Here is a 72,089-nt window from a genome sequence, read left to right on the forward strand (position 1 = left end):
TGAACTCTGGGGTGCACGCGGAGATCACACCTACTGCCTACCCGCATCTCGTCGCCTCGCAAGGATCTAAACTACACAAATAACAACACAAGGGACATGAGGTTTATACTGGTTCAGGCCACCATTGTGGTGTAATACCCTACTCCAGTTTGTGGTGTGATGGATTGCCTCAGGGGCTAATAGTGAATAGTATAAAGTGAGAATAGCCTCGTGAGGGGCTGTCCTTGGGCTGGTGCGATGAACTTCTAGGGTGAGTTCAATCGCTTCTATGTCTCTCCCTCTTGTTGATCTCTGGATGCCTCTACCCTGTGGGTGGCTAGTCCTATTTATAGGGGGAGGCCCTGGGCCTCTTCCCAAATATTGAGCGGGAAGGGCGCCAACAATTGGCCATTTTGAAGGGGTACATCTAGTACACTTATCCCGACTAAAGTCGGTCCTCGCCTGCCAAAGGCCCTGACAGTGACGCCGGCTTGGGCTCCACGATGACCTCCATCCTGCAGTTCTGCTGGTCTTGGTCTTGTTGCACTGAAATGGTTGCCTTTTCTTGATACTCTTGCCTGCGCTTGCCCCCTTTGCACCAAAGAGGAAACAAGGACTCTGCGTAGGCCGGCGCCTACCTGGCACCCGCCTGGTCTCGGTCATCATGGCTTGCGTCATGGGCACCTCGTGAGGTACCCCGCCTTGATCTCTCCGCCTCCTCGCGAGCCAGCCTGACAAGGCTGTGCCCGAGGAAGCCTCTTGTCGTCCGCCCCGCGAGGCTTGGCCCCTCGCGAGGGTCTTGAGCATGTGTTGATGAAGGTGGGCCACACTGGGCCACTCCCTTAGCCATGCCGCTGGCCGCAGGCAGGCAAGTCTGGGTACCCCCGTTCCCAGAACACCAACAGTAGCTCCCGGGCCCAAGGCACGCCTGGACTTGGCTTAGCAGAGAAGCGAAGGGGCAAGTGCGAAGCGTCGTGGGCCCCATCAGCCACTGGCCTTGGGCGCCGCGTGGCGGTTGATTAGACGCAGGCATCCCTGTTTCCCCACGCCTCCTTATTTTGCGCCCAGCTAGGCGGACCCGCGGTTGCACACAGTCATCCCTCTTCTCGCCGCTCGCGCGTCCCCTGCCCTTCCTCCTCTCGAGCTCTAGCCTCCGCTTTCAATCCAATCTCGAATCCTCCCCCCTCCTGTCGCCATGGCACCGATGAAGAAGGGGAAAGGGCAGAAACCTGTGCCCTCGCCCCACTCGCCGCCGTCGACGGCTCCTACTGTCGATCAGTCGATCATACTCAACCTGGAAGGCTTGGATAAGGCCAGTTCTGCCCTTGCCACCATCTTCAACGAGTGTGGGAGGACGACGGTCTGGCCCGCGTCTCACTTCTCCATTGACAGAATAGTCACCGAGGTCCGGTACTTCGCCGACGCCCTGTGGGCGGGACTGGTTTCCCCCTTTTCTGATTTCTTCAACGTCGTACTTTCCCATTACCAGATCCACATGATGCATTTGGGTCCCGAATCCATTACTCTTCTTGCCGTTTTCGCTTTTGTTTGCAAGGCGATGGTGGGCATTCCCCCTTCAGTTGCCTTGCTCTGCCACTTCTTCTCTTTGCGCCTCAGTGACCCCACCCAATGCTGGGGGTGCGTGAGCTTCCTCGCCATACTAGAAGCGGCAGCCTCGGGGATTGATTTCAGCCTTCTCCCGCCTGCGACCGGGTTCCGAGAGCGGTGGCTATACGTGGATGTCGGAGTGCCCAGCCCCCTGCTCTCGGAGCCAACCTTGCCCGCTGTCCCCAAATCTGGCTGGGGCCATGAGACGGTCACGAGCCCCCGACTCGTCTTCATCTGGCATCGCTTCGAGAACTTGAGGGCGCTCGGTGTGACGGCACCCAAGGTGGTGAAGGAGTTCCTCCAGAGACGCATTGCCCTTCTCCAGCGTCATTCCCGCCGGATGTGGACCTTCGGGGGGCGCGAAGACCGCATGAGGCTCCAGAAGGAAGATCTGGCGCCTGAAGTGCTGAGGAAGGTTCTCATGATTCTGACTAGGGACCCTTCCCCTGGCAGCCTCCGGCAAGGGGGTTCCTTGCTGTACCTTTGCTCAAACAGGGCTGATTTTGTGAAGCAGATGCCCAGCTTCGACGAATGGGGGCTGCGCCCAGCAGGCCTCATGGGTCCTCGTGAGAACCCAGTTGCGGTGGTTTCCTTCCCGGTTGCCCGCGGCGGTCCTTCCTCGAGTGGTGCAGCTGGGAGGCAAGGGCCATCGGGGGCTGAGGGGGCTGCCGTCGGGATGATGACGCCACACGGAACTCCTGAGGTGGCAGCTTCTGAGGCCTGCCCTGCAGTGGCCGAAGGTGTTGAGCCGTGGCGCGCGGCTTCCGTGGCAGAGGCTCCCGGGGCCCCGGCCACCCTTCACGGGGTGGCGTCTGGCGGCGCCAGGGTGATGCCCCCGACGCCGGTCACCTTGTTGCTTCTTCGTCGTCGGCTGACCCTTGGGCCGAGCTCCTAGGCCGCTTCCGCATGGACTTTGAGGCTCTCCGAAGGAGAAAGGAGGCCTTGGGTGATGATTACCCGTGCCGCCTATTAAAGCGCAAGAAGTACTTCGCCATTGATGACTAAGCCTCCTCCTTTCTTAGTCTCTTACTTTCCCGTTGCTTCGGCTAACCATTGCCCTGCAGGGCCCTTCCTGCCGAGTTCACGGAGACGGCCAGGAGCCATCCCCCAGGCCTCGCCCTCTCTACCATCCCTAAGCGCCCCGAGCTCGAGCACTGCCCTTGTGGTGAGGCCGGTTGGAGAGGTGAGCCATCCTGCGACGCATCTTGATTCTGCCCACCTCGCCACCCTCCTTCATGAGCCCTCCCGGGGCATAGCCAGCCTGCCCTGGGCTCTTCGCTTGGTCGTGGACGGCGACTGGCTGAGGTCGGTCTCGCGTTCTTCCTTGGAGGATGAGCCGACTCTGGGCCCGGCTTCTGGCAGGACGCGCCCGGCCATAGCGGGGGCGCCAGCCCCCAGCCCCCTGCCCAGAGGGGGATTGCTGGTTCATGGCCTTCCGCGCACGCCTGGGACGGAGGATGACGCGGAAGACGTGCTCGAGCGCGCTCGGGAGCGCTGCGCCCTTCACCAAGGGTTTCTTCAGAGGGCGGCTGACGCAGTGAGCCAGCTCGGTGTAGAGCTTGCCGGCGAGGACGCGCGCCTTGAGGCCGAGGGCCTGCGCCTAGCTGAGGAGAGGCGCAATCTGAGGGTGGTCGTTGCCCTTGCACGCCACTAGTGTGACCTTGACAATGAGAAGGCCGAGGTGACGCTGGCAGCCTCTCGGGAGGCCTGCTCCCGGGCCGTCGAGGAGGCCCAGGAGGCTGACCGGCGGCGTAGGGCTGCAGAGGAGCGGGCGTGGGAGCTCCGGGCCTAGAGTAGCTCCCTGGAAAACAGGTGGAGTTGCGTGAGGCGGCCCTTGTGTCGATGGAGGGGGCCTCAGTCGACCGGGTGGAGCTCCAGAGACGTGAGGAGGCACTGACGCTGGAGGCCACCGAGCGCACCCTGGACCTTGAGCGGTTGGAGACGAGGGAGCGCATGGTGGTGCGGGCAGAGGATGACGTTGCCGCGCGGGAAGCCCGAGCCCTAGAAGAGATTGATCGCCGGGTGGCGGCGGCCCGCTCGAACCACGAGCGCGAGTACGAGGAAAGGCTGGAGTTGATCAGGATTGAAGCAGAGGGCAGGACCGCCACCCTGAAGGCCAAGCTGAATGAAGTGACGCGGCGTGTGGACGCCGCCGGGGCCGCCCTTGGTGCGACGTAGGTGGAGCTGGCTTCCTCCCGCGTCGATGTGCTTCTTCTCCGTCAAAGGGTTGACGCAGCTGAGGCCATTGCGTGGCGGAGCGAGGACGAGATATGCCAGCGGCAGACCTTGGAGCACATGCATGGCCCTATGGTCCGCACGCTCCGGGAAAGAGCTAACACGGCCTTGTACAACATCTGCGAGGCAGCCGTTGGGGAGCCTCATGAGGTTAACTATGCTGGTAACCTTCAGTTCTTCACTGATGTGGTGACGCACCTAGAGGCTCGATCGGGCAGAGCCGATAGGTTGGTGGAGGAGAGGAGCCGTGCCCTACTCGGGCGTGCTTTTTCTCGCGTCTTCAGTCATCTTCAGAACATGGACCCCCACTTTGACTTTGATGTCGCCATCGCACCAGTACCCCTGGCCATCCGGGGCGATCTGGCGCATTGGGTGGAAGACAATGTGGACGCCCTTGTCAGGGACTTCGCCGCCGATGACGATGGTGTGGTCGTGGTTGCTGATGAGGGCAGCATGGTGAATGGCCCAGGTGCTGATGACGGTGACGTAGAAGGCGATGGTGAGGCCAACGTTGCTAGTGACGACTCCGGAGGTGCCCCTGAGGATGCATTGGGGGATTTATCCGATTGACCGCGCGCTGTTCCTGCTTTTTACCCTGCGCAGAGAGAGTTCGGGCTTGGCCCTGAAGGTTGTAAGAGCATTTTGGGAGGGGAGCCCCTTGTGTAAAAACTCGCAGTTTGCGTATTTGTAGACATGATATCGCTCGCATGCCTATGCCGAGCGGCTGGTCTTGTGACGAGTCAACTGGCTTGTTTACCTTCGACCCGCGTGGGCCCTGAGTGAGCCTGCGGGGGGCCGTGGTGTCCTAAGTGCCTCCTGAACGACCCCATTGAACCTGTAATGAGAACCTCCTGAGAGGGCGTGGCGGCGGCAGTCCGGGCTGCGCGCATGCGGGGCCTGGACCGGCTCGCGAGGGGATCACGAGGGGAGGCAGCTGAAGCTGGATGGATGCAAAGCAGCAACCAGAACGCGAGAGATTGCTCGAACGACACTAAACACCCCTTCCCTGAACACACGCAAGTTTCAAGCTCAAATCCAAACAGGGGAAAAAACGACATCCAAGGGAAAGGCAAGAAAAAAGCAGAAAGGTCGAGTCTGGCACCTAGTCTAGTCTTCGACGTCTTCTCACCAGCGCAGAGATAAGTGCTGCCACTGGGCGTGGGCGGGAGCCCCCGAGGCCCGAGGGCAGCTCTCCGGAGACTCCGGGGCGTGTACAACCCCACTCATTATTACGTGAGAGTGTCACGGGGTGGCGAGCTTCACACGCACTGGGCCTTCTTCACAGGTACCGGCCTTGCTTCATATCGCCAGACAAGGGCCCCGCCTTGCGCCACACTCTATTGGCATCAACGACGGCCGGAGACCGAGGACGCCGCCGATGGGATAGAGCGGTCGCCAGCGGTTCACCCAACGACCACGGGTCCTCTGCCGGGGGTAGGCCCTGGGGCACCTCCCCGGCATAGGGCCTACCTCCTGAGGACGCCTTGCTCCGAGCGCCGCGTGGGCGAGGCCGGATCTCGGACCCTCTCCTGCAGCCCCCGGTGCCCTCCTCCAGAGGGGTGGGGAGCTGCTGGATTGGGGCAGCCACCCGCCGCGACGACCTGTACCTCCTGTGATCCATGGTTAGCGTATGCCTGTTCCTGAGGAATTAGCGGTACCCGATAGTCGCTGCCTCCGGCACGGTCGACGAGGCCTTCCCTGGGCTCCTGAAAGAGCTCAGCTTCGGGTATCTCTTCCCCCCAGCCTGGGCCGAGGAACGAGCCATGGTCTTCCTCCTGCGCGTGCCCTTGATCCACCATGTGGGGTACATATGCTTTCGGGGCCGCCGCCCCGAATGCCTCGCTGTACTGCCCCGTGTGCCACGCAGTCCTGCTCGAGGTGCCAACCTGGGAGTGGTAGCGCGGCGGCCCGTCGGGAGCATGGGCTGTAGTGAATCCCCCTTCGCTGGTCGGAGGTGGGGCCGACACTGTTGGTAGCCAGGCACCGACGGCCAGGTTGGTGTTGGAGTGGCCCTGGAATCCGCTCGGAGCTGTGCGGGCGCGCCCGGGGCCTCCGTGCGGTCCGCCTTGGGCCTGAGGCGGTGGCTTGGTGCAAAAGGGGTGAGCCCCCGAGGCAGTGGAACCCAGGAGCTCTGCCACTCGCTCTAGTAGCATGTTGTGGCCGCCCTCCAGCAGCCTGCATTGTAGTAGCTCTCGGGCTACCGTGAGCGCGGCCCTTGAGTTCGCCTGCTCCCGCCGGCTGTACGGCGCCGTGTCCGCGGCGTGGCTTGAGGCCCTTGCTGCCGACCGCACCTGCCGCGGCGTGAGAGCTGGCGCCGCCTGACCGCGTCGCCCACGGCCCACAGCGCCCTGTGGACCGCGGGCTGCCTGGGGCACAGGGTTGAGGTCGCCCTGGGCAAGCGGCTCTGCGCGGGCGGGCCAGGCCGCCCAGGGATCGGGATTTCCCGTTGGGTCGCCGGACATGATGATGATGATGCAACGGTATGCGAGGTGGCAGGAGAAGGATTCCGGTGCACCCCTACCTGGCGCGCCATATGTCGGATTTCGGGTTCCAGCAGACCCTCAAGGTTCGAACCCTGGGGTGCACGCGGAGATCACACCTACTGCCTACCCGTGTCTCGTCATCTCGCAAGGATCTAAACTACACGAAGAACAACACAAGGGACACGAGGTTTATACTGGTTCAGGCCACCATTGTGGTGTAATACCCTACTCCAGTTTGTGGTGTGATGGATTGCCTCAGGGGCTGATAGTGAACAATACAAAGGGAGAACAACCTCCTGAGGGGCTGTCCTTGGGCTGGTGCGATGAATTGCTAGAGTGAGTTCAGTCGCTTCTCTGTCTCTCCCTATTGTTGATCTCTAGATGCCGCTAGTCCTATTTATAGGGGGAGGCCCTGGGCCTCTTCCCAAATATTGAGCGGGAAGGGCGCCAACAATTGGCCATTTTGAAGGGGAACATCTAGTACACTTATCCTGACTAAAGTCGGTCCTCGCCTGCCAAAGGCCCTGACGGTGACGCCGGCTTGGGCTCCACGATGACCTCCATCCTGCCGTTCTGCTGGTCTTGGTCTTGTTGCACCAAAATGGTTGCCTTTGCTTGATACTCTTGCCTGCGCTTGCCCCCTTTGCACCAAATAGGAAACAAGGACTCTGCGCAGGCCGGCGCACACTTGGCGCCCGCCTGGTCTCGGTCGTCATGGCTTGCATCATGGGCACCTCGTGAGGTACCCCGCCTTGATCTCTCCGCCTCCTCGCGAGCCAGCCTGACGAGGCTGTGCCCGAGGAAGCCTCCTGTCGTCCGCCCCGCGAGGCTTGGCCCCTCGCGAGGGTCTTGAGCATGTGTTGATGAAGATGGGCCGTACTGGGCCACTCCCTGAGCCACGCCGCTGGCCGCAGGCAGGCAAGTCTGGGTACCCCCGTTCCCAGAACGTCGACACCGGTGTCTATATAAACCGGAGGCTTTAGACTTCTAGGGTTAGAGTCACAACAATCATAATCTCATAGGCTAGACTTCTAGGGTTTATCCATTACGATCTCGTGGTAGATCAACTCTTGTAATACTCATATTCATCAAGATCAATCAAGCAGGAAGTAGGGTATTACCTCCATAGAGAGGGCCCGAACCTGGGTAAACATTGTGTCCCCCGCCTCCTGTTACCATTAGCCTTAGACGCACAGTTCGGGACCCCCTATTCGAGATCCGCTGGTTTTGACACCGTCAATGACAACCGACCCACAAATAATGATCGCAAGCATAAATTCGAGCCTAAGAAGGATGGACAGCCCGTGCAGAAGGCCCGTACTTGGCAGCAGACTCAAGTGGAGTACAAACCAAATTGGCAGCAAAATGTGAATAAGACCACTACCCAAGTCAAAAATGTCGTGACCAGTCCAGTGCACGAAGAGTGTCAGCGCAACAACTCCTGCTTTAATTGTGGACAGACCGAACATTATGCCAGACAGTGTCCCAAGAAGTCAAATACCCTGTTCCGGCCGCAAGTCAACCACATGGGGCCATTTCCCGCCCAGAAGACCATCCAAGGGCAAGTTCATCACCTCTCCGTTGACGAAGCCCAGGAAAACCCCGAAGTCGTCATTGGTATGTTCCCTATTAATAAAATACCTGCAATAATTTTATTTTACTCTGGGGCTTCCAACTCTTTTGTTTCTCGGAGTTTCATTGCCCGAAACAAATTTCCTTGCTCGCTTTTGGGAAAAAGTATGATGGTTCATTCCCCAGGATCCGTGCTCAAAAGCAATTTGGTCTGCCGAAATTTGGAAATTGATATCAAGGGAGTCCGTTTTCCAACTGCTTTGATAGTCATCGAGTCTGCCAACTTGGATGTTATTTTGGGAATGAACTGGTTGACCCAATATCAAGTGTGCATCAACTGTGCGACCCGAGAAGTCACTTTGACAAGTCAGGAAGGGCAATCCATAAAATTCTATGCCCGCAGAAGTATACCAAAGAGAGAACTGGTCTTCATTGCTGTAGCTGAAGAATTGAATTTAATTCCTGTGGTCAGTGATGTATTCCCCGAGGAATTACCAGGAATGACGCCAAATCAAGAGGTTGAGTTTGCAATTGATCTTGTGCCCAGGATAGCACCATTATATAGAAAGTATTATCGGATGCTTTCGTCCGAACTCGTGGAATTAAAGAAATGGCTTGATGAGATGTTGCAGAAAGGATATATCCGCCCAAGCTCGTCACCATGGGGATCACCCGCAATATTTGTAGACAAGAAAGACGGCAGTCTCAGAATGTGTGTGGACTACCGTCGATTGAACGATGTCACCATCAAGAACAAATACCCGCTGCCAAGGATTGATGATTTGTTCAATCAACTTAGTGGGGCAAAAGTATTTTCCAAGATTGATTTAAGGACCGGATACCATCAGCTCAAGATCAAGAAGGAAGACATCCCTAAGACCGCGTTCACTACCCGATACGGTCTCTATGAATATACTGTGATGTCATTCGGTCTCACAAATGCCCCTGCCTTTTTCATGCATATGATGAATAAGGTATTCATGGATTTCTTGGATAAGTTTGTGGTGGTTTTCGTTGATGACATTCTCATATACTCAAAAAGTGATGAAGAGCACAAGGAACACCTCCGAGTAGTCTTACAGAGACTCCGTGACCATCAGCTATATGCAAAATTCAGCAAGTGTGAGTTTTGGCTCAAACAAGTCGGATTTTTGGGACATGTTCTGTCAGCCAAAGGCATAGCTGTGGATCCCAGCAAGGTAAAAGACGTGCTTGATTGGGCAGCACCCACAACTGTATCCGAAATTCAGAGTTTTCTTGGATTAGCCAGATATTACCGCCGGTTCATCGAAGGATTTACAAGATTGCCAAGCCAATGATCGAGCTCCTCAAGAAAGATAAGAAGTTTGAATGGACTAAGGACTATGAGAAGAGCTTTAACGACCTAAAGACCAGATTAACATCAGCACCAGTACTGACTCTCCCAGACATATACCACAACTTCGATGTGTATTGTGACGCCTCTAGAAAAGGTATTGGGTGCGTATTTATGCAAGATGGCAAGGTGGTAGCCTACGCATCTCGCCAGCTACGAACCCATGAAGGGAATTATCTTACACATGATTTGGAGTTGGTCGCTATTGTGCACTCTCTAAGAATTTGGAGACATTACCTCATTGGAAAAAGATGTCAGATATTTACCGACCACAGGAGTCTCAAATATAAATTTACTCAGCCAGACTTAAACATTCGACAGCGAAGATGGCTCTAGTTGGTCAAGGACTATGATCTGGGAATAAATTACCATCCGGGCAAAAGCTAACGTGGTTGCTGATGCCCTCAGTCGCAAGCCTGCCAGTTTAAATGCCATGATGGAGTACTTGCCTCCTGAACTCCAACAAGAGATTGCTCAGCTTAACTTGGTAATTGTAAACACCGGCCTTGCAAATATTTTGGAAGTAACTCCTACTCTCGAGGATGAGATTCACATGGCCCAGGCTGATGACAAAATTCTAAAAGGTCATCTCAGACGACTGCAAGAAGGCAAGACTCAAGATTTTTCTGAGGATGCGCAAGGTACACTCAGGTTTCGAGGACAGATATGTGTACCCGAGCAAGCAGACTTGGGAAAGAAGATTTTGGCAGAAGCTCATGAATCATCATATTCAATACACCCCGAAGGTACTAAAATATACGAAGACCTTCGACAGATATTTTGGTGGGATGGAATGAAAAAGGACATCGCATATTTTGTCGCTTGTTGTGACATATGCAACAAAGTAAAGGCGGAACACCAGAAACCCGCCGGACTTCTCCTACCTCTACCCGTCTCGCAATGGAAATGGGATGATGTCTGCATGGACTTTGTCACCGGTCTACCCCGGACTCACCGAGGCAATGATGCAGTATGGGTCATAGTGGACACGCTGACTAAAGTGGCTCACTTTATTCCCATCCGCACCACATATCAAGCTGATCAACTTGCACAATTATATGTGTCCCGGATTGTCAGTCTGCATGGAGTGCCAAGAACAATCACTTCAGACCGGGGTTCACTCTTTACATCGGCCTTCTGGTCCCGACTCCATCAAGCTTTGGGGACCGCCCTCAAATACAACACGGCCTATCACCCACAGATAGATGGTCAGACTGAGCGGGTAAACCAAATCCTTGAAGACATGCTTCAATCATGTGCTTTAGCCCATGGCCCCAAGTGGGAAGACTGTCTGCCATATGCGGAATTCTCCTACGACAACAGTTTCCAAACAAGTCTGAAGATGTCACAATATGAAGCTTTGTACGGCCGTAAGTGCCGCACTCCATTAAACTGGTCCCAAACCGGAGACATCTGTATCTTCGGAACTGATATAATATTGGAGGCAGAGAAACAAGTCAAGGAAATCTAAGATAGTCTGCAGTTGGCTAAGTCACGACAGAAGAGCTATTGTGACGCCAAACACCGGCAAGTCAGTTTTAGTCCCGGAGAACACGTGTATCTCTGAGTCACACCCATGAAGGGAATCAAGCGATTTCAGACCTGGGGTAAATTGGCTCCAAGATATATTGGTCCATTCCTAGTCATGACCAGAGTTGGCACATTGCTTATCAGTTGGAACTGCCACCAGAATTATCAGAAGTACACAATGCGTTCCACGTCTCACAGCTGAGAAGGTGTATTTCACTAGCCGAGAAGAGGACTGATATGTCAGAAATTGAGCTTGCCAAAGATTTAACCTATGCGGAGAGACCGTTCAGAATATTGGATGAGGCAGAAAGGGTCACACGCAGTAAGGCGATCACAGTTTTATAAGGTTCAGTGGGAGCATCACACTGAGGAAGAAGCGACCTGGGAAAGAGAGGAGTTTTTAGGGACAACCTATCCAGAATTGTTTTTCCAAGAAACTGAATCTCGAGGACGAGATTCATCCTAAGTGGGGAGGTTTATGACAGCCTGGATTTGCCTTCTCTCTTTTCCGGAGTTTCTTTTGCCTTCGCTTTGGATTTGGAGTTTTGAATCAATTCAAATGGATTTGAACACTTTGGCCTACCATTGATTTTCACCCAAGTGACCCATCCACTCCTAACTCAACTTTCTTTCTCCGAGGAATTCCAAAAATGACCAAGGAATATTTCTCATAAAAGAAAAATATTCATTTTCTTCTGTGAAAATCACTTTAGAGAAGTATGATCCAAAGCAACCCTAATTTTGTTTGCTCCTAAAATCCTGACAAAACTCACAAATATTCTTTGAACCCTAGGGCCCCTCCTAGAGCAAAAATATTGCATAACTTTTTGGAATATTTTTGCTATAGAAAATCAGTTCTGTTCTAGATAGATAGCCACTTTACACAACAAGTATGTTTTTCCTTGATCCAATGAGGCTGATCATTTCTGAGCTTCATTACCTTCCTAGGAGAATGCTAAACCCCAAAGCCTAGCCCTTAAATCTTACTAAATCACTCTCAGTTAACCTCACAAGTTACTGTCCAGAAACTTACCAGGAAGTAAACCACGCACTCACAGCTCCTGGGTTCAACTCAAATCGTTGGAACCATGCAAACCACTAAGGACTACATGCCAAACCTAAAGTTTGCGCTTAGCACAGCCTGATGTCATAGTTCACGCGGTGACCGCGTTCGTCCAGGAGTGCCAGCATGCAGCCGTCGCGCTCTGCGATGCGCCCGCGCATCTGTTGAGCGTGTGCTCGCTTCCCTGACCACCGCACCTTGCCAAACCTCGCCACCATCCTCGTCTCCACCCCCTTAACTCTGCCCTGGCGCTCGCCGTAGCGAGCACGGGCATGGCGTGGCCAAGCCAATAGTGCGCCCGTGCCACTGTGCTTGTCAGGTTCCTAGCTCTTGTGCTCGTCTCTGCCCTCCCATAGTGCCCGTGTGAGCTGCGTCGCCTTCTCGACCCCGCTCGCGCTGACGCCGTTCGTCGCTGGACGCCGTGTCCAAAAGCTTCACGGCGGAGCAAGATCCCCTCCTCTTGCCCACCTATATATACGGCCCCCTCCTGACTCCTTGAGCATCACCACACACACCCACAACCTCCACCAGCTCGTAGAACAGCCGTAGCCCGGTCGGGCAGGCCTCTGGCCGCCGCCCCAACCCGAGCTCGCCAGCGACTTCCAGTAGCCCCTCCACCTCACTCCACTGCCTCCCGAGCTCCACCCACTCCTCTGGTGGCTTGCTGGTGGTCCACTGGTGCCGTTCGACCACGTTGGAGCCGCTGGTGAAGCCCCACGACGCCGTCGTCATCAACTCCGGCGACCTCTGTTTTCTGCCGCCGCTGGAGAGCTCCGTTCCAACCCCGTCCGAACACCCCTAGCCATGCTATGGGTACGGGCAGGTGCGCCTTGACCTCATCTATCTTCCTATCTCTCCAGATCTAGACGCCGGGCACTCCTCGCCGGAGAATGCGCCACCCACGCGCCGCCCGCCTCTGTTTCTCTCTCCCTTCCTTCAACGTGACCAGTGGGGCCTGCTGTCAGCCTCTCAGTCGCGCGCGGAGCGGTATTGGTGGTGGCACACTTCTAAAGTACGCCATCGACGTCACCCCCTCGCTTTCTTTTATTTCAAATTTGAATCAAATTTTGACCAGAACTTTGACTGGCTGTAACTCCTAAACCACAAGTCCAAATGAGTTGATTATTTTTGCATTGTGTTCTTACTGGAAAGCCCTAGCAGCACACCGAAGATGAGATTTTTCTCTGCTTTCTAGATTTTCTGGTAATTTTCAGAATTGTTCTTGATGTTTTCCATATGTCATTTTAATTATTTTCAGAAGGAGAACCTTGTCTTGAAGATATCCAGGAGGAGTGTGAAGCTCCTCTGAGCTAAGACAAGCCACACAGACATTTTCATGGGGTGTTTGCAATATCCATTATTTTTTTTCCAACTTGAATATATGATATTTCTTGCATATAGTTATTAAATAATAATACTTGTGTTAGTTATTTTGCCATGAGCAAGATGGTTAGTTTTCAGAAGTGAGTACTTGAACTAGTGAGATATTGCATGAGTGGTTTGACTATGTGACTTTGTTATGACTAGGGTATGACTAGCATCGATATTATTTTTCGTATGTGCATGATGAGATTCATATGGAAATGACAAACTAAAAATGATGAGTGCAAATGACCAGTAAGAAAGAACCAGTAAAGTTTAGTGATGATTTGTGCAAGTAGAACTTTTGATGAGGTTGATCTGTTATTTTCAAGTAATATGAGATGCATGTCATATGGTTGCATGAGCATGGCATATGGTGACTCGAGCATTTTATTTCAAGTTAAACCTGATGTTAATTGAACTTGAACATAAAGTTGATCGGGTCATGGTGCTACTGAATCGGGCTGACCAGTGCAACCACATTTGCCTTTTATGGGAAGGCTGTTAGTCGGTCCGTTGTCATGCCTCTTGTCGGTGCCTCCAACGAGGGAAGGTTATGGGCATGCGTTACCCTAGACTGGTAAGCATACATAACCTTGTGTGCCTGTTGTTGTTGAGATGGTACCTTCTTCCCGTTTGGGACTGTTTTGTTTTGCCACGACGGTGGCCGTGATGCCTTTGGTAGGCACGGGGCCACCCATGACTTAGCCTAGTGGGGAGTTAGTCGGAGTGGCCGAGGGAGTCTCATGGCAATGGGAGAGTTCTGTCGAAATGCCGTTGGTCCACCCAAATGGGAGTGCGAGGCCATGGGTTCTGTGGTGTGGGTACAGTGTGCTACCTCCGTAGAGTGTATTAAATCTATCGATAGCCGCACCCGCGGATATGGGCCCAGTTCGTAAGTAAGTCACACCATGGATCAACTTTTATAAAGTATATATTGCACACTAAGTTATTCGCATGGCACTGGTTAAATCCTAATGATGTCAGTGAGACTGACCATTGTGGTTTCGTTTGTGATCCGTGAATGATCACCTTTTGGTTACAAGGTAACTCGTTGAACCGAGTGTGGTTCTGTTTGCGATCCGTGAATGATCACTGTTTGGTTACAAGGTAACCCATTGAACCGAGTGAGGTTCCGTTTGTGATCCGTGACTGATCATCATTTGGTTGCGAGGCAACCCGTTGGTAAGAGAGTCCGAGGGACTCAGTGCACAAGTTTGGATGCATGGCATGTAGCATGCTGTTATTTGCATTTAACTTGATTAAATGTCATGATATTGTTTGTCACTATGTTTATGCTTGTTGTGAGCTTACAAGTACATTCAATGTACTGACCTGGCGTGTTATGCCAGATGTTAGGAAAGTCTTACTAGATCGGAGTGCTGCCGTGTCTAGATCGTGTCCACATCGGTGTCCCTGTGCTATGGAGTCCCGCTTCATTGTCGTTCTGCTGCCGCATAGTTGTCGTGATCGAGGCCCCTTTATGTTCACCAAATAATGTACATATTGTTCAGCCGCACCGAGTGTGCCGCTTGGCCTCACAACTTGATGTAATATCACGCTATGCTTCTGCTAGTTTCAATAAAGCGGTTGTTTTCTATACCAAGATGTTGTGTATTGCTAGAAGACATGATCTCTGGGTTGGCAATGCAAGGTAAACCGGTTGCTCTGAGCCGGGATGCCACACCATCTCCCTTGTACGGTTTTTGATGACACGCCTATGTGTGGGCTCCTGGAGTCTATATATATCATCCCTTTGACCAACAACGAGGGGGTTTGACCATGAATGGATTCCTCCTGGTTCCTGTTAGGGCAGGTCATGGTGACATGTCCGAGCAAAGCTTGAGCTCATGTGTTCTCTGGATTCCCTCCCACACGCTCGAATTTATGGGTTGGACCGACACCCTACGTATGTCGTCCTTAATTACCTAGCTTTCATGGGGATTGTCCATTTCATGAGGTAGGCGCCACATTAAAATTGTACATTATTTGGTATTTAAAACACACCACCCCTTCCAACATACATCATTATGGGCCGCATGCAGGTGGTGCTGGTTTTGTGGCCCCTCTCAAGCGGTTTTTGATGATGCTCCAATCTACTGGCATGAGCAGTCTATTATATCCCTTTTTGACCGACAACAATAGTGGTTGTTTGACCAAGATAGATTTACTTGGTTCGTCCTATGGTAGGTCATGGTGATATGCATGTCCGACCAAAGTATGAGAATGTGCATGCATCCCGCCGACACGAAGTGGGGGTGGGGCAGGCACCCTAGCTACGACCTTAACCTGTCATTATAGATATACTAGGTGCCACCAAAGTTTGAATTATGTATTAAAAAATCACACCTTTTATTCCTACATTTATTTGACCACTTCCACGTGGTTGTTGTCTCCTGGCCCCTCTCACACGATCTTAGATGAAGCGCCCACCCATGGGCCCGCGCGGTCAAAGTTATGCATTGGGAATTTGAATATCACACACCACCCTTTTCATACATATATATATGGTCCACATGCTAGTGTCATTATCTTCTGACCCTCCCCCGCATTTTTTGTTGCCAAATGGTGCTATATAAAATAGCTGACGACTCGGATGAGACAACTATGTGCGGACGTATGGGCAACAGACACAGGTGCACTGGCTTAACCGTGTGCGATGCTCGTGCCATGTAAAATCGCCACGACTTCACAACCGCGAGCAAGGGTGAAGGGGGTAATGTGTACAGGATATTTAGGATGAATTCCACATCTGCATCAGAAAATTAGGACAATCCGTGTGCGATAAACCAGCTAGCTAGAAATCTCAAAAAAGCTACCCCCCTTGAGCGATGCAAAAATTGTTGGTTCCACAGCTTTTCCTTATTGTCATACACAATTATTATACTTGGACCTTGCACATTCTTGGTTTCTCTGCTCCACTTCAATTCCTTTACCCAAATTTTAGTAGTCGCTGTATTTCAACCGTTGCCCTCACTCCACCACCGACCTTATAGTAAAATTCCAGTAGCTGAGGCATTTGAACCGTTACCCTCCCTCGTCCACCACCGTTACTAAAATTTTCAGTAGCCATGACATATCCTCAAACACCACCCCACCCTCTCCATAGTCCACTCATACCCACCCCTCCCCCCGCTCGAACCCTAGCTCACCATAGTCGCTGCCACCAACCCCTACCGGTCTACCATGCCTCCAAGCTTAGATAAGTTCAGGTTACCCTTGCCGCCCTAAGTTTTTAGATGAATCCCGTGGTGTCCCTCCCCCAGATCCACATCCCCTACCCCAGAGAGTCACAACCTAAGCCCGACCACATATCCCGGGGACCCCAACGAGCATACGGCCAAAAAGAGGTTTATCATGGCCTCTCCGACAGAGGATGGTGAGGTGGCCACCATTCGTGCCAACCTGTCGATCCCGGAGGAACACCTCACCGCGGAAGCCGGTGAGGATGTTGAAAATGTTTCCATGCCAAAGGCTTCACATCAACGGGCTCACATATTACTGTATCTCAGGAAAGCCGGCAATGACATCAAGCTGGTTGATAGCGACGGCTTCATGCAGGCCATGTCACAATTTAAGTGGTCCATCCCCATCCCCTCTGGTTCAACCATCGCTGATCTCTTTGAAGGCCCTGCCATTGATCTCCTCCGCCTCACGGTCAAGGATTTGCAATCCTTGCACGTCATCGATCCCATTTTGTCATTTCTGAAGGACATGTTCTATGGCGGCAGCTTGGGATCCTCAGCTGCCAAGTCAGATATCATCGACCACGACCACGAGAAGGGCAACCCACTATGGCTCTTCCAAGGTGAAACTACCAATCTACGACATCAGGGAGCACACACTACGTTTGTGTTCTTCCAAGTGGAAGGATCCCGTCCATGACAAGTGAGGCAATATCCTATTAGCAAATCTTACTTTCTCTAGCTAGCCAACCCGTACCCTTTGTTAGTAGCTTTCTCCATGTGATGTTTTAATTGTGTCGTGTTTAATTATTTTAGTTGTGCAAAAATGTAATGTTCAATAGGGATATCTGATGTTTAAGTATGAATTGTCAACTTTAGTTTTACGAATGGCTATATTTGGTTGTTTATAGTGAGTAGATGCCTTTTTTATTTGTATTTGGTTGTTAGGTTGGTTGAAGTGAGCATTTGTCCCGTTTTCAAGCAGATGCCTTGTTTATTTGTATTTGCTTGTTAGGTTGGTTGCAGTGAGCCTCTGTCCAGTTTTCAATTGTTATATTTGTTGTTATAGTGATCTATATGCCTTGTTTATTTCAGTATTCACAATATGATGTTCATTATGTGCATGTCAGAACTATGCAATTCAATGCATCAATACCAGTTTGAATGGCTATATTTGGTTCCTGTTATGCCTGGTGTAGTTAACACATGCCTTTTATTTCAGTTTTACACATTTATCAAGTGTGATGTTTAAGCATGAGCTACCACTACTGCAGGATGCTGCTAACGCGACACTGCGATCAGAGACCCTTCGAGAAACTGTGTGCAATGTAATAATCGCAAACGGTGGTGTCAGAGAACCGTCAAAAATGTCCAAAACGTTTGTGATGACGGATGCATCAAACACGGTTTAGATTTTAGTTGCGTGTGCGATGCAGGCATACGCTTCAGTTCAATTAACTGTTTGCGATGAGGAGTAAAAAAAGAAACGGGCAGCCAGATGAAGGTGTGTGCGATATACATCATACGGTTCACTTGGATGAACTATTTGTGATTAGGAAACACAAAAGAAACGGCCAGCCAGATGAAGGTGTGCTATATATAGCACACGGTTCACTCGGATGAACTATTTGTTATTAGGCAACACAAAAGAAACGGTCAGCCAGATGAAGGTGTGTGCGATATACAACATACGGTTCACTCGGATGAACTGTTTGTGATTAGGTAACACAAAAGAAACGGTCAGCCAGATCAAGGTGTGTGCGATATACGCATGCAGTTCACTCGGCCCTTGTCGTCAGTGTGTGACCTCTGTGGTAACCATTTTCTCCCCACTTCCCCAGGCACCTCTTCGTGTACCATGGCAACCGTCCACCGCCTCTTCACCCTTCCTTCTGCCATTTCTCGATCATCTTCTCCATGGAGGGAAAAGGAAAGAAACAACCCCGTTATTCTTGCCCCGATCTGAAAGATGACATGGTGGAGGAACTCATTGATCGGTGCGACGTCATCACCTCGGCTAGCAGGGCAGGTTCGTTCAAGACCATTCTCGACTCAACTAATAACATCATTACAAGGAACCCAAGGGTCTAGGAGCAGTTTGATCTCCCCTATCTTCTTCACCGATGTCGGATTTAGGGATCCGGCAACCCTTGAGAGGTTTGAACTCTGGGGTGCGTGTGGAGATCTCAACCTGCTCAGCTTGCCTACTCGTGATCCTCCTAGCCTAACGCGTCGAGCTCAAAGAGACACAAAGAGATAGAGATTTATACTAGTTCGGTCCACCGTTGTGGTGTAATACCCTACTCCAGTGTGGTGTGGTGGATTTCCTCGAAGGGCTATGGATGAACGAGTACAGTGGATGAACAAGCCTCAGGAGGTGAGGTATTCTTGAGCTGGTGTGGTGCTCTGCTTCTTCTAATTTTTGTCTTCTACTCCTCCTTCTGGATCCCCTCCCTATGGTGGTGGCTAGTCCTATTTATAGTGGCCTTGGACCTCCTCCCAAATATGAGCGGGAAGGGAATCCACAACGATGGGATTTGAAAGGGGACAAGTAGTACAGTCTATCCTGACAAAAGTAGTCTTCACATGCGAAAAGCCTCTGGTCGTGACGCTGCGGTGGGCTCGTTGGTGACCTCCGTCCTACCGTCCTGGCGGTCTTGGTATTGTTACACCAGAATGGCAACCTTTGGCCGATTCCTCGGGACTCTGCGCCTGTGGCTTGCCTCCGTTGCACCAAAGAGGAAACCTGCGCTCTGCGCCCGCCTGGCCTTGGTCGTCATGGCTCACGTCAGCTGAGCCTCGTGAGCTAGTTTGCATAGAACTCTCTGCCCCTCAGGAGCCCTCCTGAGGAGGCCTCTTCCTTCGGGGGTCTTGGCGTCATCCGCCTCGCAAGGCTTGGCCCCTCGCCAGGGTCTTGTGGTGTTGGTGTTGAAGCTGGGCCATACCAGGCCATCGACGAAGCCACGTGGTGGGTTGCAGGCAGGCAGGGCTGGATACCCCCAAATCCAGGACGCCGACAGTAGCCCCTGGGCCCAAGGCACGCTCAGATTTGGATTCCAGGCGAAGCCGGAAGGCAAGGGTGGAGCACAGCGGGCCCTATCGGCCTGCAGCCTTGGAGACACGTGGCGGTTGATGGGACGTGGGCGTTGCAACTTCCCCATGCCGCCTTGATATCTGGTAGGCCTAGCAGCCGCCCGTTGTTAGTGCAACTCGCCCTTCACGGAGTACCATGCTTGGCTCTTGTTTCCTCCTTCCCAATCTTGCCTTCGCGTCCATAGATCTGGTGCCGGCGCCTTGCTCTCTCTTGGTATTCGCCATGGCCCCCAAGCCGAGGAAGAAGAAGGGGAAGCCGCTCGCACCGGCTGGTCCTCCGCCGGCCCTGGAGCCAGCCCTTTAGCAGTCGACGGTGATCAATAAGGAGGGGCTGGACAAGGTTTGCCACACGCTTGCTGCTGATTCCAATGAGGGGAGGGCGACGGCTATCCGCCCTGCATCTTGGCGAACCAGAAAGATGAGTGCCACTAAGATCCCCATCTACCTCCATGCTCTTCTTGCTGGGTTGATTCCTCCTTTCTCCCCTTTCTTCAATGCCGTGATGTTGCATTACCAGATCCACCTGCTGCATCTGGACCCTTGCTCCGTCATCCTCCTCGCCGTCTTCGCCTTCCTCTGTGAGGCCATGGTGGGGATCACTCCCTCCGTGACCTTGCTTCACAATTTCTTCCTGCTTCGGTTGGTGGACGCCCACAAACACTCTGGGTGCGTGACTTTTGAAGCCGTGGCCGCGACCGCTGGCTCGGGGATCGACTTTGAGCTTTCACCTATCGCGGAGGGATTCCGGAAGAAGTGGCTCCTGATGGACGCCCGTGCATTCAGCCCCCTGCTCACGATTCCTGGGTCACCGGCCTCGCCTAGCTCTGGCTGGTGCCATGAGAAGCTCTCTGACCAGCGTCTTGCTTTCGTTTGGAAGATATTCACGAAGATCCAGGAGCTGGTTGTGACGGCGCCAATGGTGGTGAAGGAATTCGTGAAGTAGCGCATTGCTCCTCTCCAGCGCCATTCTCGCCTGATGTGGGACTTCATAGGCGCCGGGGATCTAATGAGGCTGCAGAAGCGGTCACTTACTGCTGATACCTTGGGCATGGTGCTGAAGCTCCTGACCGGCGAGTCTGAGCCTGCTGACCTCCCGGGGGGTGGCTGCCTTCTCTATTTGTGCTCGAACAAGGCGGCCTTCGCGGGACAGATGCCTCTGTTCGACGAGTGGGGGTGATGACCCACAAGTATAGGGGATCTATCTTAGTCCTTTCGATAAGTAGGAGTGTGGAACCCAACGAGGAGTAGAAGGAAATGACAAGCAGTTTTCAGTAAGGTATTCTCTGCAAGCACTGAAATTGTAGGTAACACATAGTTTTGTGATAAGATAATTTGTAACGGGTAACAAGCAATGAAAGTAAATAAAGTGCAGCAAGGTGGCCCAATCCTTTTTGTAGAAAAGAGCAAGCCCGAACAAGTTCTTATAATGAGAAAAGCGCTCCCGAGGACACATGGGAATTATAGTCAAGCTAGTTTTCATCACGCTCATATGATTCGCGTTCGTTACTTTGATAATTTGATATGTGGGTGAACCAGTGCTTGGGTACTGTCCTTTCTTGTACAAGCATCCCACTTATGATTAACCACTATTGCAAGCATCCGCAACTACAAAAGAAGTATTAAGGTAAACCTAACCATAGCATGAAACATATGGATCCAAATCAGCCCTTTACGAAGCAACTTATAAACTAGGGTTTAAACTTCTGTCACTCTAGCAACCCATCATCTACTTATTACTTCCCAATGCCTTCCTCTAGGCCCAAATAATGGTGAAGTGTCATGTAGTCGACGTTCACATAACACCACTAGAGGAGAGACAACATACATCTCATCAAAATATCGAACGAATACCAAATTCACATGACTACTAATAGCAAGACTTCACCCATGTCCTTAGGAACAAACATAACTACTCACAAAGCATATTCATGTTCATAATCCGAGGGGTATTAATATGCATTAAGGATCTGAACATATGATCTCCCACCAAATAAACCAACTAGCATCAACTACAAGGAGTAGTCAACACTACTAGCAACCCACAGGTACCAATCTGAGGTTTTGGTACAAAGATTGGATACAAGAGATGAACTAGGGTTTGAGAGGAGATGGTGCTGGTGAAGATGTTGATGGAGATTGCCCCCCTCCCGATGAGAGGGAAGTTTCCCCCTCCCGGAGGGAAGTTTGGTAATGATGTCGGTGATGATTTCCCCCTCCCGGAGGGAAGTTTCCCCGGTAGAACAGCTCCGTCGGAGCCCTAGATTGGTTCCGCCTCGTGGCGGCGGAGTTTCATCCCGTAAGCTTGCTTATGATTTTTTCCAGGGTAAAAGACCTCATATAGCAGAAGATGGGCACCGGAGGGCTGCCAGGTGGCCCATGAGGGAGGGGGGCGTGCCTTGTAATGGTGGGCGCGCCCCCACCCTCGTGGACGGTGGGTGGCCCCCTCAGGTATTTCTTCTGCTGAATAATTATAATTAATTCCAAAAATGACTTTCGTGGAGTTTCAGGACTTTTGGAGCTGTGCAGAATAGGACTCCAATATTTGCTCCTTTTCCAACCCAGAATCCCAGCTACCGGCATTCTCCCTCTTCATGTTAAACCTTGTAAAATAAGAGAGAATAGCCATAAGTATTGTGACATAACGTGTAATAACAGCCCATAATGCAATAAATATTGATATAAAAGCATGATGCCAAATGGACGTATCAACTCCCTCATGCTTAGACCTCGCTTGTCCTCAAGCGGAAGTTGATATCAAAAAATATGTCCACATGTTTAGAGATAGAGGTGTCGATAAAAATAAAATACGGACATGAGGGCATCATGATCAATCTTATAACAGCAACATATATATATATATATATATATATATATATATATATATTGTCATATGATTCCTTATGCTCAAGTAACAATCTATTCACAATGTTAAGTATGATTTAGAAACTTCATTAAGAACTAACAAACTATAATCTCAGTCATTGAAGCAATTGCAATTTATCATAACATAGTAAAGAGTCAATATAAGAGCTTTTCAGCAAGTCCACATACTCAACTATCATTTAGTCTTTCACAATTGCTGACACTCATGCAATACTTATGGTTATGAAGTTTTAATCGGACACAGAGAAACATAGGGGCTTATAGTGTTGCCTCCCAACATTTTACCTCAAGGGTAATGCCAACAATAATAGTTCATGCTAACTTACATCCAATTGGATATATATTATATATCAGGATCTTTCCAACACGAGGTGCTTGCCAAAGGATAAAATGTAAAAGGGAAAGGTGAAGATCACCTTGACTCTTGCATAATGTAAAAGACATAAAGTACAAGATAGGCCCTTCGTAGAGGGACACAGGTTGTCATGTGCTTTTTGGTTGGATGCATGAAATCTTAATGCAAAAGAACGTCACTTTATATTGCCACTCGTGATATGAACCTTTATTATGCAGTCCGTCGCTTTTATTACTTCCATATCACATGATCGTATAAAGCTTATTTTCTCCACATTAATAAGTCATACATATTTAGAGAGCAATTTTTATTGCAAGCAACATGACAACTTACTTGAAGGATCTTACTCAATCCATAGGTAGGTATGGTGGACTCTCATGGCAAAACTGGGTTTAAGGATATTTGGAAGCACAAGTAGTATCTCTACTTGGTGCAAGGAATTTTGCTAGCATGAGGGGGAAAGGCAAGCTCAACATGTTGGTCGATCCATGACAATATACTTTAACTAAGATGTGAGAAAACATAACCCATTACGTTGTCTTCCTTGTCCAACATCAACTCTTTAGCATGTCATATTTTAATGAGTGCTCACAATCATAAAAGATGTCCAAGATAGTATACTTATATGTGAGAACCTCTCTTTCTTTATTACTTCCTATTAATTGCAACGATGGCCAAAACTATGTTTGTCAACTCTCAACAACTTTTAGGCCTCATAGTCTTTATGTGTGAAGTCATTACTATCCATAAGATCAACATGAACTCTATTATTTCTTTCTATTCTTTCTATTTCCTGAAGATCGTAGCAAGATAGCAAAGCCCTTGACTCAACACTAATCTTTATTATATATAGCTCACGGACTCGATTACATAAAGGGATCACAAAGCAAAACTCAAAACTAATTCATACCAAAACATTATTCTACTAGATCAAGATATTACCAAAAGGATCGCACTAAGTAAAACGGTAAAGATAGGAGTGTGATGGTGATATGATACCGGGGCATCTCCCCCAAACTTGGCAGTTGCCAAGGGGAGTGCCCATACCCATGTGATTATGTCTCCTTTGATGATGAAGAAGGTGGTGATGATGATGGATAGTCGCACATCGAGCATAGAGAAGCTCTTCCAATTTGCGAATAATGCCCTTAAGTGCCAGATATGATCCTTCAACAAAATATGTTCCTGTGTGAGATACTTGTTTTGTATGCGAGCCAACTCAATCATCTTGAAATCTTCGATCTTAGTTGGGGTAAAGAGGTTAGGAAGAGGTTGAGGGATGTTTTCTTCTTCTGCCACTGGAGCTTGATCCTCCATGGCCTTCTTGATCCCTTCATCCTTGTTGATCTCCTCAAGTTCTTCTCTCTTCATCTCTATCTTCAATAGCCAAGCATCCTTGTCTTCATTGTTGGAGGAGGGTGCCGTCATGATGCTCTAGATCTGTCAGAAAAACACCTCGAAACAAAGACAGAAGGTTTTTGCATGATACAGTGGTAAAAACCTCCGGGAGATTATATAAAGAATTTTTACCGACCAAAAGAAGTACCATGCAAGAAAACGGAGTCCGGAGAGCACACGAGGTGCCAATGAGGTAGGGGGCATGCCCAGTAGGGTAGGGCGCGCCCTCCACCCTCGTGGACTCCTCGTGTCCTTCCCGGACTACTTCTTATTTTCCTATTTTCTTAAATATTCCAAAACGGAAAAATTGCTATTAAAACTGTTTTGAAGTCAGTTTATTTACCGTACCACATACCTATTCCTTTTTGGAGTCTAAAACTTTCTGGAAAGTGTCCCTTATGTATTCCTCCGGGGTTACGGTGTCAATAATATTAGTTTCAACATTTATAGGATTACCTGAGATATAATGTTTGATTCTTTGACCGTTCACCACCTTCGGATTTGTTCCTTCGAAGTTGTTGATTTTTATGGCGTCGGAACGATAGACCTCCTCGATAACGTCAGGGCCTTCCCATTTAGAGAGAAGTTTTCCTACAAAAAATCTTAAACGAGAGTTGAATAGCAACACATAATCACCTACGTTAAACTCACGCTTTTGTATCCTTTTGTCATGCCATCTTTTAACTTTCTCTTTAAACAGCTTGGCATTCTCATATGCTTGGGTTCTCCATTCATCAAGTGAGCTAATATCAAATAACCTCTTCTCACCGGCAAGTTTGATATCATAATTGAGCTCTTTAATATCCCAATATGCCTTATGTTCAAGTTCGAGAGGTAAGTGACATGCTTTTCCATAAACCATTTTATATGGAGACATACCCATAGGATTCTTATATGCAGTTCTATAAGCCCATAATGCATCATCAAGTTTCTTGGACCAATTCTTTCTAGATCTATTAACAGTCTTTTGCAAAATTAATTTGAGCTCTCTATTACTCAACTCTACCTGAACACTAGACTGTGGGTGATAAGGAGATGCAATTCTATGATTAACATCATACTTAGCAAGCATTTTACAAAAAACACCATGAATAAAATGTGAACCACCATCAGTCATGAGATATCTAGGGACTCCAAACCTCGGAAAAATAACTTCTTTAAGCATATTAATAGAGGTGTTATGATCAGTACTACTAATTGGAATAGCTTCTACCCACTTAGTAACATAATCAACAACAACTAAAATATGTGTATATCCATTAGAGGCTGGAAAAGGTCCCATATAATCAAAGCCCCAAACATCAAATGGTTCAATAACAAGAGAATAATTCATAGGCATTTCTTGACGTCTACTAATATTACCAATTCTTTGACATTCATCACAAGACAAGACAAACTTACGAGCATCTTTGAAGAGAGTAGGCCAATAAAAACCAGATTGCAATACCTTATGTGCAGTTCTATCTCCAACGTAGTGTCCTCCATATGCCTCGGAGTGACACTTGCGTAGGATCTGTTCATGTTCATGCTCAGAGACACTACGTCTAATAACACCATCTACTCGTTCTTTATAAAAGTGTGGGTCATCCCAGCAGTAATGTCTTAAATCATAAAAGTACTTTTTCTTTTGCTGGTATGTAAAACTTGGTGGTATAAATTTAGCAACAATGTAATTAGCATAATCAGCATACCATGGAGTAGTACGAGAAGCATTTATGACAACTAATTGTTCATCAGGAAAGCTATCATCAATAGGTAGTGGGTCATCAAGAACATTCTCTAACCTAGACAAGTTGTCTGCAACGGGGTTCCCAGCTCCCTTTCTATCAATAATATGCAATCAAATTCTTGTAGCAAGAGAAACCATCTAATAAGTCTAGGTTTAGCATCTTTCTTTTCCATAAGATATTTAATAGCAGCATGATCTGTGTGAATAGTTGTCACATCCCTAGTTCTATTAATGCCTAGTGCTAGCATCTGGTGTTGCATCATGTTTAAATTCCAGTTAACCTGAAATGGGGATTGCCTAAACCCTAGCATCAAAGGAATTCACTAGGTTCAACTAAAATATTTTCAGTGAATCCAAATGGCTTTCAAAAATGTCCATCATTTCTGGGAAATGCTAGAAACATTAACCAGAGGTGTTGCACCTTTTTCCATGTCATATTTGGGCTCTGAATTAAATCATATGGTATTTTCATTTGGGCATTTAAATACTATAAAATATTTTAAATGCTTAAATAATCATAAACTAAAATGTTTACTGTTGGATATATTCTAAACAGTAGCCATGATTAGTTTCATGATTTTTGGATCGGTTTAAGTATTTTAAATAAAGCCCTAAAGACTACAGAATAATAAAAAAACAGAAACAGAAAGCAGAGAGAGAGAGAGAGAGAGAGAGAGAGTTTTACCTGGCGCTCACCTGGCCTGGCCCAGCACGGCCCAGCCCATTGGCCTGTGCCAGTCGTCGTTGTCCTCTCGCCAGTCGGACAGGGCGCGTGCCCGACGCACGCGTGCGCTCCGCGCGCCACACGAGCTCCCTGCCTGCCTGAGTCCCCGCCGCCCTGGATGCCTCCGCGCATGCTATGCAGCCTCCCCGACCGCCCTCACTCTCTCCCGTTGCTTCCCCTCCTCCTCTGTTTCTCTCGCGCACAGCCACACGAACACGCCGTCGCTGTCGTTTGCCATAGCCGCAGCCACCAGCCCTCCCTCGCCCGGCCGCCAGGTCCAGAAGCTCCGCCGCTAACCTCTACACCGCCCCCGCCAAGCCACACGAGCGAACGCGCCCTGCAGTGACGACGACGCCGTCGTCTTCAACCTTCGGCTCCGAGATCACCGGAGATGCTCCGACGCCGTCCGGCCTCCCCCGAGCACGCTGAGCTACTCATCGACCTCGCCATGAGCTCCTCTGCCAAACCCCTCTCTCCCCGTGCTCTATTTCCCTCCGTAGCCGCCGTTTCCACCTCACCCGAAAGCTCCCCGCCGCCGGCCATGGCGCCGTCGTGGCTAGAGCCACAGTGGCTCGAAGCCAAGCTCACCATTGTGCTCAGCGCAGCACTAGGAGCCCGTAGCCACCACCAGCTCCTCCTCCCGTGCACCGTAGAGTCGAACCCAACCCCGTCTGAACTCCGTCCGCCGCATTCGTGCTCGCCGCCGTCGACTTAGACCACCCCAGCTCCTCCCGCTTGGCCTGCCAGATGTGCGCGAGCCCCAGCTACGCGTAGGACCAAACCGCGGTCGATTTGGATGACCGTGGGCAAATTCCGACCCCCTCCGCCGTCTTTGGTTTCACCGGCGACGAGCCGTGGACCAAGTCCGGCGAGGTTGACTCGTTTGACCTGGGGTTTGACCCCCCCAGGGTCACTGACGCATGGGCCATACCCCTATTTAGTTTAGGTGTGAGCTTAATTAGCACTAATTAACTTAGTTAATTATTTGACTCACTGACAAGTGGGCCGAGGCTCTAATTAACCTAGGTTAGTGCTAACCTAACGCTAACTAACTCTGTTAGTTAGTTGTTACACTGACATGTGGGTCCCGGCCGTCAGGTTTGACCTGGGCTGGCGCCTTTGACCTGCTGACGTCACCCTGACGCAATGCTGACGCATTAATTTAATTACTAGAATTATTTTTATACAGGAAATTCCAGAAAATAGTACAAACTTCTAAAAATCATAGTAATTCAACCGTGACTCCAAATCAAACAAGTTATATATGAAAAATGATCAGAAAAATCCAATCTATCCATATGCACTGGTTTCATGCATGTTAGAGCAAATTAACCCTGCTGTTTAGATGAAACAAGTTAATGCACCTTTATGACTTCATATAATGGGTTTGCATTTGAATCTTTGGTTCAAATGGACTCTTTTCAATCTGTTCTAGCTTGCATTAGCCCAAAACACATTCATATTGCCATGTCATAGCATGCATCATATTGTGCATTGCATTGATCGTGTTTCTTCTGTGTTTGCCGGTGTTGTTCCCCCTCGGTAGACGTTGTACCGACATTGTGATCGTTGACACTGATGAAGACTCAATGCTATGTTCAGAAGTGCCAGGCAAGCAAAACCCCCTTGTTCATTCCGATACAATCCCACTCTCTCGCTCCTGCTCTATTTTACTACATTAGGACAACAACGATACAACTGTTACTTGCTGCGGTAGTTGAACCCCTTTATCCTCTACATGACCTGTCATTGCCACAGTAAATATATGAAACCCACTAGCATGAGTAGGAGTTGTTTGAGCCCTGATGTGCCTACTCATTCATGCTTGTTTGTCATGACTGCTATTGCTTAGAGTTGTGTCAGGTCTGATTCATCCGGGATGAATCAGAGGTGTGTGAACATGTCCTACTGCGTGTGAGCTAAGTGTGTGAACATGATTTGGTAAAGGTATCGGCGAGAGGCCATGTAGGAGTACATGGTGGGTTGTCTCATTGAAGCCGTCCTTAGGAACTGAGTTCTGTGTTTGTGATCCATGATTCAGCTACTACCATGCATTGGGCCCTGAAATATGACCCCGCTCGACTTCTTAATCACCCTTGTCCTCTGTCCAGGAGTTGCAAGTAGTTTCTGGTGTTTGTAGTATGCTGGAGGCCGTGCGCAGCGCTGACCGAAGGGGTGGGCTGTGATGCGGTAGGCACGTGGCACGGTGTACCGGGCACCCATTTGGTGTCTCGGGAACCCTGCACACATCGTTTGGGGCTGTGAGCGAAACTCCGGCCGGATCTCCTCATGGATGGAACCCGAATAGGCGATAAACCTGGACTAGAGACTTGAGTGTTTAGGTAGGTCGTGGTCTACACCCACGTCGGCTTTCGCTTGAAGTCTGCCGAGCACATGTCGTGTGCAGATGCTAAGTGGTGGAAACATGTATGAAGAAGTACACCCCTGCAGGGTTAACATCATCTATTCGAACAGCCGTGTCCGCGGTAAAGGACTTCTGGGTTGCCTATAACAGTTCATAGACAAGTGGAAGTGGATACTTTAAAATACGCAAGATAAGCGTGAGTGCTATGGATGGCGTTCTTGTAGGGAGATGGGAGCGGATCCATAGTGGTGTATTGGTTGGTGAATATGTGGACTCGTGTGCGCCACCTCAAAAGAGTTACTTGCAGTCGTAGTTTAGGATAGCCACCCAGTCAAAGCTGGCTTGCTGCAGTTAAACCCCACCATCCCCTTTGTTGATAATGATGCATATGTAGTTAGTTCTGATGTAAGTCTTGCTGGGTACATTTGTACTCATGTTTGCCTATTTTATGTTTTTGCAGAGAGACTTCGGTCTCGTTAGTAGTTCCGCGTGGACTTCGATGTTTAGCTTGTTACCTCAGCTACAATCTTGTGCCCTCAGCAGGATCTAGTAGATAGTCAGGCTTCTAAGCCTTTTTCATTTGTAGATGTCTGTACTCAGACATGTTAAGCTTCTGCTTGTGCTTTGATTTGTATGCTCTGAATGTTGCGTCATGAGACCCCTGTTTGTAATATCTCGCTCCTTGGAGCCTATTGAATATAATACTTGAGTTGTAGAGTCATGTTGTGATGCCATGTTGTATTTGCACATATCGAGCATATTGTGTGTATGTTATTAAAATGCTTGGTTGTGTGGGATCTGACTATCTAGTTGTTTATCCTTAGTAGCCTCTCTTACCGAGAAATGTCTCCTAGTGTTTCCACCGAGCCATGGTAGCTTGCTACTGCTCCGGAACACTTGGCTGGCCGGCATGTGTCCTTCTTCGTTCCTGTGTCTGTCCCTTCGGGGAAATGTCACACGATGAATACCGAAGTCCTGTTAGCCCGCTACAGCCCGGTTCACCGGAGTCCTGCTAGCCCAGTGCTACAGCCTGGATTCACTCGCTGATGACCGACACGTTCGATGCTGGGTCATGGATGCTTGTCCCTGTAAGTTTGTGCCACTTTGGGTTTACGACTAGCCATGTCAGCCCGGGCTCCTTATCATATGGATGCTAGCGACACTATCATATACGTGTGCCAAAAGGCACAAACGGTCCCGGGCAAAGGTAAGGCGACACCCGTGGGGATACCATGCGTGAGGCCGCAAAGTGATATGAGGTGTTACATGCTAGATCGATGTGGCATTGAGTCGGGGTCCTGACAATAGTTACTTTAGAATCAACAATATAAGGTCTGAACTTATCACAAGCAAATACAACTGCTACGAATTCTTTTTCAGTAGTAGCATAATTTCTCTATGCAGTGTCTAGAGTTTTACTAGCATATTGAATAACATTTAACTTCTTATCAACTCTTTGTCCTAGAACAGCACCTACAGCATAATCGCTAGCATCACACATAATTCTAAAGGGTAAATTCCAATCAGGTGGCTGAACAATAGGTGCAGAAATCAAAGCTTTCTTAAGTATTTCAAATGCTTCTACACAATCATCATCGAAGACAAAAGGAATACCTTTTTGCAATAAATTAGTCAGAGGCCTAGAGATTTTAGAAAAGTCCTTAATGAACCTCCTATAAAAATCGGCATGACCAAGGAAACTTCGTATACCTTTAATGTCCTTGGGACACGGCATCTTTTCAATAGCATCAACTTTAGCTTTATCAACTTCAATACCTCTTTCTGAAATTTTATGCTCCAAGACAATGCCTTCATTAACCATAAAGTGGCACTTCTCCCAATTCAAAACAAGACTAGTATCTTCGCATGTCTGCAAAACTCGATCACGGTTGCTCAAGCAATCATCAAAGGAGGATCCATAAACGGAGAAATCATCCATGAATACCCCACAAATCTTATCACAAAAGTCAGAGAATATAGCCGTCATGCATCTTTGAAAGGTAGCAGGTGAATTACATAAACCAAAAGGCATACGCCTACAAGCAAAAGTACTGAAAGGGCAAGTAAAAGTAGTCTTTGCTCGATCGTCCGCTGACACGGGTATTTGAGAGAAACCAGAATAACCATCTAGAAAGCAGAAATGTGTACGTTTGGATAGTCTTTCTAGCATTTGATCAATAAAAGGTAAAGGGTAATGATCTTTCTTAGTAGCCTTATTTAATTTACGAAAATCAATTACCATCCTATAACCTGTAATAATTCTTTGCGGGATCAATTCATCTTTATCATTAGGAACGACGGTAATACCTCCCTTCTTAGGGACACAATGGACATGACCTACCCATTGACTATCAGCAACAGGATAAATTATACCTGCCTCGAGGAGCTTTAGTATTTCCTTTCTTACCACTTCTTCCATCTTAGGATTTAACCATCGTTGATGATCTCTAACTGGTTTGGCATCTTCTTCCAATTTTATTTTGTGTTGGCATAGAGTGGGACTAATGCCCTTAAGATCATCAAGAGTATATCCAATAGCAACACGATGCTTCTTCAGAGTTTTCAATAATCTTGCCTCTTCCTGCTCTGAAAGGTTAGCACTAATAATAACAGGATGTATCTTCTTTTCATCAAGATAAGCATATTTAAGAGTATCAGGTAACGGTTTAAGCTCAAACACTGGATCACCCTTGGGTGGTGGAGGATCCCCTAGGATTTCAACATGCAAGTTGTGTTTCAGAATAGGATCTTGTTTAAAGAATACTTCATCTATCTCCCTTCTTTCATTCATAAACATATCATTTTCATGGTCTAGCAAATATTTTTCTAACGGATCAGTAGGAGGCACGGCAATAGAAGCAAGACCAATAATTTCATCCTTACTAGGCAATTCTTTATCATGGGGTTGTCTACGAAACTTAGCAAAATTAAACTCATGTGTCATATCCCCCAAGACAATTGTAGCAACATCCTTTTCACAATCAATCTTAGCATTGACAGTATTCAAGAAGGGTCTACCAAATATAATGGGACAAAAGCTATCTTGTGGGGAACCAAGAAAAAGAAAATCAGCAGGATATTTAACTTTCCCACACAAGACTTCGACATCTCTAACAATCCCAATTGGTGAAATAGTATCTCTATTTGCAAGCTTAATAGTAACATCAATATCTTCTATTTCAGCGGGTGTAATATCATGCATAATTTCTTCATATAAGGAATGAGCTATTGCACTAGCACTAGAACCCATATCACATAACCCATGATAGCAATGATCTCCTATTTTAACAGAAATAACGGGCATGCCTACAACAGGTCTATGTTTCTTAGCATCGGGTCTAGCAATGTTAGCAGCCTGTTCACTGAAATAAATAACATGCCCATCAATATTATCAGCCAAGAGATCTTTAACCATAGCAATACTAGGTTCAACTTTAATTTTGTTAGGAGGTGTATAAGTTCTAGTATTACTCTTACGAACCATAGTTGAAGCTTTAGCATGATCCTTTATCCTAACAAGGAAATGTGGTTTCTCAACATAAGTAGTAGGAACAATAGGATCATTATAAGTGATAGTCTTTTCTTCAACTGTAATAGGTGCAACTACTTTTACTTCAGTAGGAGGATTATATTTAAACCACTTCTCCTTAGGGAGATCAACGTGAGTAGCAAATGATTCACAGAAAGAAGCTACTATCTCAGAGCCAAGTCCATATTTAGTGCTAAATCCATGAAAAGCATCGGTATCCATAAAAGATTTAACACAATCAAACTTAGGTGTCATATCTGACTCCTTACCATCATCGGAATCCCAATCTTCAGAGTTGCTTTAATTCTTTCCAATAAATCCCATTGAATTCAATAGTCTTCATCATATAAGAACCAGCACAAGAAGTATCGAGCACAGTGCGACCATTGAGAGAAAGCCGAGCATAAATTTTTTGAATAATCATTTCTCTTGAGAGCTCATGATTGGGGCATGAATATAACATTGACTTAAGCCTCCCCCAAGCTTGAGCAATGCTTTCTCCTTCGCAAGGCCAAAAATTGTATATATAATTGCGATCACGATGAACAAGATGCATAGGGTAAAACTTATGGTGAAATTCCAATTTCAATCGTTTATAGTCCCAAGATCCCATATCATCACATAGCCTATACCATGTCAATGCGCCTCCCTTTCAAAGATAAATGGAAGACCTTCTTCTTAACAACATCATCAGGCATACCTGCAAGCTTAAATAATCCACAAACTGCATCCACATAGATAAGGTGTAAATCGGAATGCAATGTTCCATCTCCTGCAAAGGGATCAGCTAGCAGTTTCTCTACCATACCCGAAGGAATCTCATAGTAAACATTTTAAGTAGGTTCAGTAGGTTGAGGAGCAACTCTTTGCTCTACTGGTCGGGGTGAAGATACCCCGAACAAGCCCCTCAAAGGATTAGTTTCCATAGTAACAAGTGACAGTAAAGTTCAGCACACTATATAAATGTTTCCTTACCAAGTTCCACTCACCAAAGGAGCTTCACTCTGCGACAACGGCGCCGGAAATCCTCCTTGCTGCGTCTTGAGCTTGCATTGGTTTTCCTTGAAGAGGAAAGGGTGATGCAGCAAAGTAGCGAAAGTATTTCCCTCTGTTTTTGAGAACCAGGGTATCAATCAAGTAGGAGGCTCCTCAAAAGTCCCACGCACCTACACAAACAAACAAGAACTCGCAACCAACGCAATAAAGGGGTTGTCAATCCCTTCACAGCCACTTGCGCAAGTGATATCTGATAGAGATAATAAGATAAGATAAATATTTTTGGTATTTTTTATGATATAGATTGGAAAATAGTAGATGCAAATAAAAGTAGATGGAAAACTTATATGATAAAAGATAGACCCGGGGGCCATAGGTTTCACTAGTGGCTTCTGTCAAGATAGCATAAGTATTAAGGTGGGTGACCAAATTACTGTCGAGCAATTGATAGAAAGGCACATAGTTATGTGATTATCTAGGCATGATCATGTATATAGGCATCACATCCGTGACAAGTAGATTGAAACGATTCTGCATCTACTACTATTACTCCACACATCGACCGACTCCTGCCTGCATCTAGAGTATTAAGTTCATGAAGAACAAAGTAACACATTAAGAAAGATGACATGATGTAGAGGGATAAACTCATGCAATATGATATAAACCCCATCTTTTTATCCTCGATGGCCACAATACAATACGTGCCTTGCTGCCCCTGCTGTCACTGGGAAAGGACACCGCAAGATTGAACCCAAAGCTAAGCACTTCTCCCATTGCAAGAAAGATCAATCTAGTAGGCCAAACCAAACTGATAATTTGAAGAGACTTGCAAAGGTAACTTAATCACACATAAAAGAATTCAGAGGAGATTCAAATATTTCTCATAGATAAACTTGATCATAAACCCACAATTCATCAGATCTCGAGAAACACACCGCAAAAAGAGTTACATCAAATAGATCTCCAAGAAGATCGAGGATAACTTTGTATTGAGATTCAAAGAGAGAGAAGAAGCCATCTAGCTAATAACTATGGACCCGAAGGTCTGTGGTAAACTACTCATAACTCATAGGAGAGGCCTTGGAGATGATGTAGAGGCCCTCCATGGTCGATTCCCCCTCCGGCGGAGCACCGGCGAAGGCTCCAAGATGGGATATCGCGGATAAAGAAGGTTGCGGCGGTGGAATTAGGTTTTCGTGGTCGCTTCTTATGTTTTCAAGGTACGGGAGTATATATAGGAGGAAAAGTAGGTCGGTTGACGCTCAAGGGGCCCACAAGGGTGGGGGCGCGCCGGGCACCCTCGTGGCCGCCTTGTTTGTTGCTTGATGTCCACTCCAAGTCTTCTGGTTGGCATTTGTTCCAAGAAGATCGCTCCCTAAGGTTTCATCCCGTTTGGACTCCGTTTGATATTCCTTTTCTTCGACACACTGAAATAGGCGAAAACAGCAATTCGGGTTGGGCCTTTGGTTAGTAAGTTAGTCCCTAAAATGATATAAAAGTGTAAAGTAAAGCCCATAAACATCCAAAATGGGTAATATAATAACATGGAACAATAAAAAATTATAGATACGTTGGAGAAGTATCAAGCATCCCCAAGCTTAATTCCTGCTCGTCCTCGAGTAGGTAAATGATAAAAACAGAATTTTTGATGTGGAATGCTACCTAGCATAATTCTCAATGTAATTTTCTTTATTGTGGCATGATTGTTCAGATCCAAATGATTCAAAATAAAAGTTCATATTGACATAAGAAATAGGAATACTTCAAGCATACTAATAAAGCAATCATGTCTTCTCAAAATAACATGGCTAAAGAAAGTTATCCCTACAAAATCATATAGTCTGGCTATGCTCTATCTTCATCACACAAAGTATTTAATCATGCACAACCCCGATGACAAGCCAAGCAATTGTTTCATACTTTAATAATCTCAAACTTTTTCAACTTTCACGCAATACATGAGCATGAGCCATGGACATAGCACTATATGTGGAATAAAATGGTGGTTGTTGAGAAGACAAAAAAAGGAGAAGATAGTCTCACATAAACTAGGCGTATCAACGGGCTATGGAGATGCCCATTAATAGATATCAATGTGAGTGAGTAGGGATTGCCATGCAACGGATGCACTAGAGCTGTAAATGTATGAAAGCTCAACAAAAGAAACTAAGTGGGTGTGCATCCAACTTGCTTGCTCACGAAGACCTAGGGCATTTTGAGGAAGCCCATCATTGGAATATACAAGCCAAGTTCTATAATGAAAAATTCCCACTAGTATATGAAAGTGACAACATAGGAGACTCTCTATCATGAAGATCATGGTGCTACTTTGAGCACAAGTGTGGTAAAAGGATAGTAGCATTGTCCCTTCTCTCTTTTTCTCTCATTTATTTATTTATTTATTTATTTATTTGGCCTTTCTCTTTTTTTATTTGGCCTTTCTCTTTTTTCTAAAGCCCGAAGTCTCATCCCGAATTGTGGCGGAATCATAGTCTCCATCATCCGTTCCTCACTTGGGACAATGCTCTAATAATGAAGATCATCACACTTTTATTTACTTACAACTCAAGATTACAACTCGATACTTAGAACAAAATATGACTCTATATGAATGCCTCCGGCGGTGTACCGGGATATGCAATGAATCAAGAGTGACATGTATAAAATATTATGAAGGTGACCTTGCCACAAATACGATGTCAACTACATGATCATGCAAAGAGCAATATGACAATGATGGAGCGTGTCATAATAAACGGAACGGTGGAAAGTTGCATGGCAATATATCTCGGAAGGGCCATGGAAATGCCATAATAGGTAGGTATGGTGGCTGTTTTGAGGAAGGTATATGGTGGGTGTATGGTACCGGCGAAAGTTGCGCGGCACAAGAGAGGCTAGCAATGGTGGAAGGGTGAGAGTGCGTATAATCCATGGACTCAACATTAGTCATAAAGAACTCATATACTTATTGCAAAAATCTACAAGCCATTGAAAACAAAGTACTACGCGCATGCTCCTAGGGGGATAGATTGGTAGGAAAAGACCCTCGCGAGGGGCCAAGCCTCGCGAGGGACTCATAAGGAAGACAATCAATAAATAAAATTGTGCTCCAACTTCATCACAAAGCAGTTAACCATACGTGCATGCTACGGGAATCACAAACTGTTGACGTTCTGGGAACGGGAGTCCCCAGACTTGCCTGCCTGTCGCGTGCTGCATGGCTCAACCGGTGGCCCAGTACGGCCCGTCTTCATCAACCAAACACTCAAGACCCTCGCGAGGGGCCAAGCCTCGCGGGGCGGACGACACAAGGCCTTCTCAGGAGTTGCCTCACCAGGCAAGCTCGTGAGGAGGCACAGAGATCAAGGCAAGGGGTACCTCACGAGGTGCTCATTACACAAGCCATGACGATCAAGACTAGGTGGGCGCCAGCCCATGCAGTGTCCTCGTTTCCTCTTTGGTGCAAAGGGGGCAAGCGTAGGCGCGGAGTACGGAGGCATCAGGCAAAGGTTTCCTTATCGGTGCAATGAGACCAAGACCAGCAGGACGGTAGGACAGAGGTTACCATGGAGCCCAAGACGGCGTCATCACCAGTGCCTTTGGCAGTCGAAGACCACCTTTAGTCAGGATAGCTTGTACTAGCTGTCCCCTTTCAAAATGGCCGTTATTGGATCCCTTCCCGCTCAATATTTGGGGAGAGGTCCAGGGCCTCTATAAATAGGGCTAGCCACCACAGTAGAAAGACAAGTTAAGCTCATCCGCACACCACTCCACCACAATAACACCTCTCCTCGCGAGGCTGTTCTTCCTATGTACTGTTCATCATCAGCCCAAGAGGCAATCCACCACACCACACACTGGGTTAGGGTATTACACCACAATGGTGGCCCGAACCAGTATAAATCTCGTGTCTCTTGTGTTGTTCATTGATCTACCTTAGGGATCGGAGCGAGGCTGAGAGCGAGATTCGGTAGGAGAATATCTTCGTGCGCACCCCAGTATTCGAACCTAAAGGGTTTTGCCGGAACCCGATATCCGACATTTGGTGCGCCAGGTAGGGGTGCGCCGGAGTCTTCCTTCCACCGATCTGCGTTCCACTGCTTCGTCGCATCCATGTCCGGCGACCCGACGACCAACGCCGACCGCTGGGCGGCATGGCCAACCCATGCCATGCCGTGTGCCCAAGGTGACCTCAACCCCACACCCTAGGCAGCCCTTGCACCGCAGAACGCTGCGGGGCACGGGCGAAGCGGTCAAGCCTTGCCTGCCCTTAATCCACGGCAGGTGCGATCAGCCGCAAGGGCCTCAAGCCACGCCGCAGCCACAATGCTGCACACCCGATGGGAACAAGCGAACATGAGGGCCACACTCACTGTGGCTCGGGAGCTGTTGCGGTGCAGGTTGCAGGAGAGCGGCCGAGACGTGTTGCTGGAACGCGTTGCACAGCTCCTGGATGCTGCAGCCTCGGGAGCACCGCCCTTCTTCTTCTAGCTTCCACCCTAGGCCCTGGTCGGATCGCGCAGCAGGCCTCTCCGCGCCCACGCGCCCTCAGGCGCGCCCCAAGGCTTCATCGACACCAGCTCAGCCATCGGCGCCGGACGCCAGGTCGCACCAGCACCACCTCCGATGAACAAAGGCATGCGCATCACCGCCTACGGCCTGGGCGGGCCGCTGCCCTACCATCCTCAAGACGGCGCATTGGACCAAGCCACATGGAGCGAGGGGCACTACGACAAAGTCTTCGAGGCGGCGTCCTCGGAGGCTTATGTGCCCCGCATGGTGGATCGGGAGTACGCGCTGGAAGACGACCGTGTCGCGTTCCTTGGGTCAGGCTGGGATGAGGAGACGCCAGAAGCCGAGCCTTTTCAGGAGCCTCAAGGAAGCCTCGCCAACCGCGCTGACAGCAGCAGCTACCGGGTACCGCTAATTCCTCAAGAGAAAGCTTATGCTAACCATGGGTCGCAGGAAGTTCAGGTCACTACAGCGGAAGGCGGCCCCAGCTCAGCGGCCTCCCATCCGCCAGGAGGAGCGCACTGGGGGCTGTAGGAGAGGGGTCGGGAGCCAGGCCCCTCCCCACGGTGCATGGAGCAAGGCATTTCCCGGAAGGCCCTCTGTCGGGGAGGTGCTGCAAAGCCTACCCACGGCAGAGGACCCGTGGTCGCCGAGGGAACCGCTTACGTCCCCTTTGCCCCATTGGCATCGTCCTTGGTCTCCGGCCGCCGTCAATGGTGGTCGAGGGTGGCGCAACACGGGGCCCTCGTCTGGCGATATGAAGCAAGGCCCGGTGCCTGTAAGAAGGCCTAGTGCCTGTGAAGCTCGCCGCCTATGACACTCTCACGTAATAATGAGTTGGGGCTGTACATGCCCCGGAGTCTCCGGAGAGCCGCCCTCGGGCCTCAGGGGCTCCCTCCCATGCCCAGTGGCAGCACTTAGCTCCGCGCTGGTGAGAAGACGTGGAAGACTAGACTAGGTGCCGCACGGGCTTTTGCTTTTTGCCTCTCTTTCTGTGGTCGAGCTTCCTTGCTTTGGGTTTAAGTTGAAGTTGAATTTGCATTTGCGTATGCGGGGGGGGGGGGTCTTTTCTCGCTCGTGTGATTTCTTGTGTTCTGATTTCCGCCCTGGTTTGGAATTCGCACTAGTTGCCTCCCCCTCGCGAGCCTCTCGCAAGCGGGGCTGGGCGAAGCACATGTGCACTACGCGCATGCCGTACCGCGGCCTGCACTCACTCTCGCGAGGCCTTCACGATCTGGACAACAGGCCCCTCAGGGGACCCTCGGGGGCTCACGGCCTCGCGAGTCTATTCAAGATTTGTTCTGGCTAAAGGTAAAACACAACAAGCTCACCGCAGGGCCCGTAGAATCATATAGGCGCATGTTCAACATCATTCCTAAAAGCACACGGACGACAATCTTTTTACACGAGGGGCTTCCCCTCCCAAAATGCTCTTACAACCTTTGGGGCCGTGCCCGAGCTTTTGTGTGTAGGATAAACAACAGGGAAACACGGGGTCAGTCAGACATGTCGCTCACCACATCCTCCTGGACGCCTCCCGACGCATCGCTGGCGCCGCTGTCGCTGTCACTGACATCACCATCATCGGCGTCGCCGCCGTCCGCTGCGATTACCACCCCGTCGTTGTCAGGAGCAAAGGCTCTAACAAGTGCATCCACATTGTCCTCCACCCACCGTGCTAGATTGCCCCGGATGGCCTCGGGCACCGGGGCGATGACAGCGTCGAAGTCAAAGTGGGGATCGATGTTCTGAAGATGGCCGAAGACACGGGAGAATGCACGTCCAAGCAGCCTGCGGCTCCTCTCCTCGACAAGCTGGTTAGCTCTCTTGGAGCGGTTCTCCAAGCGCGTCACCACGTCAGTGAAGAAGAGGAGATGACTGGCATAGTTGGTAGCATGGGGATGCAGAGCGTTCTCATTGCAGATATTGCTCAGGGCCGTGTTGGCCCTGTTCCTGAGTTCCTGGAGCATGGGGCCGTGCATGTGCTCCAGTGTTTGCCGCTCAAGAACTTCCTCTCTGTTCTGCCATGCAATGGATTCGGCGTCGTTAACCCGCTGCTGGAGAGGAAGCAGCTCGGCACGGGCGGAGGCCAACTCAGTCTGCGCCGAGACCAGGGCGGCTGCGGTGGCCTCCGTGTGCCGCACCGCTTAAATCATCTTGGACCTAAGAGCGGCAGTCCTGCCCGCAGCCTCGGCTTCGATGAGCTATAGCTTCTGGTCATACCTGCGCACAAGATCTGCACGAGCTTCCGTCGCGCGGCGGTCGACCTCTTCTTGGACTCGAGCCTCGCGCGCGCCAACATCGTCCTCCGCCTGGGTAACCCGGCGCTCCCTCATCTCCAACCGCTCAAGATCAAGATTTCACTCGGCGGCCTCCAGTGTCAGTGTTTCCTCACGCCTGCGGAGCTCCTCCTCTTCGACAGGCGCCTCCTTCAGAGACGCAAGGGCGGCCTAGCGCAGCTCCGCCTGCTGCTCTAGGGAGGCGCTCCAGGCTTGGAGCTCCCACGCGCGCTTCTCCGCGATCTCGCGGCGAAAATCTACTTCCCGAGCCTCCTCCAGAGCTCGGGAGCAGGCCTCTTGCGAGGCCGCAAGGGACGCCTCGGCCTTCGCGTTGTCAAGCTCACGCTGGTGGCACGCGAGGTTGATCGCTTGCGTCACTCCTCAATCAGCCGCAGGCCCTCAGCTTCAAGGTGCGCGTCCACGTCCGCAAGCTCTTCACCAAGCTGGCCCATCGCGTCCATCGCCTTCCGGAGGAACTCGCGGCGAACGACGCTCCATTCGCGCGCAAGCTTCAGCATGTTGTTGATGTCGTCCTTCGTATCTAGCGCTGTCGGCGGGCCCTGAAGCAGTTCACCCCCTCTCGGCAGGGGGCTGGGTGCTGGCACCCCCATGATCACTGGTCGGCCTCCGCGAGGGGTTCGGACCGACGTAGGCTCACCCCTGGAGAAGAGCCAAGGATCGACGCCAACCATTCGCCGTCCACGACCAGAGGAGGAACCCTGGGCAGGCTGATTGCTCTCCAGGAAGGGTTGCGAAGCAAAGGCGGCAAGAGCACAAGCTCGAGACACCCTGCGGGCAGGCTTGCTTCTCCGCCTGACCCCGCGTCAGGGGCAGCGTGCAGACTTGGGATGCTTAAGGCCAGCGATGAAGGCAAGGCCGGAGGAGGCTGCTTCTTGGGAGACTCCGCAGGCTTGGCAGGAGGGATCCTGAAGAGCCACGGTCAGAAAGGGAAGCAGAAATTGAGGAATTACAGTGGGAAGGTACTTACTTGTCTATGGCGAAGTACTTCCCATGCTTCAACAGTCGGAGGTGCGACCACTGCAAGGCTCCTTCCTCTTGCGGAGTGCAGCGAAGTCCACATGGAACCGACCCAGGCGCTCGATATGAGGACCCGCGCGTGGCGCGGATGGAGAAGCACCCAGGCGGCCAACCTCAAGGGCGCCGAGCTGGAAGGAGCGATCAGGCACCACCTCCTGATGGCCTGCCGAGGCCTCAGGAGCTCCGGCCTCGGGGGCCGCGGGCTGCGTCCCGCCATCGATGACCGCCTCAGGGCGGGCTTCACAAGCTCTGGAGGATGACGCTTCGGGAACCCGTGCGGCATCGACGCCACGACACCCGAGCCTCCAGCCTCAAGCGATGCTTGCCTCCCTGCGCCCACTCTTGGGGCAAGATCAGTGCTGGCGGCGAAGAAGGGAGCCACGGCGACATGATTCTCGCCAGGCCCCACAAGGCCAGCTAGACGCAATCCCCATTCATCAAAGAGAGGCATTTGCCCCGCGAACTCAGCCTTGTTCGAGCAGAGATATAGGAGGCTACCCCCGTACCGTATATCGCCCGACGAGGGGTCGCCAGCCAAGACCTCAAGCACCGTCCTCAGTGTTTCTGGTGCAAGTTCCGCCTCCTGAAGCCTCATGCGGTCCTGGTTGCCGGTCAGGGCCCACATTGGTCGGGAATGGCGCTGGAGAGGAGCGATGCAACACTGGAGGAACTCCTTCACCACCCGGGGTGCAGTCACACCGAGATCTCTCAACCTCCTCAAGCGGTACCAGATGAAGGAGAGCTGGGGGCTCACGAGTCTCTTGTGGCCCCAGCCAGGATTGGGGACAGCGGGCAGCAACGGAGGCGAGAGCAGAGGGCTGAGCACTCCGACATCCACATACAGCTACCGCGCCCGGAACCCGCTCGTGGACGACGGGAGGTCGAAATCAATCCCCAAGGTGGTCGTCTCTGCCAGGGCCTGGAAGCTCACACACCCCAAGCACTGTGAGAGGTCGGTCAGGCGCATCGAGAAGAAGTGGTGCAAGAGGGCGATGGAAGGAGCAATGCCCACCATGGCTTCGCAAACAAAGGCGAAGACGGCGAGAAGAGTAACGGATTGGGGATCAAGATGCATCATATGGATCTGATAATGGGAAAGCACTGGATTCAAGAAGGCGGAGAAAGGGGGAACCAGGCCAGCCCATAGGGCGTCGACAAAGAATCGAACCTCAGTGACTGTCCTGTCAATGGAGGCATGGGACGCAGGCCAGGCCATCGTCTTTCTGCACTCGTTGAAGCTAGAAGCAAGCGCAGGGCAGACCTTGCCCAGGGCCTCCAAGTTGAGGACCAACGACCGGCCGACGGTGGGCTCAATTGCTGGGGACGAACTGGATGAAGGCAGAGGCTTCTTCCCCTTCTCCTTGCTAGTTGGCGCCATGGCAATGGAGGGGGCAGAGCTCAAGTCATATTGGAAGTGGAAACAGAGACTCGGGGAAGAAAGGGGAACAAGAAGCACGCGCGCAGCGAGAGAAATAACTGTGTAAAGCGCCATGGCCGCCTAGCCAGGCGGATATTGGGGGAGCGTGGGGAAGCGGATACACCCACGTCCAATCAGTTGCCACACGTCGACCGAGGCTGCAGGCTGTGAGGGCCCGCGGCGCTCCATACTTGCCCTTTGGTTTCGCTGCTAAGCCAAATCCGAGCGTGCCTTGGGTCCGGGGGCTACTGTCGGCGTTCTGCGAACGGGGGTCCCCAGACTTGCGTGCCTGCGGCCTGCTGCGTGGCTCAACCGGTGACCCAGTACGACCCGTCTTCATCAACCAAACACTCAAGACCCTCGCGAGGGGCCAAGCCTCGTGGGGTGGACAACACAAGGCCTCCTCAGGAGTGGCCTCACCAGGCAGGCTCGTGAGGAGGCGGAGAGATCAAGGCATGGGGTACCTCGCGAGGTGCTCATGATGCAAGCCCTGCCGATCAAGACCAGGCGGGCGCCAGCCCGTGCAGTGTCCTTGTTTCCTCTTTGGTGCAAAAGGGGCAAGCGCAGGTGTGGAGTACCGAGGCATGAGGCAAAGGTTTCCTTATCAGTGCAACGAGACCAAGACCAGCAGGACGGCAGGACGGAGGTCACCATGGAGCCCAAGACGGTGTCATCACCAGTGCCTTTGGTAGTCGAAGACCACCTTTAGTCAGGATAGCTTGTACTAGTTGTCCCCTTTCAAAATGGCCGTTGTTGGATCCCTTCCCGCTCAATATTAAGGGACAGGACCAGGGCCTCTATAAATAGGGCTAGCCACCACTGTAGAAAGACAAGTTAAGCTCATCCGCACACCACTCCACCACAAGAACACCTCTCCTCGCGAGGTTGTTCTTCCTTTGTACTGTTCATCATCAGCCCAAGAGGCAATCCACCACACCACACACTCCATTAGGGTATTACACCACAACGTTGGCCCGAACAGGTATAAATCTCGTGTCTCTTGTGTTGTTCATCGATCTACCTTAGGGATCGCGGCGAGGCTGAGAGCGAGATTCGATAGGAGGAGATCTTCGTGCACAACCCAGTGTTCGAACCTTAAGGGTTTTGCTAGAACCCGATATCCAACACAAACTTCAATAGAAGTATTCTTTAAATTCACAATTACCCAACTAGCATGACTCTAATATCACCATCCTCATATTTCAAAACAATTATCAAGCATCAAATTGATCATAGCATCCAATTCACTTCCTATGATAGTTTTATTATACCCAACTTGGATGCCCATCATTCTAGGACCAATTTTATAACCATAGCAAATACCATGCTGTTCTAAAAGACTCTCAAAATAATATAAGTGAAGCATGAGAGACCAACAATTTCTACAAAATAAAGCCACCGCCGTGCTCAAAAAGATATAAGTGAAGCACATAAAGTATTCTAATAAATTCTAAATCATGTGGGTTTCTCCCAAAAGGTGTGTACAAAAAGGATGATTGTGGAAATCTAAAAAGCAAAGACTAACATCATACAAGACCCTCCAAGAAAAACACATATCATGTGGCAAATAAAAATATAGCTCCAAGTAAAGTTACCGATAGACGAAGACGAAAGAGGGGATGCCTTCCGGGGCATCCCCAAGCTTAAGCTTTTGGTTATCCTTGAATATCTTGGGGTGCCATGGGCATCCCCAAGCTTAGGCTCTTTCCACTCCTTATTCCATAGTCCATCAAATCTTTACCCAAAACTTGAAAACTTCACAACACAAAACTCAACAGGAAATCTCATAAGCTCCATTAGTGCAAGAAAGAAAACCACCACATAAGGTACTGTAATGAACTCATTCTTTGTTTATATTGGTGTTAAACCTACGGTATTCCAACTTCTCTATGGTTCATATCCCCCGATACTAGCCATAGATGCATCAAAATAAGCAAACAACACACGAAAAACATAATCTGTCAAAAACAGAACAGTCTGTAGCAATCTGTAACTTTAGAATGCTTCTGTAACTCTAAAACTCCTACCAAAATAGGAAGTCCTGGGAAATTTGTCTTCTGATCTACAGCAAAAAGAATCAACGCAAAAGCACATTTTTGTGAATTACTAAAATTATTTTCGTGCGTGCAAAGTTTCTGTTTTTCAGCAGAATCAAATTAACTATCACCGTAGGTTATCCTATAGGTTCTACTTGGCACAAACACTAATTAAAACATGAAAACACATCTAAACAAATGCTAGATGAAATATTTATTACTAAGCAGAAGCAAAAAGCAAGAAACAAGAAATAAAATTGGGTGGCAACAAGCGCTATCGTTTAACGCCCCTAGCTAGGCATAAAAGCAAGAATAGACCTAAGTATTGCCATCTTTGGCATTCAATTCATAAGTAGCTCGCATGATAGATTCATAAGATAGTTTAACTTTCTTTCTAGTGAAGTGTTCCATGCCTTCCCTTAATGGAAATTGGAATCTAATATTCCCTTCTTTCATATCAATAATTGCACCAATCGTTCTAAGGAAAGGTCTACCAAGAACAATAGGACATGAAAGATTGCAATCTATATCAAGAACGATAAAATCCACGGGCACATAATTCCTATTTGCAACAATAAGAACATCATTGATCCTTCCCATAGGTTTCTTAATGGTGGAATCCACAAGGTGCAAATTTAAAGAGCAATCAACAAATTCATGGAAACCTAGCACATCACATAAAGTTTTCGGAATCGTGGAAACACTAGCACCCAAATCACATAAAGCATAGCACTCATGATCTTTAATTTCAATCTTTATAGTAGGTTCCCACTCATCATAAAATTTTCTAGGTATATACACTTCCAACTCAAGTTTTTCTTCATAAGATTGCATCAAGGCATCAACAATATGTTTGGTAAAAGCTTTATTTTGACTATAAGCATGAGGAGAATTCAACACGGATTGCAACGAGGAAATACAATCTATTATAGAACAATTATCATAATTAAATTCCTTGAAATCCAAGATAGTGGGATCAACGCTATTTAAAGTCTTCACCTCTCCAATCCCACTTTTACCAAATTTAGCATCAAGATCTAAAAACTCTGAATTATTGGGATGCCTTTAACTAAAGTTGACTCATCTCCAGTCCCATCATTATCAAGATTCATATTGCAAAACAAGGATTTAATAAGGACACATCAATAACTTTTAGATCTTCATCATTATTTTCATAGAAACTAGAAGAACACACTTTTACAAAGCAATCTTTCTTAGCATGCAACCTAGCGGTTCTTTCTTTGCACTCATCAATGGAAATTCTCATGGCCTTGAGAGACTCATTGATATCATGCTTAGGTGGAGAAGATCTAAGTTTCAAAGAATCAACATCAAGCAAAAGCCTATCAACGTTCATAGCCAAATCATCAACTTTAAGCATTTTTTCTTCAAGCAAAGCATTAAAATTCTTTTGAGAGATCATAAACTCTTTAATGCTATTCTCAAAATCAGATGGCATCTTATTAAAATTTCCATAAGAGTTGTTGTAGGAATTACCATAATTATTAGAGGAATTACTAGGGAACGATCTAGGATTAATGTTTCCTCTATAAGCATTGTTACCAAAATTATTCCTACCAACAAAATTCACACCATAGATTTATTTTTATTTTCAACCAAAGTAGACAAAGGCATATCATTAATATCAATGGGAGCACTCTTAGTAGCAAACAATTTCATAAGTTCATCCACCTTTCCACTCAAAACATTAATTTCTTCTATAGCACGCACTTTTTTACTAGTAGATCTTTCGGTGTGCCATTGAGAATAATTAGGCATAATGTTATCAAGGAGTTTAGTAGCTTCTCCTAAGGTGATTTCCATAAAAGTGCCTCTCGCAGACGAATCTAAAATATTTCTAGAAGAAAAATTCAATCCGGCATAAAATTTTTGTATGATCATCCATAAGTTCAAACCATGAGTAGGGCAATTGTGAATCATTAATTTCATTCTTTCCCAAGATTGGGGAACATGCTGATGATCAAGTTGTTTAAAATTCATAATATCATTCCTAAGAGAGATGATCTTAGCGGGAGGAAAATACTTAGAGATAAAAGCATCTTTACACTTATTCCATGAATCAATACTATTCTTAGGCAAAGACGAAAACCAAGTTTTAGCACGATCTCTAAGTGAAAACAGAAATAACTTCAATTTAACAATATCATTATCCATATCTTTCTTCTTTTGTATAGCACACAAATCAACAAAGTTGTTTAGATGAGTAGCGACATCTTCACTAGGAAGGCCAGTCAATTGATCTTTCATAACAAGATTCAACAAAGCAGCATTGATTTCACAAGATTCAACATCATTAAGAGGAGCAATCGGAGTCTAAGGAAATCATTATTATTGGTATTGGGAAAGTCACACAATTTGGTATTATCTTGCGCCATCGTGACAAGCAATCCAACACACAAGCAAACAAAAAGGCAAGCAAAAGAGAGAGGAGATTGGGAAAGAGAGGGTGAATAAAACGGCAAGGGTGAAGTGAGGGAGAGGAAAACGAGAGGCAAATGGCAAATAATGTAATGTGAGGGAGATGAGTTTGTGATGGGTACTTGGTATGTCTTGACTTGAGCGAAGACCTCCCCGGCAACGGCGCCAGAAAAGAGTCTTGATGACCCACAAGTATAGGGGATCTATTGTAGTCCTTTCGATAAGTAAGAGTGTCGAACCCAACGAGGAGCAGAAGGAAATGACAAGCGGTTTTCAATAAGGTATTCTCTGCAAGCACTGGAATTGTAGGTTACAGATAGTTTTGTGATAAGATAATTTGTAACGGGTAACAAGCAATGAAAGTAAATAAAGTGTAGCAAGGTGGACCAATCCTTTTTATAGCAAAGGACAAGCCCGGACAAGTTCTTATAATGAGAAAAGCGCTCCCGAGGACACAGGGGAATTATCGTCAAGCTAGTTTTCATCACGCTCATATGATTCACGTTCGTTACTTTGATAATTTGATATGTGGGTGAACAGGTGCTTGGGTACTATCCTTTCTTGGACAAGCATCCCACTTTATGATTAATCCCTATTGCAAGCATCCGCAACTACAAAACAAGTATTAAGGAAAACCTAACCATAGCATGAAACATATGGATCCAAATCAACCCCTTACGAAGCAACTTATAAACTAGGGTTTAAGCTTCTGTCACACTAGCAACCCATCATCTACTTATTACTTCCCACTGCCTTTCTCTAGGCCCAAATAATGGTGAAGTGTCATGTAGTCGATGTTCATATAACACCACTAGATGAGAGACAACATACATCTCATCAAAATATCGAACGAATACAAAATTCACATGACTACTAATAGCAAGACTTCACCCATGTCCTCAGGAACAAACGTAACTACTCACAAAGCATATTGATGTTCATAATCAGAGGGGTATTAATATGCATTAAGAATCTGAACATATGATCTCCCACCAAATAAACCAACTAGCATCAACTACAAGGAGTAATCAACACTACTAGCAACCCACATGTACCAATCTGAGGTTTTGGTACAAAGATTGGATACAAGAGATGAACTAGGGTTTGAGAGGAGATGGTGCTAGTGAAGATGTTGATGGAGATTGACCCCCTCCCGATGAGAGGATCATTGGTGATGATGATGGTGATGATTTCCCCCTCCCGGAGGGAAGTTTCCCTGGCAGAACAGCTCCGCCGGAGGCCTAGATTGGTTCCGCCAAGGTTCCGCCTTGTGGCGGCGGAGTTTCGTCCCGTAAGCTTTCTTATGATTTTTTTCCAGGGTAAAAGACCTCATATAGCAGAAGATGGGCACCGGAGGGCTGCCAGGTGGCCCACGAGGCAGGGGGCGTGCCCTGTAAGGGTGGCCGCACCCCCCACCCCCGTGGACGGTGGGTGGCCCCCCTCAGGTATTTCTTCCGCTAAATAATTATAATTAATTCCAAAAATGACTTTCATGGAGTTTCAGGACTTTTGGAGCTGTGCAGAGTAGGTCTCCAATATTTGCTCCTTTTCCAGCCCAGAATCCCAACTACCGGCATTCTCCCTCTTCATGTTAAACCTTGTAAAATAAGAGAGAATAGCCATAAGTATTGTGGCATAACGTGTAATAACAGCCCATATTGCAATAAATATTGATATAAAAGCATGATGCCAAATTGACGTATCAGGGGGTTGCTTCCCGAGGGCATTGAGGGGCCCTGCGAGAACCCCGTCTTCATGGCTCCTCTCCTGATTGACCCTGCACGCGCCCCGAGTGTGGAGGTAGGAGGGCGCGCGCCTCCATCAGCTGTCGAGAGCTCCTCCAGAGGCCTGGCTCCGCTAGAGGCTCAGAAGCTTGAGGTTTCTGGGGCCCAGGAAGGTGCTGCCGCAGAACCGGGGCCACCCCAAGCTCCGGAGGCAGGGGCTTCTAACGCCCGGGGTGGAGGCTCCAGAGTGGGTGATGACGACAAGGAGCCCACCAACGGCCCCGAAGCCGCGAGCCAAAGGGTATCGCCAGGTGCCCCTGGCCTTGGAACCCTTGCTTTGGACACCATGCCGAGCACTCTCCCTCCTGAGGATCACCCGTCAGGGTCTGGTCGGCGCTGCCTATGCATTGAGTTGCTTCTGAAGAGGAAGAGGTCCCCGTGCCGTGACGACGGCACCCGTCGGCCGCTGAAGCCGAGGATATACGTGGTTGCCGATGAGTAAGTACCTTTGCTCCTGATCTCCAAGCGCGTCGCGTTGTCTCATGGCTGGGGTTTTGCGGGGTCTCCACGAAGGCGAAACCTCGGGAGGCAGTCTCCTCCACGGACTCCAGCTTGACGCACGCGTGCAGCCCCCAGCGCCCCGATCCTGCGCAGGGTGTGGGACAAACTTCAGTCAACACGACGCCACAAGTGTGACCCGAAACCGGGCCCCATGCACCCTCTTCCCCACGGCTCTGCCCGCGAGGCAGAGGGTGCACCAGTGATCCTTCCTCGTGTCATTGTCGGCAGGGGGCTCCCTGGGCAGCCTTGGTCTTCAAGTAGCGGGGCTACACCTGCCAGCCCGACAACTGGTGGAGCACCCAGTGCCTCACAAGCGGCCTCCCGGGCCGGCAAAGGTTTTGGTGATGAGCTCGCGCTCGCCCGCGGGCGTAGCGCGGTGCGCTTCGGGTTCTTCGGTGAAGCGATGCGTGCAGTGATCCATCTTGGCGGGGAGCTTGCCAACGTCGACACCAGGCTTGAGGCAGAGAACCGCCGCCTGGAGGATAAGTGGCAGCGGCTGAAGGTGGCCATCAACCTCGGGAAGCTTCTGTCACGCCCAATATGCGATACTATCCTAAAGAGACTCGAAGGTCCCACCAAGGATAGAACCGCATATTGATACGCTTTTGCAAGGTGGATATCATTACATCAACATTACATAATAGATGGGGATACATACAAAAGGCTTACAATGCCACACGAATACAACATCATCTTACATAAGAGCAACATCCGACTACGGATGAAACACAAACAGAAACTCAAACGACATCCACCCTGCTAGCCCAAGCTGCCGACCTGGAACCTATCCCCTGATCGAAGAAGAAGCAGAAGAAGAACTCGAAAACAAGGAAAATCGCTCTCGCGTCAAGATCATCGCATAACCTGTACCTGCAACTGTTGTTGTAGTAATCTGTGAGCCACGAGGACTCGGCAATCCCATTACCATGGGTATCAAGACTAGCAAAGCTTAATGGGAAAGGAAGGGGTAAAGTGGTGAGGTTACAGCAGCGACTAAGCATATATGGTGGCTGACATACGCAAATGAGAGCGAGAAGAGAAGCAAACAGAACGGTCGTGAAGCTAGCAATGATCAAGAGGTGATCCTGAACTCCTACTTACGTCAAACATAACCCAAAACCGTGTTCACTTCTGAAAGTGTGTTATATCGACTAGAGGGGGGGTGAATAGGCGATTTTTATGAATTCTTCACTGAGGAATTTGCTGGTGAGGAAATTCCTTTGCGAAGAACTACTAGCAGCGGAATAAGTACTCAGAAGTAAGCATAACAGAATACAAGCATGGTCATCATGATGAAATGAAGAATAGCACAGAGTACAGAAAGCGTAATCACAGGATAACACAAGATGAAGATAAACGGACTGAAGAAATTGAACTGAGGAAATTGAGAAAGTCTTCAGTCAAAGTCTTCAAGCACAGATATGAACAAACACTCAACACAGTAATGAGGAAATGAAAGGGTTGAGGAAATAGAACCAGTTAGGTTGGTGAAGACAATGATTTGGTAGACCAGTTCCAACTGCTGTCTCAGTTGTACATCTGGTTGGAGCGGCTGAGTATTTAAACTCGAGGACACCCAGTCCTGGACACCCAGTCGCTGAGCACGCAGCTCAGGACACCCAGTCCTCATCATATTCTCCTTGAACTAAGGTCACGCAGACCTCATCCAATCACTCGTGGTAAGTCTTCATGCGACTTCCAAACCTTCACAGACTTGGTCACTCGGCGATCCACAATTCCTCTTGGATGCTCTAGACCATGACGCCTAACCGTCTGGAAGAAGCACAGTCTTCAAAGGTAACAAGCGTCGGATCCACGCAGGATCAATTTCTTCAGTGATGCTCAATCACTTTGGGTTTGTAGGGGTTTGGTTTTGGGTTTTCCTCACTTGATGATTTTCGCTCAAAGTCCTCGAAGGATGGGTTGCTATCAAATGACAAGTGTCAAGTTCTCTCTGAGCAGCCAACCAGCTAGTGGTTGTAGGGGGCAGCTATTTATAGCCTAGGGAGCAGCCCGACATGATAAGACATAAATGCCCTTCAATGATATGACCGTTAGGACGATACGATATTTTGGGATAGCTGGTGCACAGCACAGCAATGGTCGGAAAATTGACTCTCAAATTCCTCAGGGCTATCATGTTCCTCATTGTGTAGGCAATTCGCACTGGCGAATTCCTAACTCCTCAATCAAAACAAATTCATCAGCGACCAGAAGAACTTCGTCTCTGTCAGTGAAGAAAGTGACTGAACTGTATGAGATTTCCAAAGGCTTCACTCGAAGGGATTGGTAGGTGTAGGATTTTGAGTTGAGCATCACATGGAAATTTTTCCTTAGTATTTCCTCGACCCCCTTTAACAGTACGGTGTTTCCTATGACTCAAGAAAGAGAAAATGAAACTACGAAAACAAAAGTCTTCACGCTTCATGTTCCACAAATGAATACCAAGTCTTCAAGGTCACACCAATTTCTTCACTTTCAAAGTCTTCAGAAAGTCTTCAGAATATCAAAGTCTTCAGTCGAAGAACTTCATTTTTAGGGGTCCACTTTCTCTGTAAATATCAAATTCCTCATAGACTTATAGACCCGTGTACACTCACAAACGCATTAGTCCCTTAACCTATAAGTCTTCAATACACCAAAATCAATAAGGGGCACTAGATGCACTTACAGTCTCCCCCTTTTTGGTGATTGATGACAATATAGGTTAAGTTTTCAGCGAGGATAAATGTATGAAGTGTAAATACTGATATTGAGGAATTTGATAGCAAGATATAGAAGAACTCCCCCTGAAGATGTGCATAGTGAGGAATTTGCGTTTGAGGCAATGCACATTTGAAGAGTTGAATCATGGAGATCTCCCCCTATATCTTGTAATTCATACACGCATTTGATATATAATATGAAGAATTTGAAATGCATGATGAAATATGGTGCCTGATGAGATTCAGCATGCGTGCAATGTCATTAACGAGGAATAAGCATGCCGAAAGCATCAAAAGCATAATGCAACAAAAGTATGAGCGCACCATCGGGTTTAAGATTACAACTCGATCCAAATAAAAGTTTCAGAAGAACGAGAGTTGTAACTTAAAAAATGCCCTTAATATAGACCCGCTTCAAGACTAACTCAGATTTCTCCCCCTTTGTCATCAAATGACCAGAAGGATTGAAACTGAGGCCTAACGCCCCTGAAGAATTTCAAGTCGATGGAGGAGCGCCAGCGTTGTCGGGGTTGTTTGTTGTAGCAGGGCCTGCCGCAGTGTCGTCCAAATCTTCATACTCATCAGTGTCACGTGATGAAGAATAAGAGCTGGCCACTAGTGGAGGAACTTTGACTCTCTTGAGTTTCTTCGGAGGAGGTGCAAACCAGTCAAATTCTTCCTTGAGACCCATAGTCTTCAGTTCTTCAGCGCTATAGACATGAGTGAGGACAGCCCAGGTGCGGTTGAAGGTTTCATGAAGGTAGTATTGGTTCTTCTTCACTGCATTGTGTGTTGAGGTCATATTGTGAAGAAGTGCACCAAACTGACGCTTTACCCATTTGTGATTGCGATCAACCTTCTGATGAAGACTGAGGAGTAACTCACGGTCAGTCATCACCCTGGGTGCTGTGGCTTGAGGATTTTGCTTGGCTGAGGTATTTGCGGCAGAGTCATGTGTGGCAGAGTCGTCATTGGTAGAGTATGATGCAGCCAGGTGAAATTGACCATTCAATGGACGAATGCCTTCATCGATCACAGCAGCGGCCTTGCCTTTATCATCAGCTGATGAAACTGTCCGTTTGAGGACTTCAATGGGAGGCAAGTAGCTACCGTGGTTCAGAGTGTCAGCTTTGTAATTCAGTGAAGATCTTGCCCTGATGAATCTCATAATCCAAGGTGCATAGGGCTTCAGCTCGAATGGTGACATAGCAATATTGGCCAGAGTCCTCATGAAGAAATCATGGAAGTTGACGGGAACGCCATGAATGATGTTGAAAAGCATATTCTTCATGATGCCAATGACTTCTTCATCATTTGAGTCGTGGCCTTTGATAGGACTCATTGTCTTCGTCAGAATGCGATAGACAGTCCGAGGCACATAGAGTAATTCCTTGACGAGGAATTTGGTTCATGGGGCCTGCCCAGGCTTCATGAGCACTTGCATATAGTGATTTGTCAGTTCAGGGTCACTGTAGGTGCAACGTGCACTGTCATGGGGAGGATCGAGAGGAAGGACACGAAGCAATTCAGTTGCCAGTGCCTTGTAGTGAGTGTTTTCAGTCATCCAGTCCAACACCCATGAGTTGACATCTTCAACGTCTCCAGTGATATGCAGTGTCGCGTAGAACTGAAGAATGAGTTCTTCATTCCAATCGCAAATGTCAGTGCAGAAATTCAGTAATCCTGCATCGTGAAGAACACAGAGGACTGGCTCGAAGCATGGCAGAGATTCCATGTCCACGTGAGGAATATGTTCATGATCGAAGATTTTGTCTTTGTCAAACAGCACTGAGGAATAGAAGTTGGCTTGACTAGCAGTCCAGAAACGCCTCTTCCTTACGCGAGCAGGGTCATAGGGGTTGTAATTTGTGAAGAATACATGCTCGGCAAAGAAGTCTTCAGTCTTGAACTTCTGATTACTTGAGAACGGATTCTTCGGCTTTGGCAGAGGGGTGTCAGTGAGTTGCATTACTACCTCAGGAATTGCGAGCTCAGGTTCTTCAGGCTGAGGAATTTCTGGTTCCTCTTCTTGTGCAACCCGAGGATCAGCAGCAGCAGGTTCTTCAGCACTAGTGGCTGGAATTTCTTCATGCACAGAGGGAGTGGGATGAGTTTCTTCATAGCCCAGTTGAACTGTTGGTGCAGGGGACTGAGGAATCTATTGGATAGGTGTGAAGAGAGGAGTATTGGGATGCTGACTTTCCCAAAAGTCATCATTCATCACAGGTGTGGTGCATCCTATATCCACATCTTCATCTTCAATTTCCTCAACACTAGCCTCTTCAGCTGTGAACTGAGGCATAGGTGAGGAGATGACAGGCGTTGAAGGGGTTTCATCCACTTTAATTTCTTCATCAATCTGCTCTGACGAAGCAGCAGAATGATTTTCTTCATTAGATCCGCTTGGGATCTCATAGTCTTCTCCAAAAGGAACAAGGTCCTTTGATGGCATGGATGAAATTGGAACAACATCAATTGGATTTTCAAAGGAGCTGGTCATTGGCTTCATTTTCTTCGCAGCCGAAGAATTTGACGCAGCTGATGCCTTCCTTTTCTTCACTGCAGCTCGCTCTGCAGCCTTGGTCTTCTTCACATCAGATGCAGATGGAAGAATTGGAGTTGGTGTAGGCGTGGGAGGAGCTGAGGAATCTTGTTCATTTTCTTCAGGCGCAACTGATGCAGTTGCCCTGATCTCTTCAGTTTCTTCAGGCGCACCACTAGTGGATGCCCTGGCAATTTCTTCAGCGGCTGGAATTTCTTCATCAGCCCTAGAACTAGCATTTTCTTCAGCAGGCTGAAAATCATCAGCAGTGCTGGCATGTTCTTCAGCAGGCTGAGCAGAGTCTGCAGCCTGAGGGTTTTCTTGTTGCGTTGGGGCTGCAACATTTGTGAATTTCTTCGTCAGGTTGATGAATCTCACTTTAGCTCCTTGGCAATCAGCATAGTAGGCATCAAAGTCTTTGCTAAGGGCTTGAATTGCAGACTGAGCCTGGAGAAGTTCCTCAGGTGTCATTCTAACAACATTTTTCTTCAGGAGCTTCTCCTTTCTGTATTGTGCTTTCTTGATCTCTCTTGCCTTTTCAAACTTCCATTTCTCTTGAGTGATGAAATGGGTCAGCATGTGACTTTGACCAGGAGTCAGATGAAAATCAGGCATTGGGGTGTTTGGATCCTTGTGCCAGAGATCAATGTAATCGAGGATTTTTCTCGGATCCAAAAGCAGTGGCACAGATGTGCCTTTGGCTCTAGTGGCCTTCACTTGTCTGTCTCTGATGATTTCTGCAAGTTCATCATCAGAAGCTTCATCATCAGAAGGCACATGGAATGCGACCTGTTTCTTCTTTGGACTTGGCCGAGGACCTCGTCCAACTGTTGCTTTAGTCTTCAACAGTGTGGGGCCTGATGAGGAAATTGGTGCAGCTGAGGAACTTGCTGAAACACCAGAGGCAATCGAGAAACCAGCATTCCTTTGACTTGTAGCTAGATGCACAGGAGCTGAGGACTTTGAAAGAGCTGCTGAGGACTTTGGTGGAGCAGTAGCAGTGTGAGGAATTTGCTGTGAGGGCATTGCTGAGGAACTTGGCCGTGAGGGCGCTGTTGGTGAAGCACTTGGCTTACGAGTAGGCTTCTTTGGCATGGATTTCCTCGGTTTGACCGAGGCCTCAGTAGCAGTAGCAGTGGCAGAATCCTCATTGAATTTCTTCACTGCCTCCTTGGCTTGTCTTGCCAATTTAGCTTGGCGCTTAGCCCATTCTATAGGAAAGTCCTCACCACGCTTGATGCTGGTGGGGTCAGCCACTTGGCCAGGTGCCAATGGAGCTCTTGGGCATGGAGGATTGAGGGTGAATTTCCTCATGTACTTTGGAGTCACATATCTGTATTCCCTCCATTCCCTTGCCCATCTCCGTTCAATCCTCTGTATGCGCACCTTGCGCTGATTTTTGTTTTCTTTGCCAAATTTTGCTTCATCAGGTGTGCAATAGTCAGCATAAATTTCCACAGGAATTTCAAACGCAGTCATAACCTCAGGTTTCTTTCCTACTTTCTGCGGCTTCTTACCGTCTGCCATATTCTTCAGTTGAGGAATTTGAACAATCGAATTTTCTGAAGAAGTATGCAGTTTTTCTTCGAGGAACGCTGCAAATGAGTTAAGTTGATGAGAACCTAGTGATTCAGCAGCAAACATGAGTACCCATGAACAGAGTATAGGCGCGAGGAATTTGGAGAGGTCATATGCGTTCTCAGAAGATTTTTCGAAAAGAACAAGTTTTGAGGAATTTGACCAGATGAACCTTGAGGAATTTCACTAAGCATTCTTGTCTTAGGTTCCAGAGTTGTACAGATCGAAGATCTACACAATTAGGGAATCTTGAAGAAAATGATTGCTTAGAGAAACAGTTCAAGATCATATGATGTGTGAGGTGTTCATATGTGTGAAGATTTGAAGAATAAACACCATTGAAGATTTTCAGGAAAGTTTGAGAATCAAAGTGAGTAATAAAAGTAACTTTTAATAACCCGAAGTGAAGAACACGACGAACTGAGAAGAACAGATGTGAAGTTCGTCAGGTTAGATCTCCCACGCCCTAACTTGGCAGAGGAAGACAGCTACGGCGGCGGCGGAGTGAAGATTTCCACAACTGGCGCGAGTACGACGGCGACGAGGTTGAGGCAGCGAAGCTCTTCCTCACCGGCGACGATGGAGTAGCGGCGGCGCTAAGGTTTGAGGAGCTCGAGTGAGAGAGTAGCGATCGAGCAGAGTAAATGAAGTGAGGAAGGGGAGAGGGGTATTTATAGACACGGTGAAAAACTGTTTGCCCGAAGATTTTGGACGAACGTGCCCCTGCCCTTTCTCCTTCTCGCGACATGTGTCACCCATGTACTGTGTAGTTGAGATCATGTACGATCGTGGGTGAATAGAATAATGCATCGTGGGATGCGGAACGGTTTGAGCGGCAAAACCGAAAATTTGGATAAGATTTGTTTTAAAGTTTCGTTCGCAATTTCTTCAGCTGACAAGGACACAGTGAAGATTTTGAACGAGTTTCAAATAGAACGCACATGAAGAATTTGTGAATAGATTGGGTTGAGTATAGCATAGAGGGGGAAGGGTCCGATCACATTCACTTAGCAAAAAAAAGCAACTTGAAGAAATAGCTATAAGTGAATGCTGTAGAGGACATAAACTCATATATATATATATAGCCAATGAAGAAAAACAACGGAAACAGTGAAGATTTTGCAAAGTGGAAGAATTTGAAAAACTGAAGAATTTCAAAACTGAGGAAAAACTCAAATTTGAAGATTTTCAACTTTTTGTGGTGGCGTGTCCCACCATATAAGAATGATGATTTCAGACACCGCGTACAATTGTCGTAGGGTTCTGAGAATCAAATTCTTCATTAATTTCTTCACACTTAAGAGTGTTATTCTTCATTAATTGAAGAAAAATGTTTCTTCATGTGTTGCACATCTAAGTCATCAATTTTGCATAAGTGTTAGGATGTGTGTCCTTTTCAAAGAACATTCGAAGATTCTAAGATATTTAGCTCACACCGCAACTTGCTAAATCTCTTCTCATCCAAGGGCTTAGTGAAGATATCAGCTAGCTGTTCTTCACTCTTCACGTGCTCGATGGAGATGTCGCCCTTCAACACATGATCATGAAGAAAATGATGACGAATCTAAATGTGCTTTGTCTTCGAGTGCTGAACTGGGTTGTGAGCAATCTTGATGGCACTCTCATTGTCGCAGAGGAGAGGCACATTCTTCACGTTGACGCCATAGTCCTTGAGTGTTTGCTTCATCCAAAGCAGTTGAGCATAGCAAGAGCCAGCAGCAATGTATTCAGCTTCCGCAGTAGACAGTGATATGCAGTTCTGTTTCTTTGAGGACCAACAGACCAAAGATCGTTCGAGGAAATGACAAGTGCCAGATGTTGACTTGCGGTCCACACGATCACTAGCATAGTCAGAGTCAGAATATCCAATGAGATCAAAAGTAGAGCCCTTGGGGTACCATAATCCTAGTGTTGGTGTGTGAGCTAGATATCGAAGAATATGCTTCACAGCCTTATGGTGTGATTCCTTCGGTGCAGCTTGAAATCAGGCACACATGCAAACACTAAGCATTATATCTGGCCTAGATGCACATAAGTACAATAAAGAACCAATCATGGAGCGGTATACCTTGTGATCTAAGTCAATACCATTTTCATCAGTGCATAGATGGCCATTTGTGGGCATAGGAATTTTGACGCCTTTGCAATCTTGCATGCCGAATTTCCTCAGTACATCTTTGAGGTATTTCTCCTGAGATATGAATATGCCATTGCGCTGTTGATGAATTTGAAGACCTAAGAAGAATTTCAACTCTCCCATCATTGACATTTGATATTCTTCACTCATCATATAGGCAAATTCATCACTATAACGTTGGTCAGTACAGCCAAAGATAATATCATCAACATATATTTGGCACACAAACAGTTCACCATCATAAGATTTAGTAAAGAGAGTAGGGTCGAGTGAACCGGGTGTGAAGCCATTCTTCACGAAGAATTCCTTCAATGTATCATACCATGCCCGAGGGGCTTGCTTGAGGCCATAGAGGGCCTTATTAAGTCTGAAGACTTTGTCAGGATTCTTTGGATCTTCAAAACCTGGGGGTTGAGCAACATATACTTCTTCCTCAAGCTTACCATTGAGGAATGCACTTTTCACATCCATTTGATATAAGATGATATCATGATGGTTAGCATAAGCAAGTAATATGCGAATAGCCTCAAGTCTAGCAACAGGTGCAAAAGTTTCATCGAAATCAATTCCTTCAACCTGTGTGTAGCCTTGAGCTACCAGTCGTGCCTTATTCCTCACCACAAGGCCATTTTCATCTTGCTTGTTGCGGTAGATCCATTTTGTGCCAACGATATTATGCTTGCGAGGATCTGGATGTTTGACCAGTTCCCAGACATTGTTGAGCTCGAACTGATGTAATTCTTCTTGCATAGCCTGAATCCACTCCGGCTCCAAAAATGCTTCATCTACCTTAGTGGGCTCTGTGATAGAGACAAAAGCACAGTGCTCACAAAAGTTAGATAAATGTGAAGCTTTTGAGCGTGTGAGAGGACCTGGTGTTGTAATGTCATCGATGATCTTCTCCACTTGCACTTCTTTTGCAACGCGAGGATGAGCTGGTTGCCGCTGAGGAGTTTGATCAGCATTTTCTTCAGCACCATTATCCTCAGCATTTTCTTCAGGTGCATCAGCTCGATGTTCTTCATGAACTGGAATGAATTCTTCAGCAGATTCTTCAGTAGGAATGACATCCTCAGTTGCCTTGAACTTGATAGAATCCTCAGGTGCTGGTTCATCTAACACAGAAGGTAGGTGCTCTCTTTGCGAGCCATTAGTTTCATCGAACCGCACATCTACAGTGTCAACAATCTTGTGAAGAACAATGTTGAAGACTCTGTTGGTGTGCGAGTCCTTTCCGTAACCAAGCATAAAACCTTCATGTGCTTTCGATGCAAATTTAGAATTGTGGTGAGGATCTCTAATCCAACTTTTAGCACCGAAGACTTTGAAATAACTCACATTGGGTTTCTTGTCAGTGAGGAGTTCATAGGCCGTCTTCTTGAAGAATCTCTGAAGATATACTCTGTTGATGATGTGGCACGCAGTATCAATTGCATCAATCCAAAAACGATGAGGCGTTTTGTATTCATCAAGCATAGTGTGAGCCATCTCAACAAGAGTTCTGTTCTTGCGCTCCATGACGCCATTTTGCTGAGGAGTATAGGGAGCAGATAACTCATGAGTAATACCAAGTTCATCAAGATAGTCATCAAGACCGGAATTCTTGAACTCAGTTCCATTGTCACTTCTGATGTGCTTGATCTTCACACCAAAGTTGGTTGAAGCCCTCGAGGAAAAACGTTTGAAGACTTCCTGCACTTCATGTTTGTAAGTAACAATGTGTATCCATGTATATCGAGAGTAATCATCAACAATGACAAAACCATATAGAGATGCATCATTAGTGACTGCTGAGTAATGATTAGGTCCGAAGAGGTCCATGTGAAGCAATTCGAATGGACGAGTAGTGGTCATGATAGTCTTCGCCGGATGCTTGGCCTTGGTCATTTTTCCAGCTTCACAGGCTCCGCATAAGTGATCCTTGAGGAATTTGACATTCTCAATGCCAATGACATGCTTCTTCTTCGCAAGCGTGTGCAAATTCCTCATGCCTGCGTGACCAAGTCGTCGATGCCATAGCCAGCCTTCTAAAGCTTTTGCAAGTAGACACACGGCTGGTTGTGGTCCTGCAGAGAAATCAACAATATACAAATCTCCTCTCCTAAAGCCTTCGAAGACTTTGGAATTGTCAGCTTCCATAATCACAACACAGCGATACTTGCCAAAGACAACAACCATATCAAGATCACAAAGCATTGAGACTGACATGAGGTTGTATCCTAAGGACTCAACAAGCATGACTTTGTCCATGTGTTTATCCTTAGAGAATGCAACCTTACCAAGACCCAATACCTGACTTTTGCCTTTGTCAGCAAATATGATATGCTTCAGATGTGACGGTGATAAGGGAGCATCCATCAATAGATTCTTGTCACCAGTCATGTGATTCGTACATCCACTATCGAGGACCCACTCAGTAGCTTTGGGTTGATCATCCTGCAGATGAATTAGTGTAGCTTACAATCTCATATGCTTCATTAGTGAAGAATATGATATCAACTTCATCAGATGAATTTCACCAATCAATAAACAGATATAGCAGTATGAGGACGTGTGAAATGAAGGTTCATTTCATCATGATTCACCTGCGTCCTTTTAGGCAATTTTGTCAGGTCCCCAGCAAATTCTTCAGACGCTAAAGCACGTCTGGAGACCTGACCCTGCAGAAGAGATTAGTTCTTTTTCTTCACCACCCACATCTGAAGGGGTGGCAAAGAATTCATCACTCTGCGAGCACCATACGAGAATGGTGGCATAGAGGCCAAACCATTTCGTTTCACATAAGAGGGGTTAGGGTAAGCATATGAATAAGCAGAGAAATTCTTCGAGGACTTATGAACATAATGGTTTGAAGAATAATGCACATATTCATAGCCCTTAGCTCTACCCTGCGAAACAGAGTTGTTAGCATGATGATAATCATATGAGGACTTTGATCCTTTTCAGTAATTTGATCCACGTGAGGAATTTGGTCCGTATGAGGACTTGGATCCATATGAAGAATTTGGTCCATATGAAGAATTTGATCTGGGGTTCCTGTTCTTCACAGGTGGTGTCATGAGGACATTCACCTGAAGACTTTCGAGGCACTTCTTGGGAACCCAGATTTTCTTCATAGGAGAACCATTCTGCAGTTAGTGCCAACATATCTAGCAAATACTTCACCATTCTGATTTTTGAACAATTTATAGTTGGAGTCAAATGACTCATCAGAAGAATGAGGAGATTCACATGTAAAGCCAGATAAGTTAGATGGATCAACTGCAGGTCCCTTTGCAGCAACCCATGAGGTTTTGGGGTACTGCTCAGGCTTCCAATATGTTCCATCAGCATTGAGTTTCCTCTCAAAGGTGATACCCTCTTTCCTAGGGTTTCTGTTGAGGATCTGCTTTTTAAGCACATCACAAAGAGTCTGATGCCCTTTGAGGCTTTTGTACATGCCTGTCATGTACAATTCCTTCAGCCCTGCATCGTCATTGATACTAGCAATGTCCTCAGATGAGGAATTAGTGATAGCAGAGGCAGGTGAAGAATTTGTAACAGTTGAAGCATTTGAACATTCAGGTGAAGAATTAGCAGATTCTCGTTCAATGCACTTTAAGCATGGAGGATCAAATTGTTCCTGAGAAGCGCTGATTTGTTGAGCTAGTAATGAATCGCGCTCCTTCTGAAGATCTTCATAACTCACTCTTAGCTTCTCAAGATCTTGCTTTCTTTGTAGAGATTCAGAAGAAAGCTTCTCGTGATCAGTCAAGAGAGTATTATGTTGATCTTGAAGGGCGTCAAACTTGGAATGAAGTCTCTGAAGACTTTCAGCCAATGCTTTTGACTGATCCATTTCTTCACCCAACATATCATCACTTTTGTCTAGCATGTTTTGAACTTGTTCCAAAGCCGTTTGTTGTTTAGTGGCAATGCAAACAAGTTTGGTATAACAAGATTCAATATGATCATCAGATCCATCATTATCAGATTCATCGTCACAAAACTCGGATGAGGAGCATTCGGTTACCTCGTCACCCTTTGCCATGAGACATGATGCAGAAGATGATGATTCTAGCTCGAAAGTCATTGTTTTGAGAGATTCCTTGAAGTCCTCAAACCAGGGATCATGACGGGTTCGATGACCTTCATAGACATCAGAGATTCGGTCCCAGATAAGCTTCGCATTGCAAAGATGCATAATGCGCCTGAATTCATCTCTGGATAGGCAGGAACAGATGATATCCTTCGCCAAGATGTCGAGTCGAGTGTACTTGTGAATATCATCAGCGTCCGCCATCTTGCATAGATCAGTAAGACCAATCTTAGTGATGGTCCACAGCTCGCTGTTCATTGCCATGAGGCGCTTCCTCATCATGGCCTTCCACTTGGGATAATCATGACCGTCAAAGATAGGGCATGTCACTTTCTTCATACCTGCAGTCGACATAACTAAAACTCCAGGCGGTTAAACCAAAATCACATAGAACAAGGGAGTACCTTGCTCTGATACCAATTGAACGTGTGTTATATCGACTAGAGGGGGGTGAATAGGCGGTTTTTATGAATTCTTCACTGAGGAATTCGCCGGTGAGGAAATTCCTTTGCGAAGAACTACTAGCAGCGGAATAAGTACTCAGAAGTAAGCATAACAGAATACAAGCATGGTCATCATGATGAAGTGAAGACTAGCACAGAGTACAGAAAGCGTAATCATAGGATAACACAAGATGAAGACAAACGGACTGAAGAAATTGAACTGAGGAAATTGAGAAAGTCTTCAGTCAAAGTCTTCAAGCACAAATATGAACAAACACTCAACACAGTAATGAGGAAATGAAAGGGTTGAGGAAATAGAACCAGTTAGGTTGGTGAAGACAATGATTTGGTAGACTAGTTCCAACTGTTGTCTCAGTTGTACGTCAGGTTGGAGCGGCTGAGTATTTAAACTCGAGGACACACAGTCCCGGACACCCAGTCGCTGAGCATGCAGCTCAGGACACCCAGTCCTCACCGTATTCTCCTTGAACTAAGGTCACACAGACCTCGTCCAATCACTCGTGGTAAGTCTTCAGGCGACTTCCAAACCTTCACAGACTTGGTCACTCGGCGATCCACAATTCCTCTTGGATGCTCTAGACCATGACGCCTAACCGTCTGGAAGAAGAACAGTCTTCAAAGGTAACAAGCGTCAGATCCACACAGGATCAATTTCTTCCGTGATGCTCAATCACTTTGGGTTTGTAGGGGTTTGGTTTTGGGTTTTCCTCACTTGATGATTTTCGCTCAAAGTCCTCGGAGCCTTGGTTGCTCTCAAATGACAAGTGTCAAGTTCTCTCGGAGCAGCCAACCAGCTAGTGGTTGTAGGGGGTGGCTATTTATAGCCTAGGGAGCAGCCTGACATGATAAGACATAAATGCCCTTCAATGATATGACCGTTAGGTGGATAAGATATTTTGGGACAGCTGGCGCGCAGCACAACAACGGTCGGAAATTTGACTCTCAAATTCCTCAAGGCTATCATGTTCCTCACTATGTAGGCAATTCGCACTGGCGAATTCCTAACTCCTCAGTCAGAACAAATTCATCAGCGACTAGAAGAACTTCGTCTCTGTCACTGAAGAAAGTGACTGAACTGTATGAGATTTCCAAAGGCTTCACTCGAAGGGATTGGTAGGTGTAGGATTTTGAGTTGAGCATCACATGGAAATTTTTCCTTAGTATTTCCTCGACCCCCTTTAACAGTACGGTGTTTCATATGACTCAAGAAAGAGAAAATGAAACTACGAAAACAAAAGTCTTCACACTTCATGTTCCACAAATGAATACCAAGTCTTCAAGGTCACACCAATTTCTTCACTTTCAAAGTCTTCAGAAAGTCTTCAGAATATCAAAGTCTCAAGTCGAAGAACTTCATTTTTAGGGGTCGACTTTCTCTGTAAATATCAAACTCCTCATAGACTTATAGACCTGTGTACACTCACAAACGCATTAGTCCCTTAACCTATAAGTCTTCAATACACCAAAATCAATAAGGGGCACTAGATGCACTTACAACTTCCCGGACTCCGCCGAGAAGAGACCATCATGGCTACACACGCGGTTGATGCGTTTTAATTAGGGATATTTAAATTAGTGCCCCTGGTTCCTTAGTTGTGCTCACTTTTCCCCACGCTCCAAATGTTTGCTCACTTTCCCCCTCTTCCTTAGCTGAAACTCTCACAAATGCAAATAGCAGGCGTTTGCCGTCTTGAACGTCCATTGACCGTTAATTGCTGACGAGTGGGGCCGAGTCTTCGTCTGACTGTTGCTTGCTGATGGGTGGGAACGCAAGGAGACACGTATTGGGCAGCTTGTCTGAATCTGAAACAGATCTAGACAGGCCGCACTGCACCACGCCGCCCCGCCCCCTCCTCTGGTGTCTTGCCGCGTCCACCGCTGTTGTTTCCTCCACCCTATGCCCTTTTCCGTTCATTGGCGACGTCGCGTCTCCACCAGATATAGCCCACCTCCCCATCTGGGATTACATAGCGATGTTGAGTGAGGACGCCCGGAATGCAGTCGACCGTGGAGAGGATTGGGTCGAATCCGCGGAAGATAATTCATGGATTAAACCTGGGTAAGCATTGTTTCCTCTCGAATTGATGTTCTAAGTCGTATTATAGGCTGTATTTGACTTCTGTTTGCTTGAATCGTTCGAATTTGTACTCAATTTTACCCGGCTAACTGAAGCCTTTGTTTCCTTCCCCCAACAAAATAGGATTGATCCCGCGCTGGCTTTCCGGCTGGCGATTAGAATGGAAACTAGTGTGCTGCGTGGTACTAAACCGCATTTGATTTCATCATTTTTCTATCCCAAAGTGGTAGAAACCAGCATATCTTTCAAAGATTTGCAAGCTGAGCTCCGAAACACCTATCCCTAGAGTGATGCTGATGCTGTTCAACTGAATTACTTCAGCAGTGACGAGCAAAGATTTCTCCCACTAACTTGCGACGATCATATGCCGTTGCTTTTTGCTGGGATTGCTGGCTGCCGATTCGGTAAACTCCAAATCGATGTGCTTCAGCCACGCGCAGAACGGGCGAAGGTGAAGGGAGTTCAGACATCATCTGTCTGTGCTAATAGCCAGCACCCCGACACTCCTTGTAGGTCGACACCAAGTAAAGCAAGTGGTTCGTGGAGCCACAACATGCCTGCTGCCAATTCTGGTTCTGATTCAGCTGCTGCTTCTCGTGTACCTTCTGCAGTTGGTGTAGAAGAAGATGCAGAACCTGACGAGGCAGTGCCTACAAATGATGATGAAGACGAGATGATGTTTCCTGAACTGGTCGATGTAGCCAGTCAGCAAGCAGTGGATGACAAATATATGGAGGAGCCCATCAGCCAAGCTAGGTTTGATGACACTGACGATGAAGAGAAGGTGGAGAACATGGACAGCTTAATCGAGGATGAATGCGATGGTGATGACATGCCAACAATTGAGTGGAACAGGGAAAAACCTAAGCTTACTGTAGGTACCATTTTCCAATCAATGGTGGACTTTCGGAATGCAGTGACAACATGCTGCATTATATCTGAAAACACCTATAAGATTAAAAGGAGTGAGCCAGCAAGGTTCATAGTTTTTGTCCATATCCTAGGTTAGGTGGAAGTTGCATGCATCTCGTATGAGAAAGAGCAAATATATTCAGGTAATCCAAGTTCAGTTAGTAATTTAGTTTCAGATCATTGAGTAAGGTTTCTTAACTGTTATTTACCCTTTTATTTTGTTTCAGATAAAGAAAAACACACACAAGCACACATGTCCACCTGGAGGGGGAGGGGGGAAGGCCAAAACCAAGCTAGCAAAAACTAGGTGGGTGGCAGATGCTATATTGGATTGGCTGAGAGAAGAACCTGGACTTGGTCCAACAGCACTCCATGGGAAGCTTTTTGAGAAGTACAAGATAGAAATTCCTTACATGAGAATTTTCAATGCTAGGGAAAACGCTCTTGACAGAATTAATGGTCAATGGAATGATAGTTTTCAGCTGCTTTACACTTTCAAAGCTGAAGTGGAGATGGCAAGTCCAGGGAGTGTTGTAGAGATTGACAAGCATACAGTTCCATTCAAAATAAAAAGGAAGTCATTTCAGAAGGAGTGCTTCAGAAGGGCTTTTGTTTGTTTCAAGGCTTGCTGGCAGGGGTTTCTAGATGGTTGCAGGCCCTATTTGGCTGTAGATGCTACACATTTGATTGGAAGATGGAGAGGACAGCTAGTAGCAGCTTCTGCAGTTGATGGACACAACTGGCTATTCCCAGTTGCATTTGGTGTGGTGGAGGCAGAGTCTGAGGAAAGTTGGGTCTGGTTTCTGCAGCAGTTGCGCAACATTATAGGCACACCCCCAGGTTTAGCTATACACACAAATGCTTGCAAGGGTTTAGAGAGTGCAGTGGAAATTGTATTCCCTGGAGTGGAGCATAGGGAATGTATGCGACACCTAGCGCATAATTTCAAAAAGAAGTTCAAAGGTAAAGTTTATGATGAGAACTTATGGCCAGCATCATACACATGCAGCAAAAGGAAGCATGAAGACCATTTGAGAGTGTTGTATGCTCAAAATCCTCTTGTGAAGGAGTACATGGATGAACATCATGGCAAGGTGTGGTCAATAAGCAAATTCAACGAAATCTGCAAAGTAGATTATGTGACCAGTAACCTTGCAGAATGCTTCAATTCAAAGTTCAAGTTAGTGAAAGGGCTCTTGTTGTGGCAAGCATTTGACAAGATGAGGCAAATGATCATGATAAAGATGGCTCTTCGCAAAAGAATTGCAGAAACACAATATGTTGGTCATCAAATGCTCCCATCACTGATTAAGGCATTGCACTTGAAGGCAAGAGGACTGAAAATGAAATGTATTCGATCTGGTACATATGAGGGAGAGGTTACCTATACTGACACTAAAAATAGGGTATGGAGGTATCCTGTGAACCTAAGTACTAGAGAATGTAGTTGTAGGCAATGGCAGATCCGTGGGAAGCCATGCATACATGCCCTGCATCTTATGACCGTTATCGGGGGTGCAGATGGTGAAGTTGATCAATATTGCTCTGAGTATTTCTCTGTTGCCAAATTTATGGCTGCTTATGCTGACAATGTGCCTGCACTATTGGGGAAAGATCAATGGAACATAGTAGATCCAGGGATCAAACTCCACGCTCCTGTCATTACTAGACCACCAGGAAGACCAAGGAACCAGAGGATTAGAGCAGGTGAGGAGGGTCGTCTACCAAAGAAGCGTGCTTGCAAAAAATGTGGAGTTCTGGGGCATATTGCTAGGCTTTGTACCAATGCAGTGGATGCATCATTTGGAGAGGAGGAAAGATGGACAGCAGCCAATGCTGAGGATAATGCAGCAGCAATGGAGACTGAAGATGCAGTGGAGAATGCAGCAGCAATTGAAGCAGTGGAGAATGCAGCAGCAAATGAAGCATCTTGGTATGTGTTTGCACCCTTTGTAGAATGCAGCTACCCTTTTGTTCTCTTTTTTGCCTATGGCTTATAATTTTATTTACCAGCTCTAGGGAGAAAAGGCCAAGAGATGAAGAAGCAGAAGATTTTGAAACCATGGCATTTGATGGTTTTGAATCTATAAGAGAGGAAGAGGAGGGCGTAATTATTCCAATTGTGCCTTTAAAGATTACTGAACCCATAGATGACCGTCAAATGGTCATCAAGTGCTCGGCGAGTGCAACTACTCCGTCAGCACCTCCACGAGGAAAACCCCAAGTAAAGCCCAAGATCAAAAGGAACAAGAGTCTGAAAGAAAAGAGCATCTCAACTAGGGAAACCAGGAGCAAGACGGTGAAGCCAGCTGCAAACACAAGGAGCAAGTAGAAAATTTGAATTAAGTTGTTGGGAAATGTTTGTGTTGTCAATTTGAGGGCGAGTGGATCACTTAAAACTTGGTAGATTTGTATTAAGATGTTGGCATCTTAAAACTTGGTAGATTTGAGCTACTGTGAAAACTTATCAGTTGTAATAATGTTGCTTCTACTTTGGTTTCTTATTTGAGTCAGAATTCAAATTTCCATCAAAATTTGAATTTAAATCAATATTTGAATTTGGGCCAAAATTTGGATCCGAGTCAAAGTTGAAGTTGAACATTGGAGGTTCATTGCTCTGTGCGGTGTATTTTATCGAGCATTTGAAGGCCAATATTCGTAGGTGAACAGTCCAAATGAGAAATGTGCTAGAAACAAGCTTGAAAGCTAGGGTAAACAGCCCTATTTGAAATCAAGTTTTTCTTAACCTTGCCTAAATGAGGCATATATATTTTTATTAACACTTGTTCCATATATATAGGGTAAAAACGAAGTCTCACTATTTATTGATTAATATTCATATTACTACATTTTTTTGAAAAAATATGCTTTTATTTCAAAACCGTTAAATAACACGTTTTAGATATGAAAATGAAAAAGTAAGTTCAGATCCTTCTTACTCACTCCAAAATGAAGCTATGGAGATTTTTATGATGTTTTTTTAATTATTTTGAATTTTTTTTCAAACCCTAAACCCTCTCTCCCTATTCTACGAACTCTGAAAATGTTCATAGGTGATAGCTCATTTGTGTGAAGACTTTTTTCATGAAAATGACCTACACCAAGTTTAATTTTTTTTCTCATAACCTTGTCACATATGACGGCTATGTGGGCAAGAATTACAACATTTTGATTTTTTTTGAATTTTTTAAAAACATTTGAACTTGATTTCGACAAATCACTTCAAAAAATGATTTTTCGAGAAAACACCCCTATACCGAGTTTATATTTTTTATGGTAACTAGGTCGCATAAACGGACGAACTACGTTTGTTTTATATTTTTGCGATTTTTTCTAATTTAGTTATGGCCATTTGAAATCTGGTCAAACCCTAATAACCCCGTTGACTCGCTCATAACCCCGCAGAAATGCTCCAAACCCTAGCGTCGAACGTGCACCGTCGGATCCTACCAAGCGTCAAACACCACCCGTCAGATGTGGAGCAGGCATGCGTGATCCGCGTGATGCATCCTGATTGGCTACTGCACTGTCCTTCTCGGGTTTTTTACGATCTGCCCCACTTTACATATGAAATTGTATTTTTCGCACATGACCACCACATGTCAGTGTTAAGAGTTAGTTCAAATATTCAAACTGCAAAATACAATGTGGCAAATCGGCAATATAGCTTCCCCTTCTCCTCTTCTCCATCTGACAGACAAAGGCATCGAGCAGATCGAGCAATTCCTCTGTTTCTTTCCCCATCTTCTCGTTATTCTTCCTCTCGAGCAACTCCTTTGTTTCTTCCTCTCGGGCGATATGTCGACCTCCTCGTCAGCCCCCCGTTCCACATGGCCGGTGTATGGTCCAGTGCCGATGACTCGATGCACTAACTGCCCATGGACTGTGCCACTGAAGCGGTTGACTTCGAAGGAGGAGAAGAATGGGAACTTTGGGCGCGAGTTCGTCAAATGCGAGAGCAAGCCGGAGGGGCAGTTAGATCTGAGTTTTCCTTGCATCCTTTATCTCTAATTTCTCAAAAAATCTGTCAGATTTGGATTTAGGTTACATGATTTCATTTTCAGATCGTGAAGAAATGCCACCATTTCGAGTGGATGGATGATTACATCCAGAGGCTTCAAGGGTCGGGCTTGCTGGATTCGAGGGGGAATGCAATCCGAGAGTCCAATCTGCCCCATGACAGTGCTGCTCCGGCAGCAGCAGGGCGTCCGGAATACCCGACCGCGTTCAAACTGAAGACAGAATTGAAGAAGATGAACAAGAACTTCAAGGAGCTTATTGAGTTGAAGAAGGAATCCAATCTGATAGCTTTAGGAATACTTGCTCTAGGAATTTTTTACTTGATGGCCATCTCTCGTTAGAGATGTTTGTCTACTGTTGTTGCCACTGTTTAGCAATCCAAGTCTGTTTATCTCAAATGCAACTCTGTTTAGTGCAACTGTCGATCTCTGAATGTATGCACTTTACTGTTAAGTTTTGACACTTTCAGTTTCGGCAGAAAACAACTACCAGTTCAGTGATAGGATTATTTTGTTAGCTAATAACCTCGAGTGTTGGATCATACCCTAGCTCGTCAGATGAGAGTAAATAGTACTTGAGTAGCACAAGGGATATACATCAAGTTCATCTCTTCTCTCTCGCACTTGCCAAACATTTGTCCTCGAGTTCGCCAGTTCTTCTAAAAAAACCTAGTTCGCGGGCCCAAAGAGAAAGCCCAGAAACAAGCGATGTTTCTTTTTTTAGGAAGGATTGCTTTGTTCTTTTTTGTTTCTAATTGCTTTTTTTCATTAATTTGATTGCCCAATCTCTTCTATCTCATTGAGGACTTTCTTTGGCTTTCCTTTATGGGTCCCTTCATTTTTTAGAATCAAAGTATTTGCAAACCGCAGTATTATTATGCCTAGTGAACCAATACTTCATGATTAGAAAAAGAGGTCTAACCCTCTTTTTTATATACTTCAAACATAGTGTAGTTAAAACTACACTTTTGACTAAAGCCAAATATCTCAAAGTATTTGATACTTCAATATTTCTGAAAACCAAAGTATTCTTCGAAGGGAGCCCTTCTTTGAATACCTAAAAAATACAGAGCTCTCAAACTAAAGCCGTGTACAAATGTACAATATGTTCTTATTTTTAGAAGGCATCTATAAACACATCATTTTTAGTTTGTTTGGTTAATTTTTCCCACGCCAATTAGCCGTGTCTAAACTTGAGACAAACAAAATACAAACATAACAAAGCATTAATATAACACACATAACTTAACTTAGATAGGGTTGCTAGGGCAACATAATTTCTTACATAGACACCGATAGATAATACCTAATAATTAACCTTACATACATAGGGTAGCTAGCTCGGCAACACACACACCAAACTCACAGTACATAGTAGATAGATAGGGTAGCTAGGGCAACACCGCCATGTCTTCACCGTCGTCTTCACCTTAACCGCCGGCTTCACCGTCTTCGTCGCCGCCGGCTTCAGTACTCCTCCTCCTCAAGGCCGTTGTCGCCGATGTAGTACGGGAGGCTGTGCATGCGGTTGCGAGCGGGGAAGACACTTTTGAAGTCAGTGAAGATGTTATAGGCCGTGAATGCGATGAACTCGCACCCACACCAATACACCTTGCCGAGTAGGTAGTAGGCATCGAACCTGTTGGTGAAGTGGACGACGAGCCCTACCACTGGAGCGTTTGTGTGGGGACGCTGCTCCACGAGGTTGAACATGGGCGGCGAGCCCGCCGGGAGGTGGTGAAAGCCCGCACGGAGGAACCCCCGTGCAAGCTCAGTGCTTCCCCTCCAGCGAGAGAACTCTCACACACGGAGGGATTCCTCGACGACGACGTTGGCGGGGTACCGCCGTTCCGGCACGGTGGGTGGCGCTTGGAACATCGGCCCATTGTACTGCATCTTGCTCGCTTCGCTAAGTGGAACGGCTTTGGCTTTTGGGGGAAGAAGAGAAGTTGGAGGCGCATATGGATCTGTAGAAGAAGAGGCAATGAAGGGCAGTTTAAATATCCGGGGGAGACGAAGTGGGTACACGCGCAACCGACGTACATCGTGACTCAGTCCATGCGTGAACCGATGCGATCATCAATTTGTGAACGTGAATCGATGC

The sequence above is a fragment of the Triticum dicoccoides genome, chromosome 5B (genome assembly GCF_002162155.2).
Source record: "Triticum dicoccoides isolate Atlit2015 ecotype Zavitan chromosome 5B, WEW_v2.0, whole genome shotgun sequence".
Lineage (NCBI taxonomy): Eukaryota > Viridiplantae > Streptophyta > Magnoliopsida > Poales > Poaceae > Triticum > Triticum dicoccoides.